General features: G+C 37.7%; 1 protein-coding gene across 8 annotated transcripts; it reads left to right on the top strand.

Annotated features, from left to right (window-relative positions):
* Positions 1-15,080: 15,080 nt before the first annotated feature.
* LOC142605599 (uncharacterized) lies at positions 15,081-39,030 on the top strand. 8 transcript variants are annotated; one of them, XM_075777015.1, is made up of 11 exons: positions 15,081-15,486; positions 15,777-16,058; positions 16,977-17,060; positions 17,363-17,635; positions 19,697-19,780; positions 35,320-35,436; positions 35,526-35,657; positions 37,512-37,667; positions 37,805-37,921; positions 38,028-38,135; positions 38,259-39,030. In XM_075777015.1, the coding sequence occupies exons 1-11, from the start codon at positions 15,259-15,261 to the stop codon at positions 38,331-38,333; spliced, it is 1,656 nt and encodes a 551-aa protein (XP_075633130.1). In that variant the 5' UTR covers positions 15,081-15,258; the 3' UTR covers positions 38,334-39,030. The 8 variants fall into 8 exon arrangements, with proteins under 8 accessions (XP_075633130.1, XP_075633131.1, XP_075633129.1 ...); XM_075777016.1 differs by having other exon boundaries at positions 15,768-16,058; positions 38,271-39,030; XM_075777014.1 differs by having other exon boundaries at positions 15,768-16,058; positions 38,262-39,030.
* Positions 39,031-72,089: the final 33,059 nt, after the last annotated feature.

Here is a 72,089-nt window from a genome sequence, read left to right as displayed (position 1 = left end):
AATCCAAGTGTTTCATCAACTCCTCAGCACTAATGTGATATGGTTTTTTGCTAATGTTCTCAAAATAAAGGGTTCAAAGACCCGACATAACCAAACTTCCTTTCTAGAACAAGTAGGATGCCAATTTTTACAAGGCATGTGGTCCGAGGACCATGCATGTCCAAGTTTTTATCTAGTACTTAGAAATTGCAACTTGAGATGTTAATTTCCCCAAAGTAGAAGGTCTGTGAACCCGACATAACTAAGGTTCTGTTTAACACATGATAAGATTTCAATTTCCACAAGGTATGTGGTCCGAGGACCATCCATGACCAAGTTTCTGTTTGATACTTAGAAATTGTAACTTGAAATGTTAATTTCCCTAAAGTAAAAGGTCTGTGGACCCAACATAACTAAGGTTCTATTTAACACATGATAAGATATCAATTTCCACAAGGTATGTGGTCCGAGGACCATCCATGACCAAGTTTCTGTTTGATACTTAGAAATTGTAACTTGAAATGTTAATTTCCCCAAAGTAGAAGGTCTGTGGACCCGACATAACTAAGGTTCTGTTTAACACATGATAAGATATCAATTTCCACAAGGTATGTGATCCGAGAACCATCCATGACCAAGTTTCTGTTTGATACTTAGAAATTATAACTTGAAATGTTAATTTCCCTAAAGTAGAAGGTCTGTGGACCCGACATAACTAAGGTTCTGTTTAACTCATGATAAGATATCAATTTCCACAATGTATGTGGTCCGAGGACCATTTATGACCAAGTTTCTGTTTGATACTTAGAAATTGTAAGAGATAAACCTAAGTACATATTGATAATTTGAACCACGAACGATAAAAGTGCTTTTTATTAATAATAATACCTTCGTAGGTTGTTTACATTCTAGGGGCGTTGTACAATTTTTTCATCTAGGTCAGCTAGTCGATATGATCCTATGCCTGCTACAGAGATGATTCGATAGGGTCCTTCCTAATTCGGTCCTAGCTTTTTCCATGCTGGGTTTTTGGCAGTACCCACAACTTTTCTCAACACCAGATCCCTAGGCGCTAGTGGTCTTAGCTTCACATGGGCATCATACCCTCGTTTAAGCTTCTGCTGATAATAAGCCATTTGGACCATAGCGGCCTCTCGCCGTTCCTCAACCAAATCTAGGCTTTTCTCCAGGAGACCATCGTTATTTTCTGGGCTAAAAAAACTCGTCCTTAGCGTGGGGAAACCAGATTCTAAAGGTATCACCGTCTCGGCCCCATAAGTCATAGAGAATAGTGTTTCTTCAGTGGATCTGTGCGGCGTAGTCCGATACGTCCATAAACATGTGGTAGCTCCTCTACCCATCTACCCTTTGCGTCATCCAGCCTCTTCTTGAGTCCACTGACTATGGCCTTGTTAACGGCTTCGACCTGCCCATTTCCCTGAGGGTAAGCTGGGGTGGAGTATCTGTTTGTGATGCCCATGTCACTACAATACTTCCTGAAAACTCTACTATCAAATTGAACGCCATTATCTTAAATAAGTGTGTGGGGTACCCCAAATCTAGTGATAATATTCTTCCAGATAAACTTCTTGGAGTCGGTATCCCTAATATTTGCTAAGGGCTCAGCTTCGACCCACTTGGTGAAGTAGTCGTTTCCCACGAGTAGCCACCTTTTGTTTCCCACAGCCCTCGAAAAAGGCCCTACTATATCTAATCCCCATTGAGCGAAAGGCCAAGGTCTGGACAAAGGATTAAGGACTCCCCGAGGCTGATGAATGTTAGGAGCGAACCTTTGGCATTGGTCACACTTTCTCGCGTAGTCTTGAGCTTCCCTCTGCATATTGGGCCACCAATATCCCTGAGTTAGAGCCCTATGGGCTAAGGACCTTCCCCTAGTATGGCTTCTGCAAATTCCCTCATGCAATTCTTCCAAAAGTGCCTCCGTTGACTCAAGGTGTACACATAACAAGTATGGTCCGGAGAAGGAGCGTTTATACAATTTTTGATCCTCGAATAGCCAGAAACGAGGCGCCTTTCGACGAATCTTATCTGCTTCAGACTTGTCCTCGGGAAGAATGTCGCTTTTTAGAAAAGATACCACAGGGTCGATCCAACTAGGTCCGGGCCTTATCAGATGGATATGGACGGCACTTGCAGTGGTCAGAGTTGGTTCTAGCAAGCCTTCAACGAGGATAATCCTAGGTAAAAACTGAGCCGAGGACGTCGCCAAAGTGGCCAACGAGTCCGCATGTGTGTTTTCACTTCTAGAAACGTGAGAAAGGATAAAAGAATCAAACTCGGATCGTAAACACTTGACCTGGGTCAGGTACTCTTGCATTCTTAGGTCCCTAGCCTCCATGGTCCCCGTTACTTGGCCCACAACTAACTGAGAATCCGAGAACATATGAACTTCCTTTCCCCCCATTCTACGTACCATATTCATACCAACCAAGATCGTTTCGTACTCTGCCTCTTTATTAGTGGCCGAGAACGCCAATCTCAATGATTTTTCAAAGACGATTCCCTCAGGGGATACCAAAACAAGTCCAACCCTAGACCCCCTTCGGTTGGCTGCCCCATCAACATACACTTTCCAAATCGGTGGTCCTTTGCTCGTGATCATGCCAACTGACTTTTCATCCATGTGTGATTCCTCCTCAATTTCTTCTAATGATGGTTCGGCGAACTCTGCCACCAAATCCATGAGAACTTGGCCCTTCACCGAGGTGCGTGCCATGTATTTGATATCAAAAGCTCCCAGAATAGTCCCCCACTTGGCTACCCTCCCTGAATAGTCAGCACTTCGCAATACTGACTTGAGAGGCAGTTGGGTCAAAACCACCACAGTGTGGGATTGGAAATAGTGAGGAAGCTTCCCCGTGGCATGGACTATAGCCAGAATTGCCTTCTCTAAAGGCAAATAACGCACTTCCGCTTCATTCAAAGATTTACTGACGTAATAGACCGGTCTCTGTACCCCGCCGTCGTCCCTTATAAGGACCAGGCTGACGGTATGGACAGCCACAGCTAGGTATGCAAACAAGATTTCATCAATCTCCGGCCGAGACATAATGAGTGGCCGGGAAAGATACTCCTTAAGTTGCTCGAAAGCTAAAGCACACTCCTTGGTCCACTGGAATCCTTTCCATTTATTCAACAGTTGGAAAAAATGTCTGTACCTGTCAGCTAAGCGAGAGATAAACCTGCTAAGAGCGACGGTCATCCCGGTCAACTTCTAAACTTCCTTTGGATTCCTAGGTGGTTGTAAGCCTTGGATGGCTCTAACCTGCGCCGGATTCACCTTTATCCCTCTATGAGTCACCATGTAGCCTAGAAACTTTCTGGAACCCACCCCAAAAGAACACTTTGAGGCGTTAAGGCGCAGCTTGTACTTCCTAAGTATTTGAAAGGTGTCGTCGAGATCTTTTACATGCATAGGCACTGCCTTACTCTTTACTACCATATCATCCACATATACCTCAATGGTTTTTCCAAGTTGCGATTCAAACATTCTGGTTATCATCCTTTGGTAAGTAGCCCCGGTGTTTTTCAACCCGAACCACATTACTTTATAGTGATAGTTCCCTGTTGGAGTAATGAATGCAGTCTTCTCCTGATCACCCGCCGCCAATGGAATTTGTTGATAACCCTAGAAGGCATCTAAAAAGCTCATCCGAGAATGCCCGACCGTAGCATCCACAAGCTGATCGATGCGTGGCAGCGGGAACGAGTCCTTTGGGCAGGCTTTGTTTAGGTCTGTAAAGTCTACGGATACTCTCCACTTCCCATTCTTCTTTTTCACCACAACTGTGTGCGCCAACCATTATGGGTAGAAAACTTCTTTAATAGCACCAGCCTTTTTGAGCTTAAGCACCTCTTCTTTGATAGCCTCAGAATGCTCTTTGAAGGTTCGCCGAGGTGGTTGCCTCCTAGGAACAGCAGTAGGGTTGACATTCAAATGATGACAAATGAAGCTTGGGTCAACCCCCGGGGCCTCATAAGGATCCCAGGCAAAGACATCTATATTGTCTTTCAAAAACTTGACTAATTCCATCTTTTCCTAGTGTGGTAACCGTATCCCCACTTGAAAGAACCTCTCAGGATCATCGGCTATTAGAAACCTCTCCAAATCTTCACACATGGCTTCCTCTGCTGTCACCGCATCGGGCGCATCCAGAGTTGTTAAGTGCTATAAGTCCTTCAAAACCGAGGCCGAGGACTCTGATTTGGCTTGATGCAGTACTGCAGCCGATATGCATTGCCTTGCCATTGCTTGGCTACCAAGATTTTCTTTGATGAGTCCTCTCGAAGGGAATTTTACTTTAACATGCAAAGTTGAGGAGACAGCACCCAAAGCGTGCAACCAAGGCTTGGCAAGGATGGTCGTGTATGGGGAATATGCGTCAACCACAATAAAATCCACCTCGACTGTTTCCGAGTCAGACTGTACAGGCAATCGAATTTGTCCCTTTGGTATGACAGCCTTCCCTTAGAAGCTTATCAGTGGGGAGTCATAAGGAGTGAGATCCTCTAGTTTTAACTTTAGCCCCTTGAATAAGTCAGGATACATAATATCCGCGCCGCTGCCTTGATTGATCATCACCCTTTTAACGTTGTAATTCCCTATCCTCAAAGTGACTACCAGGGCGTCATCATGGGGTTGGATGGTCCTAACCTTATCCTCCTCCGAGAACCCTAAGACAGGCACAGTCCCTCTAATTCTCTTCAGCTTCGAGCCCGACTCCTCGGCCTGGGAGTGTGATACCGCCATCACCCTAGTAGGACATGAACCGATCCTGCCAGGTGTAGCGAAGATGACATTAATCGTTCCTAAGGGCGGCCGAGATGAGTTGTTCTTCTGATTATTTGAACCTGACTAACTGCCTTGCCCGTTAGGTTGGTACAGGTGCTGCTTCAATTTCCCCTCGCTAACAAGCTGTTCCAGATGGTTCTAGAGGGTCCGACAATTCTCGGTAGTATGACCCACATCCTGATGGTACTGGCAAAAAAGATTCTGATTCCGCTTCGTAGGGTCCCCTGCCATTTTATTGGGCCATTTGAAGTAGGGTTCCTTACGGACTTTCTCCAGTAGTTGGTGAACTGGTTCTCGGAATACAGTACTAACTGCTTGAGGAGTGGCTGAGCCAGACTGCCTAGAGTAATCGCTTCTCGGCTTATTGTTGTGGTACCTGTCTGACCTAAAATCCCTTCTCTCCTGCGGGATAACCTTCGCCTTACCTTTACCCTGTTGTTGATCTTCCTCAACCCTTTTGTACTCGTCAATACGGTCCATGAGGCGACGTACACTCTGTACGAGCTTTTTGGTCAAGGATTTCCTCAAATAATGATCAGTGGGAAGGCCCACTTTAAAAGTATTAATCGTTACCTCGTCAAAATCTCCATCTATCTCGTTGAACATCTCCCAATACCTGTCGGAGTATGCTTTCAACGTCTCACCCTCCCTCATGGCCATAGATAATAGCGAGTCCAACGGTCGAGGAACTCTGCTGCATGTAATGAACCGAGATGCGAATGCCCTAGTAAGTTCCCTGAATGAACCGACAGACCCCGACTTTAGTCCATTGAACCATCTCATAGCAACAGGTCCCAGGCTAGAAGGAAAGACTTTGCACATCAAGGTTTCATTGTGAGAATGCACCGCCATCGTCTAATTACAGTGGCTCACATGTTCCATTGGGTCTGTCCGGCCATTATAAATGGTGAAGGTGGGCTGAAGGAAGCGTCTAGGGAGCCTTCCATTCTCAATCCTGCGTGAGAAGGGCGATTTGGAGAGTTGGTGTAACGCTCGGCTCATAGCATCGTTCCTCAAGCCCCTAGAGGGAAGCTTCCCATGCTTACGGCCTGATAGGTCATCCCTTTCGCAAGAGAAGGTTTCGCTAGGGGGAGTCCTGGACCTTGAACTGTAACTGCTTCTCCGGGATTCCCCTGAAGAAGGATTGGACGAGGGTGAAGCCCGCCTTCGCCTGACACGGTGTAGCTTTTTCTTGAGGTGGTCAATCTCCCTCTGCATGGCCCTGGCATCATCCTCATGGGTGGCACTACCTCCACCACGCATATGACTCGTGCTAGGATATACGGTATGAACACTTCCCTCTCGATCCCTCCAACGCTCAAGACGCTCAAAAAGATCTTCGAGCTGTGATCCCTGAGATTTTGCATGGTGTGAACCTAAACCTGCCATGATGTTTCAATTCCTTCAACGCTAGATTTCCCATAGACGACGCCAATTGTAAGCACACAATTGTACCCGGACCCAAAAACAAGTGTTGGACTTAGGCCTAATAAGCCTTATGCAATAAAATTTGTAGAGTGGATTTGAAATCTAGGTTCGGGATGTTGGAAGTTTGATTAACAGGCTAGAATGCCACTATTTGTGCAAATGATAAACGAATATGACAAAGAGACCTCCTCGAACGTAAGCCGAGGACGAGTTGTATAAATATTTTATTTCTATGCCAAAGTTTACAATCCTTAGTTCCTATTTTTCTCAGTAGGAGGTACAGATCCCCCTCTCTTTCCTCTCTCTTCTCCTTACATACTTCTTCTTCTTCACTGGTTTATCCACGTGTCGTACAAATCTTTCCCTTAGATACTTGTCCCATCCACCGCCTTCTTGAAGTCTTCAAACAATAGTAGGGAGGCTGAATTCTACTGTTCATAGGTCACTTCCCCATTAATACGGCCAGGGAAGTAGATGCAGGGTCTTTAATGTGGAGGTAGCAGCCTTTTCCTTAGATATTTCTCTCACATCCTTGCTTCTAAAGGGTGCTTGGATCACCCTCTTACCCATCAGTTTTTCCAGAATTCTGTCTCTAACCCGTTTAGCAAGTCCCAGGGTCATTGCTGGGCCTGTTCGAGGAGACATTCCTCCTCTGACAACTCCTCGGACCTTTACAGTGCAGACTGACTTGTAGGCCTAGAAGCCCTGATCAAAACAAACTAGTACCAGCCAATCAGGCCCAAAGCTTAAATGTTTATTCAAGAGTTTTTACCCCCCACAGACATAATTCTAGTGTTCTCCTAGTTGGACATCAGCAAAGATATCGAGGGTCTCCTCTCCCTTTTGTACTGGTGGAAATCTACTACTCACACCTTCTTCATAGGTTGTCAAGAGGTATCTCTGTCCCTTGAGAATGTTTATGAGATACTGAGGCTTCCTTTATTTGGGGAAGGAGATGTGACTAATATTCCTTTGACCTCCAAAAAGGCTAAGACTGTGAAATTTCTGAAAGATGATGTGAAAAAGACTTTGAAGAAGCCAAATCTGAAGGCTGCTAAGAAAGGAAAAGCCCTTAGCAAGAAGGTTTTGGATGATAGCAGTGTGGGTGGTGATAAAGGTTCTAGGGCTAACTTCTAGGGATGGATTAGGTTCTTTTGGAGGGAATATGCTGATGGTGTGGATGAAAATGCAAAAGCAGACTTATTGAAGGAAGGTTCAGACTTCGCTGTTGGGGAAGGTAATTCCAGCCCCCATGAACTTGAAGTTTTTATTGCTTTCCTTCAATGTCACCATTTATTTGAAGGATCCTTATGAAAAGATATTGAGTAGGCATTTCCTCTTAACTGTTAAGTTAGCCAAATGCCATTATGTTCCCTTACCCTATATTTTTGAGGAACTTTATATTCCCATTTGGATCATTTTTCCCTTGACTTGAAACGCTATTAGGGTAGATTCCAGATAGAAACCTTTGTTCCCGTAGCATTTTTACAAGAATTTTTGTGGGAATGTTTTAAGAATTATGCTCCTATTCCAAAACCCATGAATTCTTTTAAAACTAATTTGCCATCACCTCAAGGGTTATCATGCTTATGGCATTGAAATAAAGCCGTGGTTTGTGTTTCAAAAATCCCAAGACTTTAAAAAAAAGATATATTCCTTTTAAAATTTTGCTCATTCAAAAGATTTCTTTCATCATATTTTTGAAAAGAAGTTTAGAACATGGTAAAATAAAACATTTTTTTGTTAAAGAAAGAAGAAAAGACTTTAAAAAAAAAAATTGTATAGACCTCATTTATGGATCAAAAAAGAAGAAGGAAAAGATACATATTTTTTTTAGAAAGAAAATTTTTAAAGGAAAGAAAACATTTTTTGTTTGAAAGAACAATTAAAAAAAAAGAAAAAGTTTAAGGGAGGAATTGTAAAGAAAAGATTTTATTAAAAAAAAACAACTTTAAAAAGGGAATAAACTTTTATTTATTTTGAAAAATCATTTCCATTGAAAAGAATACTAAAGGAATTTGTTCACCCAAGCTATCAATTTATGGCAACAATGTTAATGAGAAAAGTAAAGATCAACAACAATATAAGTGCTATAAATAGCCTATTTTACCTTTAAAAAGTGAAAATTTTAATTAGGGTTTTAGTATTTTGTTAATATCTCATCCGTTTTGACTCTAATTTTGGGTCGTGAACTATCGTTTTGAAGGAAAAATATGACCTATGAGATGATCCAACATTCAACCCGATTGGAAGGTTGGATAAAAAAGTCGACCTTTTGACTATACCTGGTTAGGGTTTTTGGTCTTAATTGCTATCAGAGGGATTTTGGAATGTTGTAACCTTTTGATCCACTATGTGATTATGTTGCATTTATTTGTTACCCTTTTGTGGCTTTGAAACTTGTAATTTGCACTTTTTTCAAATTTTTTTTTTTTTGGATTTTGTCGCATGAGTTGGGTTAAACAAAATACAGTATTGACATTGGGGGTGGTGAATCCATCTTTCTCTCCTCTTTTTTTTTTTTTTCCTGGCATTATCAACTTTTCCTTCGACCAAGCTTGAAGCTGATCATCTTCCAACCTTTTATACTCCTCTATTCGCTCCATTAGTTTATGCATGTGTTCAGCTGGATTCTTGGTGAGAGATTTCCTTAACTCAGAGTCCATTGACAATCCTATCTTAAATGTACTAGCTGCCATGCCACTGTGACTTCTCCTGATCTCATTATACAATTCTCAATATCTATCTATATAAGCTCGCAAAGTTACCCCTTCTTTCATGGACATGGTCAGAAGGGCATCAATGGGTTGAGAAACTTAGTTATAGGTTGCAAATCTCACCCCCGAAGGCCCTTGTTAAGTCTTCATAGCTATGGATCATCCCTTGTCTAGGTTGTCAAACTATCTCATGGCCGTAGGTCCCAGACTTGAGGAGAAGACTTTGCACATAAAAGCTTCGTTCTAAATGTATAAAGCCATGCTATAATTAAAATGACTCACATATTCCACAGGGTTAGACTTGTTATTATAAATAACAAAAGCTGGGCTAACAAACCTTCGGCGTAGATCTAAGCTTTCTATTTCCTTAAAGAAAGGAGATTTAGAAATCTGGTTAAGAGCTTGACTCATGGCTTCAAATCCCATATTCCAAGGAGTCACGTCTTCTCTCAAATGAGCTAGCCTTCGATCTTCTTTTCTTGGGGACCTTGTTCTTTCCTTACGTCAGTGTGTGTGTCTTTCACCATGATGGCCATCTCTGTTTGAACTAGAAGATGATTCTCACTCACTCTTTCCCTTTTTTCCTTTCCTTTGGACTTCTTGCTGCAAGGATTGTACTTGCTCCCTAAGATCATTCATTTCCCAATCCTGACTACTAGCCTAGGATCCACTATTATAAATGGTTAGTGTCCATTCCCTTATAAGTGGAGGGGATGGTGTTTGAGTGGAATTGGGTTCTCACCTGTGGGATAGTGTTTGAGTGGAACTGGGTTCTCACCTGTGGGATAGTTCCACCTAGTGTTAGAACACTCTTCCCTTCTACGTCCATGTTGTACAAGGCAAAGTCTAGCATTTGATCCAGCGGACCCACTAGACCTAGAAAATCTGGGCTCATTTTTATTGGACATCTCTCAACCCAGTTCTTTCCAAACCTACTACTTAGTGGATTTTCCCACAGACAACGCAAATTGTGCGAGCCAAAATTTAATAAAGAACATTGTTTAGGGTCACAACTAATTTGTATTATGGGTTGCTATTAATCCATAGTAGGGGATTTGAATAAAAACAACAAGTATTTACATAAAAGCCACATATAAAGCTATATATTTAGGTTTATGAATAGTGTTACAAAGTCTTTCTCAAGAACAACCTAAGGTGTTTCAAGAACTCTCTCACTTTTTTACAATATTTTCTTTCTCTGTTTGTGGTTTTTTCAGTGTGTAATCTTCTTCTTTCTTCTTTTCCTTATATTTGCTATACTTTCAATCCAAGGATATACTATCCCTGTACAACTAGAGATATTTCTATCCTATTTGACTCTTCCTTTCTTACTCATCATGATGAATGGAGACTTTTGCGGCTATTTGCACTGTTTAGGCTAGTCATCAACAATAAATGTGTCTGTGCCAGGTAGGTGACTCTCATTAATGCGGAGGTGACTATAGATTCATCAAGAAGCTTCAGCAAGCTTCTTCGGACCATCTTGTGCACTCTAGAATCCTTCCTCAGAAGCTCAGTAGGAGCTTTGTCTTTGTCAGTTTGACAAGGATCTTGACTTTGGATGGAGGCTTCGGTGAATTTATCCTTGGATCCAAGGTGTCGCATCGTTTGTTCAGTGGTTCAAGGCTTTGTCATGCTCCAAACCCAAAAGGATCCAGAGCATGAGAAAAACATCTCAAAGGTACTTGTAGATTTTTCCTTTTTGACAATTCAATTCAAAATTCATTATCAAAGTACCAACATCAAGAATTATCATAATAATTTCATTAATGATACTCTCAAAGTAAGTCAGAGCTCTATGCAATAATTACAGAGACCATTGGCCACAAAAAGAATTAAGGTCTGAATAAATACAATTACATATTATTAACTTGTCTCACAGTGGAAATAAAGTCATAACCACTATAATATATAAAAGAATGAGTCAAGTCTACTCTAGGATATGCATCATCTAAATATCTCCATCACAAAAGTCCAGCCTCTATCAGTAGTTATTCTAAATACTGTTGGCCACTAAAACTTGTCTCAAAACAATTGTTGCTTACTTTGAAAATTTTGGTAAAAGAATGGGATGAGACAGAGCCCAATAAGTAGCATATTAATGGGAGTGGAGGAAATTCAAGTTTCATTTTCAATAATAATAATATGACAAGAATGATTAAATAATGAAATACAAAGTTTCTCAAAATAAATACCTTGAAACTATATACTATAATATGTGAGCACTAACAATATAGTTCCAAAGCCATAAAATCTAACATACGATAATTTATCACAAATATACCACACTACCACATAGACTGGTCAGAGGATTCACATATTCACAATTGGCATGATATTGTCCTCTCTGGTTTGCAGTCTCTTGGCTTCATGGGTAGCAAGGAGAACATGTCAAATATGACCTCTTTTGCATGTGGTCTTTTGGCCCCATAGGCAGCAGCTTCGCTCACACACAATCAAGAAATCTCTTCCCCCCATAGGCAGCAGGGAAGAACGCGTCATCCAAAGTGAAAAGACACTGACCTAGATTAGATTCCGTTGTCACAAAGACTGCGGAAACCAAGTTGGGTGATCACCGAGAAATCACAGATGGCATAGGGTTAAAACCACATAAAGCTCACAGGTTATATGTACTTTGAAACACATAGTTTATATCCAGGAACTTTTAGAAAACCTTAAATAACCAAAACTTCCATAAAGTTTGTAAGGTTTTCAACTTCATTCCTTGTTAACAAGATTTTCTATCAATTTCCTAAATAATACAAGACAAGATAAATAAGCACCTTTAAATCTTCCAATCTACCATAAAATTCATGATTTCCTCATCAAAGATTAAATAAAAGATGCTCATATTTTCCATGTCAACAATTTATGCATTTCCCCAAGTGCAATACCATATATGATGCACTTTTCATATATAATAATATAAAATAGGGTCACAACACAACACTTTTAAGAAAACATATATCCATATATAATTTTCCAAAATGTGTTTAACCCAAAAACAACATTTATGCAACATGGTTATTTTCCAAAAATTCCATTAAAAATTTACTTATCTTGCAACTTGTAAAAAGCCTAATTCTCCAAGTTCCAAAGGAGATTAACTAGAACCTAAACAATATCAAGCAAACCTATCACAATAAGCATAAAACTTGAAATTGTATCTACTTACAAATTAGGAATTGCCAAATAAGCACTTAATTAGGCAAGTCAAGTATTTAGCCTCACAAATAATATTTTCCACTTCCAAAGTTTCTCAACAAATTAATTTACAAGGCATAGACTCCCATTATACTCGTGAATTATCCAAGGTATCTCTAACATCAAAACCTCAACAAGTTATAAGTAGTTTCCACAAGATTTACACCACATCAAAAAGAGACACATGACACCAAAAATCATAATGTCCCCCAAGACAAACAATTTGAATCTTTAATTAGCTCCAAATAATCAATAAAGATTATATTCCCCATTTATTTCACATTAAAAAACCCAAATCTTCACCACTTAAAACCACCATTGTAAAAACTATAAACCCACTCATCAAAAAATTCCACCAATACAAAACTCATACATATAAACACATGAATATCACTTTTAAAGCTCATAAATTACATGGGTATCATTATCAAAGCTTAGATAAAAATAACCTCAAGTAAAAGTATAATACCCACAAAAAAGATTAGAAATTTTTACCTCAAATAAAAGATGTGAAGGTGCTTAAAGGTCCCTAAGGATTTTCTGGTGATCTTGCTGAAAAAAATGATAGTGGAGATGGTGGTGTGGAGTGTACTGGTGGGAGAGTGTGAGGGAGTGATCGAGAGTAGTGTTTGTTATTTTGAGAGAAAATGAAAAAAGAAAAGAAGACAAAGAATTAGTGATGGCTGGTCAAGAGAGAAAGGAGATATTTGTGAGATATGTGGTGGGGTATGATGGTTTAGCTGGGGCTCATGTGGGCCTAAAACATCTGACCATGAATTTTTATTTATAAAAAGATAGGAGGTTACAAGCTTGGTTCTTTTAGGGAGGCCTACTCTTAAAGAGGGCTCAGCATGTATTGAGCTTATTTTTGCTCATGGCCCAATGCTATTTAAGCCCTTTAAAACCATGTTACTACAATTAGCCTCATCACACGTGCTTCGCGCGTGCGATAAGATTTTTTATTTATTTTTTATATAGTGGTAGTAGCAAAAAAAATCTATGTTTTTTTTTATTATATATATAATTTTTATTTTGAGAATCTAATTTATAAGTGGATAAATAAATTTGAAAATCAACAAGAGAGTGACTCTATTTTTTAGGCAATGTTTTAGTGGAAGTTAGTGTTGTATTTTTACCAGATTATCCTTTAGTTTTGTTTTTTACTTAAACATAAGGATGTAGGGGTATTTTAGAACAAAAAAAAAAATCCGGTCCAAATAGGAGAAGCCCATTAAATAATAGTATAGATAATATTAATGATGTGACAACAATCACATTTATAGAGATATTAATAATAAAACCATAAAACCTTTATAAGCATTCTTTTAATTACTTAAAAAAATTCAATTGCTTTATTATATATTATATTAGACAGAAAATATTAATGGAATAACAAAAATCATATTTATTATAAATATTTTAATAATATATAAGTGTAAAACTAAAATAGCTAGAACATTTTCATAGTTAATAAGTGACCGCAATAAAACAGTAAAATATAGTTTTTTGAGAGGTAATTATAATATGCTGCAAATCCCGTAACTTAAATCCTTCTCTGCTAGACCTTCAAACACTTTGTAAATGAAGATGTGTCAATTCAGTTACAAGGCCCTTTGAAGTTTGAGTTAATATTATAGGTTAAATTTTTTTCAAAATTGACTAACTTGATCCTTAATCATCTTAAGGGAGGAAAAAAAAAAAGTAACGGTTGGATTAAATTGGGTTTACTAATTTAGGGATTAAATTTAGGAATGACAATGGGTCAGGTTCGGGCCGGGTTTTTGCATACCTGGACCCAACCCGTGACCCAGACCCGGCCCGATTATTAATCGAATTTTTTTCCCAGAGCCTAGACCCGTCCCGCCGGGCCCCGCGGACCCGTTTATCTTCTTGGGCCCAAATCTGGCCCATCCAAAAAAAAAAAAAATTTAGATTACTCTCTTCCACTTCACCATCTTGAAAACTGAAAACTCCTCATTCCACATTGAACTATAATCTCCAGAAGCAAGAACAATGTAAATAATAAATATAATTCAATACAATAATTGCACTTCTAATTCACTGTGAACTTTCAAGAAGAAGTACAAAGTTGTTCAAATACTCTATGAAAATATAAAGAATTACAAAACGGTGACTGAATTTTGATAAAGTTCACATTGTAAACATTCCAATAGTTTCGCAACAAAACTTTCCAACAGCTGCATCAGAGTCACTACAGCTAATACTAATAAAATATACAAGCCAAACATCATGCCAAGACCCACGAAGTTGCAAACAAATGGCCCTAAAGTAGCTCCTGCAAAACTTATAAATTGCACTTCACAAAACGAAAAGCACAACAGATCAGATGATATCACCATCTCAAGTAAGGGACTTCTTGAGTTAAAAGGGAGGTACCTGTGAGCTTGGCCTAGGCGTGGCTGATGGAGTGATGAGAGGCAGCTGGGCGTGAGGGGCTGGGGCATGAGGCACTAAGGCGTGACCGCGTGAAGGGCTGATGGCGTGAGGGGCTGGGGCGTGAGGGGCTGATGGGAAATTGGGAATGAGAGGCGGCTGGCTGGGCTGGGTAGTGACTTAGGGAGTTAGGGTTTACAAATTATAATATATATATATATATATATATATATATATATATATATATATATATATATATAAAAATTATAACCGGGTTTTTATCTGGGTCGGGTTTCGGATTTTTTTATAAAACCTGGACCCGCTTTGGGTTTTTCAAAAAAAAAATCCACACCCGATCCTATTCTTTATCGGATTGGGTAAAATTCGATCCATTAGAGTCGGATTGGGCCGAGTATCCGCAGGTCGGATCTAAATTACCATCCCTAATTAAATTAATCCATTTTGGATACGATTGGAATTAGCCTAAGCTGAGATGTTAACTATATTTTGGGTAAGAAAAAACAACCTTGCGAAATACCCGAGGTTAAAGTGAGGAAAAAAACAAACAAACAAAAAATAAGGTTCGGTATAATGATGACAACATTTGTGTGTGGAAGTGGAACCCATTCACAACTCGGTAGTAGTAGTATAAAAATGGGTTGAATAGTTAAAAAGTTGCAGAGGTGAGTTGTGAGTAGTTGGAAGTGGGATGTAATTGTAAAGATGGAAGAAGTAGGTGTAATTTTATTATCATCAAGCGAAGATGAAAAAGATGAGGTGAAGAAGAAGAAAAAGAGAAAATATGAAGAAGAGTACAAAGTGGTGTCAGATCTGACTGGTTTTGACAACCTCAGAACTATGATTGAAGCTGAAGCTGAAGCTTTCAACAGAAGGTCAAGGAAGAAGAAGAAGAAGAAGAAGAAGAAGAGAACAAACGACAATAATCAACCTGTACGCCTTCTATCTATCTCTATTTCTGAACATTAAATCTGAAACAAGCAATTGAAACATTCATTTTATATATATATATATATATATATATATATATATATATATATATATATATATATATATATATATACACATACAAATTCTTGCTGCTATGTCAGTTTGTAAAACTTTTTTTTTAATTAAAAATTAAAAAATTTGTAGCTTTCTCCGAAACCCAAGTCCTTATTTCTAAGATCGTTTCATTTCATTTGAGATTCCAACTAATGGTAAAGATGAGTTAGATTTTACAGGAAACAAAGATGGTTGGTAAAGCAGAGAAAATAATAATGGTAAAGATGAGGCAAGAAATTGAGAAGCCAATAATCTTCATAACAAGCAGTGATGATGAAGATGAAGATGAAGATGAAGATGAAGATGCAAACAATGTGAAAAAGAAAAAATATGAAGAGGATTACCGTGTGCTTTCAGATATGACTAGCTTTGACAACCTTAGAGCTATGATTGAGGCGGAGGCTTTCAGGAGAAGGAAGAAGAAGGGGAAGAGAAATAAAAAACACAAGTATATAAACATTGTATGTGGTTCTATCTCTGTTTTCCTTTTTTAATTTTTCTGTTTTTGAAATGATTGTTTTCTTTTTGTTGTTTGTTTCCTGGGAAAGAGTAAGGGAAAAGGTCACTGATATGCTAGTATTATGGGGATCTTTTCTTTTAAAATTGTTCATTCTTTATACAAAACTAGTCTGATGGCGTGTGAATGAAAAAGGGCCCCTACTATAAAAGGAAATGACAGTAAATCCTAAAGTTTTTTTTTTTTTTTTCAAAAATAACAAATCCCATCCTAGAGGTTTTTGACTAACATAAGAAATTCAATAAAATCCCTATTCTTCCCTCGAATGATCATATTTTTGTGAAAGAAATAGCCCTTGATTAAGAGATAATGTTCCTAATTTGCAATTGCCTTATCTAATTCACCCGATTTATTCCAAAACTTAGAATTGCTTAAATAGATGAGTAGGTAACTCAAGGGCAAAATAGGTATTTCATTGTATTTATTATGTTTATAACAAACCCCAGGGAGGGGACTGTCATTTCCTTACATCTCAAGGGAGGTTGGTCATTGGTGTAATTTTCCAAAAAAATAAATAAATAAAAAAGAAAGAAGAGAAAAGGAAGGTTTTGAAACAGATAGCAGTTATGTCATTAATGATATGCCCCAAGGAGTTGTTATGAGTTGAAGTGTGTGTGTGTGTCTATTAACATTGTATAATCAGATGTAATAGTTTAGGCATGCATGTATTATTGGGATTTTTAATAGTTTTCTTCACATAAAACTACAAGATGTACAAGACTTACTATAAAAGTGATGAGGAACATGTGCTTCTACTTACCTTAAAATTTAATTCACTTTTTTGTTCATCATAATTTGATTTATGGTCTAGATTGTGTGTGCTACCTCTCAAGTTATCAGCTTCTGCTTCACCTTGCTACAGATTGACGCTTTGAGTGACATGCAGCAGTCAGGTGAGGTTCAAGCTGTGAAAACAACAGGAGAATTGGATGCTGAGGCAGTTGAGGTAACTAAAATTGTTGTGCCACACAAAAACGTAGTTCAATGGTAATGTGGATCTTTAACAAGACCAACAAGGAATATGTTTAGCACTACCTAGATCAGGATTACACCTACTAGAACATTTTTAGTTTTTTATTTTTTATTTTCTGAGAATGTGAAAGAGAGAAGATGAGTGAAAAGATTGACCAGAAAGTTCAAGAATTAATTCAAATTCCTTATTAGTTTTTTTCAAGTATGCCTGGACAGTTTGAGTCATTGGTTGCACTCAAGTAATCAGTGGTGTTCACTGTCTCATCCAATTTACAGGAAACTTATATGGCAAAAAGAGCAGAGAAAGTAATATCAGTGATGGTGGACCCAGAAATAGAAAAACCTGTGATGTTGAAAGCCAGAAGTAAAGACGAAGATGCAAACAATATGAAGAAGAAAAAATGCGAAGATGAATGTAGAGTGATTTCAGATTTGACTAGTTTTGACAACCTCAGAGCTATGTATGAGGCTGAGGCTTTAATGAGAAAGAACAGAGAGAGTTTGAAAACAAAGAAAGAAAATATTGTATCTTGTGCTGAAGAAGTATCTGTATGTGGGTCTTTTACTCTTGCTTTGTTTGTTTGCTAACCTTTTGTTGTTTTGTTTTGTTTGTTTGTTTGTCCACCCCCCCCCTCTCCCCCCCAAATAGCTTTTCTATTCATTAGTGAGCTGCAATATTGCTTTCTGATATTGCAAGAAAAGAAGAGTGGACTGACATAGGTGTTAAAAAAATTGTTGCTTATTTATTTCTATACCTTTTCTGCACATGCATAAGCTCTTTTTTTTTTTTATGCAAGATAGAAATTCTACTCTAACCTAATCTAAGTGTATATGTTTATGAAACTCCCTCCTGGAGACTTAAACTTCGGCCCTTGCCCCCCACACCCAATACCCTACAAGCACTTATACTTGTGGAGTGATCAACACACCAAGGGTGTGCAGTGGTCACATGCATAAGCTCTAATGTAGCTTCTGATGTTGCAAGTTAAGAAAAGTGGGCTGCCAGAGGAATTAAGAAATAGTCTTTAGTATTATTTTGGTCCCTAAACTTTTAAAAGTTTGTTTTTCGTCCCTAAACTATTGAAAAGTTCATTTATCATCCCTAAACTACTGAAAATGTTTCACTTTTTGTCTTTAAACATTATAAAAAAGATCATTTTTTTCCCAAAACTATTGAAAAAAGATAATTTTTCATCCCTATTTTTGTCTCAAAACTATTGAAGTTTCCCAAAAACATTTGAGATAATGTTTCCCAGAACTCTTTACAAAGTTTAGGGTTGAAAAAAGAACTTTTTTTAGTTTAGAGATGAATTTTTTTTTGTAAAGTTTAGGGACCAAAATAATATTTTTCCCTAAAAAATATAATTTGAAATAGAAAGAGCAAGGATATTAAAATGTTATTTTTGCCAAAAAATTGTTTGAAGTTGAATTTATATGTTTGTGTACTTATTAAAAAAAAAAAAAGATTGTGTATTGGTGTTATTCAAGTTTGTATTACTGAAATTCTTTTGTTGCTGTTATTATTATTATTATTATTATTATTTTGTTTTTATTTTCTAATTTTCTCTTCTAATTGAAAACCATCAAACAAAAGCTTTATGTTAAAACTGAAAGGACAATCAAGTCTGCTAGAAGGAACCAGAAGACTTGAGTATTATAAATTATAACACATAGCCTGATGTCTTTTGTGGTCTTCTTGAACTTGAGTAGTATCTAAATTTCTTGTTCTTTATCTCCCCTTCTTAGAGATCAGAGATTGATACACATGCCTCCATTTATTCCATTTTGAGATTGATAGGCGTTGAATAACTAACCTACTCCAATTCCTTTTTGTAACTGCTAGAAGATAAAAGTTGGATTTCAAAAACTCACTTTCAGAACCCTGCTCCTTGTATCCTTCGCAATTTCCTGAACATGTGACCTAACTTTAATTCCCACTGATTATCAACATAACCTTTTTCTGCCTATCTTTTTTTATTCATTTCTTGGACACCCCTCAAGAAATTCGACTGAGGTGGCGGCACAAATTCATCCTCATTCTTGTTAACAGGTTCTCTTCGGGGTTGAAGCTTCACTATCATGAATGGTTACATGGATTTAAATGGAACTGTAATGGCTTTTCTATGAAGAGAAAACCTGCACTTAAATTTGATCGTCACTAACCTTAGGAGCCAGTACATTGTAATTGCAGCATCATAGTTTGACAATCTCCAATGATTGACTTTCTCATTGACTTGCCACAGGTTGATGCTCCAGAAGAATCATGAATGGTTAGATGAATTTAAATGGAACTGTAATGGTTTTTCTATGAAGAGAAAACCTGTGCTTAAATTTGATCGTCACTAACCGTAGGAGCCAGTACATTGTAATTGCAGCATCATAGTTTGACAATCTCCAAAGATTGACTTTTGCATTCACTTGCTACAGGTTGATGCTCCAAAAGAATCATGAATGGTTACATGAATTTAAATGGAACTGTAATGGTTTTCTATGAAGAGAAAACCTGCGCTTAAATTTGATTGTCACTAACCTTAGGAGCCAGTACATTGTAATTGCAGCATCATAGTTTGACAATCACCAATGATTTACTTTCGCATTCACTTGCTACAGGTTGATGCTCCAAAAGAAGTAGAGCAGTTGGACAGAGTTCAAGCAGTACCAACAGCAGAAGAATTGGAAATTAAGTCAGTTGAGGTAACAAAATATTGTGCCCAAAAACTTTTTAGTTGAATGGTCGCTTAAATTATTAATATTGGCAAGGAAATGTTTAATTGCAGTAGGCACTACCTAGATTATTGGTATTTCTTGCCTAATCATATGTTTTCTCATGGGTACTGGATATGATTTTTCATTTTTTCTTTTATTTAACACCAATTCACCAGTCAATGTTCTCTGTGTTTGATTTTCCATTTTTCATCCTTAATGAGGCATTTGAATTTAGTCTTCTGAAAAGGGAAAAGAAGATTCAAGATAGGGGAATGATTGATCATTGCTAACTCTTAAGTGCTCAAACGAAGAGGGTTCAAAATTCAAATAACAAAGTCCAAAAGACCAAGAGTTTGCTTGGGATATGATGAAAAATTAAGCTTATTTGAGTTTTTAGCTTCTTTTTAGTGCTACTCATGAGTCTATTTTTGGTACTATTCATGGTTCCCATTGTACTATTTAGCTAGCTTTTTTTTTTTTTTTTTTTTTTTTTCAGCAAAAAGTTTTCAGTTTCAACTAAATAAATTTTTCCCAAATGGATCCCAGGTGTCTGTTGGGGAACAGCTTATTTAGCTTTTTGTTGCAAGTGTGCTAAAATATACTTGTACCTTGAAAAAAATTGAAAAAGTGAGAAAAAGCAAGAAAAAGTGAGATTCTAAAAAGCTGTTCATAGAAATTAAAAGCTAAAAGTTGAAGCTAGTGCCAAACAGGCTCCAAGACGACCGAAAAGATTTAGTATTTTGTGGGAATTAATTTTTTGTTCTAGTCTTATTTTCGGACAAATAGAGTATTCAGACCACTTTGAGTATCTAACTATTTCCTTGGGTATATGCAATTCTCCTGTTCCACACACATCAAGATATAACTGATGTCGTCGCCCTTTTACCCTAGTCCAGTCGACCAACACCAGACCCCCCCCCCCCTTTTCTACTCTTGGGATTGTCAGCCAACCACTCTCTACTCTTAAGCCAAAACAACCAGCCACCATTTCTGACCTCTTAGGGTAAGCAGTCAACCTCTTATTTTGACTTCTCAGATCTATGATGTATTCTCATTAATTTCAGCTAATAGTTTATTTCCTACTAGTTAAAGATTATAAATAGGTGTAATGAGTATAATACTAGGGTCAAAAGAGTAAACTGTATGTAGACCTATACACACACACACACACACACATATATAGGGTTAATTTTTAATAACCCGATACATATGTTTTCTCCAAAACGTGGTATCAGAGCAAGGTTAGCCACTCTTTGCCGTTAACCCCACAACCATCACCCACCCACCTTTCGCTGCCGACAACCATCACCCATCCACTTTTCACTGTCGATAATCACCAACCAGTTCTAGTCTTCTTTCTCTGACGACCCACTTGCACAATTTTTTGCCACTAGCGGAGAGCCAGGGCACTTTCAAATGTTTCAAGTGTTGAGAGCCAGGGTATCGATATTTGGATTGTAAGAAGAAGACTCTTATGTTGGAGGAAGTAAAAGAAGCTTGCACATGAACATGGACAACCTATTTTTGATCAACCTTCAAATGAGATTGGTGGTGATTTTGAAGAAGAAGGGGGCTGGACACTTGGGATGAGGAAGACTCTTCTTGCTCCTAAATTCGATTATGAAGAAGATTGGTTGAGAACCAATATTTTTTATATAATTTGCAGCATTGGAGGAAGAGTTTGTAATATGATCATTGATGGGGGAAGTTGTGAAAATTTGGTTTCTCAGGAGATGGTTGATACCTTTCTTGGTTGATAACTTTCCTGGTTCAAGAAGGGTAATGAGGTGAAAGTAACAAAGTGTTGCTTGGTGTCATTTTCAATCTTGAAGAAATATTTTGATGAAGGTTGGCGTGACGTAGTACCAATGGATGTGTGCCATATCCTTTTTGGAAGACCTTGGCAATATGATCACCAAACGATGCATGATAGGAAGAACACCTACACCTTAAGCAAAGACAATCAACAATTTACTTTGTTTCCAATGAAGGAAAAGTTGACTTCTAAATCCTCTACAACTTCTTTGCTTGCTTCTAAAAGCTTCATTCAAGAAAGTCAAGATAGTGGCTAAATTTTGGCATTAATTCCAGTCAACACAGTGGCTGGAACTGATGTTCCTAGTGCTGTAACTGAGTTATTACAGCAATTTAGTGATGTTTTTCCCATGAGTTACCTCCCGACTTGCCTCCTATGCTAGTCATTCAACATGCCATTGATTTGGTATTGGGAACACACCTTCCAAACAAGGAAGCATATTGTATGGCTCCCATGGAGAAGGAAGAGTTGCAAAAACAAGTTCAAGAGCTTCTTGATAGAGGTTCCACTCAGTCTAGTATTAGCCCTTGTGCAATACCCGCACTCTTGACTTCTAAGAAGGATGGCTCTTGGAGGATGTGTGGATAGTAGAGCTATCAACAAGATCACAATCAAATATTGGTTTCCAATTCCTAGATTGGATTACATGTTAGATTGCTTGGCAGGTTCAAAGGTTTTTTCTAATATTAATTTGCAAAGTGGGTATCATCAAATTAGAGGGGACCAAGATAGGCGGTTGGGCTTTGTTTGGAACGAGATTACGTCACTATTTTTTAGGAAAGACCACCTCTGGGTTGGAGAAAAAGGTGGTGGCCGGAGGTGGTGAGTTTTAAAAAGCAGTTGACATGCAAAAGTCTCAAGTTTGGAAAAAAACAAAAGGCCACAAAAATAAAGGGAATGATTTTCGTTTTGTGCAGCATTTTCCAAATGTAACTAATCAGATTAATTAGTCTAAGTCTTTGGGGGGATTTGATTTTACCAAAAAGTCAACTTGCGTTAGTGTGTCAATAGCTGGCAGACCTGTACGTGCAAGTCACCTGAAATGGACCTAGGCCCATTTTAGTTTAAAAATATCAATTGATTTGGTGGGTGAGGGTAAGCAGGTAGTTTCTTGGGGTAAAACACAGCCCATTGTAAGTGGACCTTCTCAAGTTCAAGCCCAACACACAGCAACCCGTGAGAAAGGGTTTGGCCAGCCCACGATTGTCCTTCCAAGACAGTCACATGTTGGCGATGGGGATGATAACATGCGATCTACTATGTGGGAGATTAGGGAAGGGTCGGGGACACACGAGGAAGAGGAAGGGGAGATCCTGAGCTCCAATGAGGGACTGGGCTGCCCTCCAGCCGCCGCCACGAAGCCCGATGACCATGTTTCGGTGGCCTATTCTCTTATGCAGGACCGGGTGCTCATTGTACAATTGTGGAGGTGGTTTTTAGCACTAACGGTGAACCGGTTCACTCCCCTATTGCCGCTGAGCAAACCGCTGACCAAAGGGTTGGGTTTTTAGCCGCTGATCCACCTATTGGAGTTCATTCGACAATCATTGAAGATCCTGGGTGTCCAGATTTGGTTCAGAGCCAATTTTTGGTGGGTTCAGACTTGTCTTTTCCTGTAATTGAGGTGGGTTGTGGTTTGATTGAATTTGAGATTCCTAGACTAGTTTGGGATGACTCTGTCTTCGGATAAGGGTGAGGAAGCTTTTAATTTTGTGGACATTGCACCTTTGGCTTTGTGGGACCCAAATGGTGTTCTTGATCTTGTCACTTTGGAAGATGAATTAGATGGGTCTTCTAGGGAGGAGAAATTAGAGCCTTCAAAATGGGTGAGAAGGATGATCAAAGGGTTTGGTACTTTTGTGGGATTCCCCATTGCTTGTTGCGAGAGACAATGTATTGATTTTTTTCAAAAACTTGAGAGGGTTTGGGAGTAGCAAGCGACTGTTGTTACTACTCGTTGGGCAAGCAATTCTAGCCAGAAATGTATGAGGGAATTAAGAAATCTGTTTTCTTCTATTAATTACGATGGGCATTTTGATAGAAGTACAAGAGGTAGTTTGACATCCTCTAGTTTGGGTTCGTTTGTTGGTCATTGAATTTGAAACTTCTGTCTTGAAATGTGAGGGGATTGAATAATCCTCATAAGAGAGATGTTGTGAAGAATCTTTTAAGGGAGTGGAAATGTGATATTGTATGTCTTCAAGAATCTAAACTGGATAGTACCAGCTCTATCTTGGTAAAAAATCTTTGTTGTAGCCCTTTTGTAGACTGAGGGGCCTTAGATGCCTTGCATACAGTGGGGGGTGTAATTTTGATGTGGGATAGAAGGTTTTTGAGAAAGTTGTTTCTGTGGTTGGAAGTTTTTCAGTTTTAGTTTTATTAAAGGGAGTATCAGATGGCTTTGAATGGATCTATTCAAGGGTGTGCGGACCGACTAACGGAAGCCTTAGGGATGCAATATGGGCAGAACTGGACTTTGAGAGATCACAGTGAGTTGAGGCTTGGTGTTTGTTTGATGATTTTAATGTACTAGATACCCGGATGGGAGACTTGGTTGTAGTTCTTTTAGTCTAGCTATGTTTAAATTCTTGGATTTTATTGCAAAACATTTGCTAGTTGATTTGCCTTTGGTGGGAGGTGAATATACTTGGTTTCGAGGTTCTGATATTCCTTCAATGTCCAAAATTGATAGAGTTTTGATGTCAGCTGATTAGGAGGAGCATTTCTTAGATGTGACTCAAAGGACTTTCCCTAGGGTGGTGTCGGATCATTGTCCTCTACTAGTGGAAGTGGGTGACATGTCAATGGGGAACAATCCTTTCAGATTTGAAAATATGTGGCTAAAGGTGGAGGGTTTTGTGGATAAGGTTCGGCTTTGGTGGAATGGTTATTACTTCGTGGGGCCTTCTAGTTATGTTCTAGCTTGTAAGTTGAAGGTCCTTAAAGGGGATCTGAAGCATTGGAGCAAGCATGTTTTCAGAGATGTAGCTTTTAGAAAAAAGAGTCTGCTAACTGAGATTTTAGACATTTTCATGAGAGGAGATGCAAGTGTTGACTCAAGAAGACAGGGCTAGAAGGTTGGTGGTTAAATTTGATATAAATTTTTTGGCTTCTTTGGAAGAGATTTCTTGGAGGCAAAGGTCTAAGGCTCTTTTTATTAAAGAAGGTGATAACAACACGTGGTTCTTTCATAGAATTGTCAATTCTCATAGGCGAACCAATCAGATTAGGGAAGTGGAAGTGGATGGCGTTCTTTATAAGGATGAGTCAGATGTTACAGATTAGGTGATGGATTTTATTAAGAAATTATATCAGGAACCGGAAGCTTGGAGGCCTACTATTGATGGGTTGGAGTTCGCTTGTCTAGACGAAATTGAGAGGTCTATGTTGGAGAGGGAGTTTGAGAAGGAGGAGATTATTGAGGCTCTTAAGGAGGCGGAAGGTGATAAGGCCCCTGGGCCAGATGGGTTTACTATGGCTTTCCCTCAAAATTGTTGTGTTTTAGAAGGGGATGTCATAGTGTTTTTCAAGGATTTTCATAGCCAGTGTATTTTTGAGAAATCTCTTAATGCCACTTTCTATGTTTGATCCTTTAGAAGTCTAATGCAGTCAATATTAAAGTCTTTCATCCTATTAGTCTTGTGGGCAGCCTTTATAAGCTTTTGGCTAAGGTGTTGGCTTATAGATTCCGAGGGGATATCTAATTCTCAGAATTCTTTTGTGGGAGGAAGATAGATTCTTGATTCGGTTCTAATTGCTAATGAATGCTTAGATAACAGGTTGAAAAGTGGCACTCTGGGTGTTATAGTTAAATTGGACATTGAGAAGGTTTATGATCATATGAACTGGAATGCCTTATTTTACGTAATGGAAAGGATTGGGCTTTGGGGCGAGGTGGAGTAGATGGATTAAAGCGTGTATCTCTACAGTTAAATTCTCAGTTCTGGTCAATGGGTTTCCTACTGGTTTTTTTGGTAGTTCTCGTGGTATTCACCGGGGGGATCCTTTGTCTCCACTTTTATTCCTATTGAATATGGAATTGTTGAGTAGATTGTTGAAGAGAACGGAAAATGGTGGTTTTCTTTGTGGTTTTGAAGCGGGGTCCCATAGACAAGGGTGTGTGCATATCTCTCATCTTCTTTTAGCTGATGATACTATTTTGTTTTGTGATGCTTTTAGGGAATAGTTATTATACATCCGGATGTTGTTGATCTTCTTTGAAGCTATTACTGGCCTAAAAGTTAATGTAGGTAAGAGTGAGATTGTTCCTGTTGGTAATGTTGGGAATTTGAATGCTTTGGCTCGTACCCTATGTTGCAAGGTTGGTACTCTACCTATGAGATATCTGGGCATGCCTCTCGGGGCCCATTATAAGGATTCGTTGATATGGAATCTTATTATAGAAAAGATGGAGAAAAGGCTATCTGATTGGAAAAGACTTTATTTGTCGAAATGTGGCAGGCTTACTTTGTTAAAAAGTACTCTCTCAAGCCTTCCCACCTACTTTTTATCCTTGTTTACTATATCTTAGGTTGTGGTAGCTAGAATAGAAATGATTCAAAGGAATTTCCTTTAGGGGCCCCAAAGGATGTTTTTAAATATCCTTTAGTTGCTTGGAATAAGGTCTGTTTGCCAGTTGAGAGTGGTGGTTTGGGTATTTAGAGAATTAGGTTGTTTAACAAGGCCTTGCTTGGGAAGTGGTTGTGGCGTTTTGGGAAAGAAAGTAACAAATTATGGCGTCAGATTATAGCAGCCAAATATGGTGAGGCGAGAGGAGGCTGGTGCACTAGAGGGGTAAGAGGTTCTCATGGGTGTGGGATGTAGGGGAGTATTAAAGAAGGAACAAAGAAGTTCTTTAGTTAGATTCTGTATAATGTGGGGAAGGGTTGTCATGTTAGTTTTTGGCATGATCCATGGAGTGGGCATATTCCTTTGAAGGAACTCTTTCCTGCAATGTTTGCTTGCTCTCTATCTAAAGAAGCATGGGTCTCTGACTTGGTAGTATCTACTTTAGAAGGAGCTAGTAAGAGCTGGAATTTACTTTTCCGTCATGGTCCTCAGGAGTGGGAGGCAAACAGTGTTCATTCTTTTTTTGAGCCTATTTATTCCTTTATGCCGAGGGGTGAGGGGGATGATCACCTGGTTTGGAGATTGACCACATCTGGGGAATTTGATGTGCGTTCTTTTTATAAGTTGTTATTTGGTCCTAACTAAGTTGAATTTCCTTGGGAGTGCATTTGGTGTGCAAAGGTACCTAAACGGGTGTCTTTCTTCTTATGGACATCAGCTAATGATGGGATACTCACCATTGATGATCTTGTTAATAGAGGTTGGTCTCTGATTAATAGGTGTTGTTTATGCTACTGTGATGGGGAATCAGTAGATCACCTTCTTCTTCATTGTAAGTTTTCTCACGCCATATGGTGTGAAGCTTTTGCAGTGTTTGGGATCTAGTGGGTAATGCCGAGGTTAGTCAAATCTTTTTTCTTTATCTAGAGAAACTAGTTTGAAAGCATCTTTCAACCATTTGGAATATGGTCCTAGCATGTTTAATGTGGTTCGTTTGGTAGGAACGCAATACCTGCACTTCTGAAGACAAGGAGAGAACATTAGATCATCTAAAATCTCTCCTCTTTGGTACTTTGTTTCATTGGGCTTGTATTTGGGGTAGTACGAATTGTATTTCTTTATCTGAATTTTTTAGTCTCTATTTTCTTTAGTTCTTGATTATATTGTATTTGTTTCTTGTTCAGAGTGTTTACCATTGTGAACATGATGTTCAATTTTTTTCAATAAGAGTCTTATTACCCATAAAAAAAAAAAAAAAAAAAAGAAGAAAAAGAAAAGAAAAAAGAACTTTTTTATAGTTTAAGGACGAAAGTAAAACATTTTCAACAGTTTGGGGATGAAAAATAAACTTTTCTATAGATTAGGGATGAAAAACGAATTTGTTAAATTTTAGCGACGAAAAACGAACTTTTTGTAAAGTTTAGGGACCAAAATAATATATTACCAAAAAAAAAAGAAAAGAAAGCAATCTCTAAATGCATGCATAGATATCTTTCAGCCTCCAAACTCTGCCTGGCATTTTTCAGCTTCCAAACACTGTCATACTATGCATGCGTGCCAACATAAGTATCTCTCAGCCCCGAAAACAGATCACACTACTCCCCATATAGGAGGACTACCTTAGGCCAAACCCATGACTTGGGTTGAAGTCTCACTTGGACCAAAGCCTCTGATTTCTTTTTTCTCTTCTATAGATGTGGTATCACTTTAACAGCATATCTTTTAATCTTTACTTAATGAAGTGAGATTCAACTAGAATTTGAGAAAATCTACAACATGTGATAAAATATGTAAATTAGATAATAGTTTTTCCTAGCTATTTGTTATTATCAAAGAAAATGAACAGAATTAGGAATATTCCCAGAAGAAACTGTTACTTACACTAGCACTTTATTATCTCTCATAAAAGTTGTCAAACACCTTATTTGAAGCACCAATAAATGATTTTACACAAAATAATAAAGTTCTTATCAAAAGCATTTCTGATCAATCCTAATTCTCAAAACAAAAAATTCTTTCAGGATCTCAGTTTCTTCATAATAGTTGTCTTGGCTGGCACCTTGGCATGGTGCCTTGCTTGGCCACTTGGGAGAATTCAAGATAGTGGGTTTGGTCATTTTCAGTCCTTGTGCTTAGGCATATCAATGTGTTTTTCCCGGTAGTGGCAAATTGGCTTCGTTTAGGATGAATTGAGTCCAGTTTTCCACCACCCTTGGGCCATGGTTGGGGCAGTAATTGAGTGTCTTGTGGACAGCATTGGGGGCTTCTAGGCTGTTATTTACAATCACTAGTGGAATGTCTGAAGACTAATAGGGCTTTGTGGTGCCACCAGTGTTGTTTGTGTCTGAAAAGTGTTTTGGCTTGTGATTGACCATACTTGTAGGATCTGTTATGCTAGTGAGGTGTAGTAAGGGCTAAAACTATGCTGTTAGCAGCTTTATGCAATATGTAGTTGTGAATCATATGTTGTTCAGTTGGATGGCATTCTTGCGTGAATATTAGTGTGTCAAGGATAACGAAGATAAACATTTGGTTTGTTTGTAAAATTTTTACGAGTTTTCCTTTTTTCTTTTTTTCTGATGAATGAGACTGATACCTCAACCAGTGGAAAGAAAATAAACTGGGTTTCTATTTCATGGAAAAGGAAGTTGGAACTTTATTGCTTGTCATTAGTATCTATATGCAATGCGGTGTTGTTGTGTTGACACTGACGTACTTATGCTAATGTTAGATAACCTATTAACTGTGGAATTATCATTGCTTTAGTATTCACCTTGTGACAGGTTGATGTTACAAAGGAAGTGTGGCAGGCAGACATAGTTAAAGTTGTGGAAACATTTATTACAAAGAACTAATTGAACAATCTTTGCCAATGAACTTAGGCTTAAATGGCACTTCCTCCATCTGTAATAACCAGGAAATTTTTTTGAATTATCTTTAAATAATTTGAGAGCTTCCCACCCCCAACCCCAATTTTCGACTTCATTATTGTCTCTTGTGGAACTCATACAAATTTTTAATGGCAGCTATTGCCAAAACATATTTTCAGAATTTCCAAGTTCATATTACTCTAATGCACCATTTTTTTTTTTTGATAAGTAAGAATTATATATAAACGAGCGGCTACTCTATGCCTGAAGAACACAGAGCAACCCAGAAAATACAAGAGGAAAAAAAAAGAGAGACAAGAGAGAGAACCAAACAACTAAGAAATTACAAAAGAAAAAGGGAGCATAGAAAAGAAGGGAGGGAGTCACTAGACGTGAGTCCCCACGCCCGAGACCAATCAAAGAGAGTTCCACTAAAAGAAGCGAGCAACTGATCATTAGAGCAATCCAAATCCTCAAAAGTCCTCCGATTCCGCTCCTTCCAAATACGCCAAAGGAGGCACAACGGGACTAAATTCCAGATCTGAGACGAATGCTTTCCCAGCCAATTCCACCAACCAAAGAGCAAGTCTGAAATCAATCTAGGCATAACCCAAGCCAGGCCGAAAGTTCCGAAAACAAAGCTCCATAACCGATAGGCCACCTCACAATGAAGGAGTAAGTGATCTACCGTCTCTCCACAATGACGACACATAATGCACCAATCCACAAAATTCAAACTCCTCAATCTTAGATTGTCTCCCGTTAGGATCTTATTTCAAGCTACACACCAAACGAAAAAAGAAACTCGCCTAGGGGCCTTTACTCTCCAAATCGCTTTCCAAGGAAAGATAGTTGAAGGGGAGTTTCTTAATTTGTAATAGTACGACCGGATGTCAAAAGATAGGAGGGGTTAAAGCACCCAAAATACGAAGAAATTGCAGCCCTTCATCCATCTCCCAATCATTAAAGAATCTGCTAAAACGAACATTCCAAGATCTTTTACCCTCCGCCCCCTGCCAATGCAGAGAAGCTTCAATAGAAGCCTCCTTATCAATGGCAATGCCATACAACCTTGGAAAAGCCAATTGAAAAGGTTGATCCCCATACCACCCATCCTGCCAGAATCTCACCCTATTCCCCAATCCGGCCACAAATTGACAATTTTTGCTGAAATCCTCCCAACCCATGCGGATACTTCTCCACAAACCACACCCATGAGCTCCCCTACCCAACTTTAAGGTCCATCCCCCCCAGTCTTCCCCGTATTTTGAGGCTACTACCCGCCTCCATAACCGACCCTCTTCCTTTCCAAACCGCCACAACCATTTCCCCAATAAAGCTCTATTAAAGGTAGTGAGTTTTCTTATCCCTAAGCCACCATTGGCTATAGGCGCACAAACTTTATCCCATCCTACCAAATGAATCTTGCTATCTCCCCATAGGAAATCCCTTTGCAACTTTTCAATTTTATTAGCCACAATAGTAGGAATGGTGAATAACGATAGAAAGTAAGTCGGAAGACTAGAAAGCGTACTCTTGAGTAACATCAATCGACCCCCCTTAGACAGGTACAACTTCTTCCACCCAGATAATTTCCACTTGAAATTTTCCAAAATTGTATTCCAAATTGAAGGGGAATTATGAGAAGCCCCCAGTGGCATGCCAAGATATAGCATAGGTAAAGATCCAACTCTGCAGCCCAAGATATCAGCCAGAGCATGCACATCACCAACCTCCCCTATAGGAACCATCTCGCTCTTATGCACATTGACCTTCAAACCAGTTACCGCCTGAAAACTGAGGAGCAACAACCGAATATGAAGAATTTGCTCCACCTCAACATCACAAAAAAGGATAGTATCATCTGCAAATAAAAGATGTGAAACACGTTCCCCACCATCCCTCCTACTCCCGAGATTAAAACCACGAATCAAACCAGCTCCCTCCATTCTTCTCAACATCCTACTAAACACCTCCATCAAGATCAAGAACAACATAGGAGATAGCGGGTCTCCTTGTCTTAAACCCCTTGAGCTGCCAAAGAAATCAGCTGGAGACCCATTAATCAAAACAGAGAACTGAACTGTGGATATACAAGAACGAATCCACTTACACCAATTTACTCCAAAACCCATCCTATTCAGCAGATACAACAACACCTCCCAATTCACATGGTCGTAGGCTTTCTCCATGTCGAGCTTACAAATGACTCCAGGAACCCTGCTCTTCCCACGACTATCCACACTCTCATTTGCAATGAGAACCGAGTCTAGGATTTGTCTCCCGCCCACAAAGCTATTCTGATTCTCAGAAATCAACCGATCTAAAACCACTCTCAAGCGATTAGCCAAGACCTTGGCCAAGATTTTATACACACTCCCCACCAAACTTATAGGACGAAAATCTCTAATATTGGAGGCACCATTCTTTTTAGGAATTAAAGCAATGAAAGTCGCATTGAGGGATTTTTCAAACTTGCAATGGTGAAAAAACTCTTCAAAGACCGCTAGGACATCTTTCTCCACTACCTTCCAACAATGATGATAGAACGCCATAGTAAACCCATCCGGACCTGGGGCTTTGTCCCCTTCCAAATCCCTAACAACTTGAAGAATCTCCTCTCTCTCAAACTTCCTTTCAAGCCAAACTCTCTCCATATTCCCAATACGATCAAAATTCAAGACCTCCACCAAAGGCCTCCACTCCTCAGTCTCCTTGTACAACTTTTTATAAAATTGTACAACTTGATAAGTTACCTCGGAGGCCTCCTCAAAAACCACCCCATCCACCTCCAAGTTCCTTAAAAGATTAGACCTTCTATGGCAGTTAGCCATTTTATGAAAGAACTTGGTGTTATTATCCCCTTCCTTGATACATAACATCCTAGATTTTTGTCTCCAGGAAATTTCTTCTAAGGATAGAAGATGCTCCACCTGGGACCGCAAACCAGCCCTATGAACATTCTCCCCATCGGATAGGCCAAAATCCCCCTCCTTAGCGTCTAAGGTTGTCAACTCCTCCAGAAGTTGCTTCTTATGACGCGCTACATTACCAAACTCTTGACGATTCCATTGCACAATGTCCTGTTTCAGAGCCTTTAATTTTTTCGCAAGCACAAAACTAGGAGTACCTACAAAGGAATGTCGATTCCACCATGTTTGAACTCTATCCACAAATCCCTCCGACTTCAGCCACATGTTTTCAAATCTGAAAGGGCTTTTCCCCCTTGCCATTCCCCCTGCCTCCAAGAGAATAGGACTGTGATCTGAGACAGTACGAGGTAAAATCCTTTGAGTAACATCTGGGAAATGATCCTCCCAATCTGGGGTGACCAAAGCTCTGTCAATCCTAGACATCAAAGGTTGATCAGAACCACTGGACCAAGTAAAGCTACCTCCTTCTAAAGGCAAATCAACCAAGTTAAGGTCCTCAACAAATTCAGAAAATATTTCCATAGCCGTGGTCAAACGAGTCTCGCCCCTCCGCTCGCTAGGAAAGCGGACTATATTAAAGTTCCCAAAGCAACACCACGGAATCCTCCAATACTGCTGAACTCCCACTAACTCATCCCACATGAGACCCCTCTCAACATTCTCATTTGGGACATAAACACCTAAGCAAGCCCAAATAAACCCATCCCCCACCCCTTTCCACTTTACTGACACTGAGAATATACCAACCATAACCTCCACCTTATCCAAAACCCTTTTGTCCCGCATAAGCAAAATACCACCAGCAGTCCTATCAGCCTCCAAGACAGCCCAATCCACATAAGGACAACCCCACAAACTACAAATCAGCTGTCTATTCATGCTAGAAATTTTTGTCTCTTGTAAACAGACAACATCACACTTCCACTCCCGCAACAAGTTCTTCACCACAAGACGTTTCCGAGGATCATTTAAACCTCTAACATTCCACGAAACCATTTTTATCTTCATAAACACTAAAGAATCCCCAACTACAAACACCAACAATAGACCACCCTCTAACTTCTGTCATAATTCACCGAAGAAATCAAGTTATGCAGTTCCCTGCATCCCTTATTCTTGGACTTAGCCACCTTTTTACTGCCCATTACTTTCCTGTGTAACACATTGGCTGCCTCCATCTCTGATTCAAGCCTCTGTAAGAGAGCAATGCATAATGTCTCATGTCTAGTCATAGATAACCCAACCAACTTACTAAAACCAGGAATTCTGTGTTTCACCCACCTAGAAATATCTATGTTGGTCTCAATGCTTAAAACCTCATCGACCTCCTCCAGCTCTGCCAAGGTTGTTGGCGCATTTGGATCAAGGATTTGCAGAGGAAAGGCAACCGACAAATTTGTTTCACCAACACCCGCATCAAAAACAACTGGTTCCTCCACAATCATAACCTCCCCAGGAAGGCAGAGATCCTTCCCATGAGGAAAATTGACCTCCTGACCCACTACCCCCAAGCCCCTTGGTCTAGCTCGCACCAACTCCAGAATGAGGTCAGGGAGGAAAGGTCCTAACGACCGTGGCACTAAATTGAGAGTCAATATCCTCTTACCTTCAGAGACCAACCCACCCAGCAACAAAGAGAAGCCTAAACTACTGTTCCGGTCAACAATAAGCCTGCGAACCATCGTCGAAGAAGGCTCGGTACACCCCGACACTCCTACCATCGAAACCACCTGAGACCCGGTACCACCCACCTCCTGTAGCGGCAACCCAGAGCCCATCGGAGGCACCGAGAAGCTCGAACCACCAAAATCGGCCTGATTTCGAGCCCTCGGTGATCTCACGGGGCTTTCGGCCACCAGTAACGGCGTCGCGGAGCCCCTCGTGCTCAGTCCGGTGCGACACACCTCCAATACCGGCAAAGCCGAGCACATCGGTGACACCAGGGGCACCGAGGAGCATGAACCACCTAACTCGGCCAGAAACCGTGCCGTCGGTGACCTCCTCAGACCTCCGGCCACCTGTGTCGGCCTCTCGGGACACTTCGTTCTCACCCCTGGGCTCACCCCCGTCTCTTCGAGTATCGCCCGAGCCTAAAGGCCTTCCACACCGAGTAGAGCACTCCCCCAACTCTAAGTGTATTGGGCTTGTGAAGATAGGGCCTAGACTTAAGCTTCCAAGAAGCTTTGGGCTTCTATCTTATTAGGGCCCAAAACCAGCTTGCCTTTGCTCAAAGCCTTCCCAGCCCGTGGTACCCATTTAAGCTTCTGAACTCCCCTTTTTCTTCTAACCCAGGAAACCCGCCTTCTCCCTCTCACGTCAACCTCCACGATTAGACTGCTCCCTGTCCAGCATGGTCTCCTCACATCACTCAATTCCCCATGCTCATTTGCTTTTGAAAAAGATGGGTAACGTAGCCTAAAACCTGCCGGGTTTTGCTCACCCAACTCTGAATCCTCATTAATGCACTACTCTCTCCTTTCCCCTTCTCCCAATGCCATTTTCTCAAGCTTTCCCACCGGAAAATCCCCCCCCTTGGCACCTGTTGAACTTGGATTCACCACCCTCTTCTCCTCTCCTAACTGTGTCCTCTTCCCCTTATCTATGATACTTAACGGCAGCAGCTGCTGTCTATCCTTCGCTTTTCCATTGTATCCTTGCACTGCATCAGCATAAGTTCTAGAGTTTTGAGCCTCCAATGGATGCCTATACACCTGAGGAATAAAATGACTACTTCCAACCGCATATTGGGAAGGGAACAACATCCTTCTTAGTTCAAGGCCAAACACCCTCCAACCACCTTTCTCTTTGCCTTCAGGGACAAAAATCGACCTCCTAAACCCGCCAACTTTGAGTTCAGTCAATAGGAAGAACTGACCAAAAGAATTGGTACTACGTTGGAGAGTAAAGGCACTGTCACCATCTCTGAGAGTGAAAAACTGTTTGGAGTTAGCCCCAACCACAAAGTTTTCTATATTATTCATCAGCCATTGTGCTGCATTCTTGCCCATGAAGACTGATCTCATGAAGTATTTGCCCCTCTCAAAAATCCGTAACGAGAAATAGCGTCCCCCTTCCTCTACAACTAGTTGAAAAAACTTAGATTCAATGAAAAAACTGCGAGATCCCCCCATGACTGATCGGAAAAAATGAAAAAGTAGAATGATAGGTTGCCATTTTCTTAGATTGGATGCTTGCTAAGCTCTTTTCATCAAACTTTGAGCCAGTAATGTGAAGTTAATTTATGCCTCTATTTTGAATGGAAATAATGTGGTTTACCTTGCAGTATTTTAGAATGATCTGTTATACCTTTAATTAATTATTTATATATTTTCATTTTAGGTTGAGATGGTGAAGGAAGAAAAGCAATCTGTCACAAGTGAAGGTCTAGAAAGTGCATTGTTATTGGAAAAGGAATCGATTGAGAAAAATTACAAGGATGTGCCACGAAATCTTCTTGTGAGTTGAGATGTCAATACTTAATTTCAAATTGGAAAATTTTATTAGTAACTAAGCTCAGATTTTCACCCAATTATATTATTTTCTAGCGGAGAGTCCGATATTTTGATCCTCCATATGGAGAAGAATTTCATACAAGAGGAAATTGTAAAGGGGAAAGGCAAAAGAGGCCATGCTTCATTTGTGCAGGTTATGGGCATAGTTGGAAATATTGCAAACAGGTAACGTTTGTTCGTTTGTTTTTTTTTTTTTAAGTAAAAATTGACATACTGGTAATCTTTCAAACAGGAGATGTATAGTTTAAAAAACCTTCTTAACACCATTGTGCACTCTTGGCATGATAGTCACTCCACAAGTATAAGTGCTTGTGGGGTATGAGGGGCAAATGCCGGGGTTCAAGTCTCTAGGAGAGAGCTTCACATATATATACACTCAAATTAGGGTAGAGTAGAATTTCTATTTTGTAAAAAAAAAAAAAAAAAAAAAACCTTCTTAATAGGTTAACATGTTAGAGAGCTGCAGGGGGTTAACCCATCTCCATCCACTCACTGGGAGAGGCCCATTAAGGGAGGCCCACATGGTCTGCATCTGCCCTGAGATGGGGGAGGGCCTACTGACTTACAAACAAGCTCAACTTCATTAAAAGCTGAGAAGCTAACCCCCGCAATTTAACTGAGGAAAGGAGCCACTCCCAACTGAATAAGTCTCCTCTGCTATCTAGTTTAGAACATATCCCTTGACCTCGGCTATCTTCCTCAAGAAGCTAACTGTCGCCTCCGCATTAAATTTCCCTACCTACTGACATCCACTCCACAATAAATGTGAAATTATCACTCCTGAACAGTAGGGGTAGTAGGGTTAACCCCTAACACATCACTTCAAACTGACAGCAAGAGGTGGATATTTGACCAGAACTTCCCCTCCCCCACTCCCCTTCAGGAATAAGGGCTGAAGAGCTCCCTGTAATACCCTTCTAAGAAACTTGAGGAGGCCTTCTGCAACTAAAGAAAGAAGAGATTAGAGAGAGACTCGGAGTTCAGCTCCACTAGATCCTCGGATATCTCTTACCTACCTGAAAGCCCATTTCTTTTCTTGACCTGTGAGTAGCAAAGTGTTCCCTCTTGTAAAGAATCAAGACAAGTTGGTCATTTCAGCAATTCTTTTGTAAAATACTCTCTGGGCCAATTCATGGGCCTTGCTTTCCTATCAATTAATAAATAATTTGTATTGCTTCAGTTTTTACCCACTACAAGAACTGTTGTTAAGTGCCAAAAACTTATGTTTTAGGAAATGGACCTTAAACCAAATGCAGGTCTTGTAACCTTGTAGACAACAGTGCTCTTAATACTCTGTTGGCATTTCATCAGATTTTACAATCATACTACACAATGACATAAAATACTATGGAGTTGGTATCAGGATCAACTTTATTTCTTATCTTCCAGTCTACCTTTTTCTTTATTATTTTGCTACATCCTTTTAATCAAATGCAGTACACATTCCCCCCCAGATTGTACCAAATCTATAATTTGACTGCTGACATTTTTAAGATCCTTTATAGAGGTGGTGAATCGTGGCAAATGTTTCAAAGTGGACATCAAATAGCTTATGTTATTACTCCAGAAGCTAAACATGTTTTTATTTATTATTATTTTTTTGGGAGAAGCTAAGCATGTTGTGTTATGATGATTATATAGTTCTGGATCAGTTAAAAGAGAAACCTCAAATTTCAAGAAGCATCAACATCTTCCATTCTAAATTTAAGGCTTGATATAGCAATAGCTAGAGGGGATTACCTCTTTCATAATATCTGGTGTTTGACCATGTATCTGCTCTGGGCCTTGATCTTTAAAATTGTTGAAGTCACTTTGGAAATCTACTAATTGCTTTCTGAAAAATGGAGATTAAAATCCATTATAGAATATGCTAATTGTACAATTTCAGCAGATTAGCATCATTTTGTCAACACGTTCCTTTAGAAATCTTGGTTGTATTATACTTTTCTTCCTCGATCTTATTTTAATTGTCCGGATTTTTTTTACTAATTAATAATGTGCATCCCTGATTTCCATTAGGGTCAGGATTGCTTTGTTTACAAAGTAAGAGGGCCCTCTGCAATAGATTGTCCAGTGAGGCACAAAGATCCAAGTTCTAATATTTGCCTAAGATGTGGGGGTAAAGGGCATAATATGTTTTCATGTTGGAGTGAGTATTCCCCTGACGATCTCAAGGTGTGTATGGAATCTGAATGATACTTCATATGTACCTTTTTCCTTACACCCATCATTTTCTGATGTACTGGGAAGGTTTATTTATACCGATTCTCTCTTGAATCTTGATTTTAGCTATTATTCTTTTCTCATGGCAGGAAATACAATGTTACGTGTGCAAGAATTTTGGTCATCTCTGCTGTGTTGACTTTCTGGATTTGAGTCCAAGACATGTTTCTTGTTACAGCTGTGGCCAAACTGGCCATCTGGGACCTGTAAGTCCTGTTATCTAATTTTCTATGATAGATAATTTTATATGTCACAGCATATTTCTTGTCAATAGAGAAAGTTCACCAATTTTATAAAGTTTCATCCATCAAGGAATGTACAAAGTCCTGTGGAGAAAATAGTGGCTCAAAATCCCTGGCATTGTGCTATCACTGTGGAGAGGGAGGTCACATTGCACGAAGATGCACGAATCACATTAAGGTTCATTTCCACCAATATCCTTTTCTTTTTTTTAAAGGTGCAGTAACACACTCGATCATACATGTAGTTCTTTGTGTTCCACATATCATATGATGGGATTATGGTCCTCTGGTTGATCTCTAGCAGCTTGTACAGGAGGTGATTAGCAACACTAACTCAGAGGCCTCCATGGGATGGAAAATATGTCATGGGCTCTAAATCTGTGCCTCATCTTTTTAAAGCTCAAAAATAGAAAGATGTCCTGATAAAAGATGTCAAGGTTGAGTGAGTGGACTACAGATAAACCTGAGATTGCTTCATCAACGAAGTCTGATGTCCAGATATCACCTGCAAAATGTTCGCGAAAAAAGTGTGATCCAATTGCTTATGACATTTCTTTCTTGACTCTTCTCACTAAAACTCAATTGTCATCTTAGAATACCTAGTTCAACGTAGCTTTTGGCAGCAAGGATTTGCTCTCCAGCACCACTACGGTAAGGAAAGAATATGATTGGTTGAGCATGTAATGCAAGCTACATCCAAACCTGAGATTTAGCAGAAATGCAGCCAAATCCCTGTCATGGCGTCATGTTAAGTGTTGACCTCTGCAAAGTTCTCCATATATCATCTGAATAGCTTGTTTGTTGTACCATCCAAATATACAATAGGCATATGGCAAATGCCTACAGAAAAATGTTGGTGTTGTAATTTAAAAGCTTTCTGTTTCTAATAATTCAGATTGATGTCAATAACTAGTATGCCTAGCTGGTTGAGCACAAAAATGTTTGCCTGGCCTTTTTGTTGTACTATTTCTCTTGGCGCATATAGAAAAATGTGTTTGTTACTCCTTTGGGTGGCTGAACGACCTTTAAATAATTGAGAAGATTTTGAATATCCATGGTTGGATCCCAGCAAATCTTATGCAGCTCTCTCTCTCCAATTTGTTAAATTTAGGAGATTGCAGTTTAACAAGATCTTTGTTGGCCATAATCCAAACAACAATTCAACAAATCGTCAAAACCCAAAGCCTCATGTCTTGCTCAGCAACAATCACAAAAAATGCAATTACCTCTTCATTGGCCTCTTTGAGCTTCGCTTTTGTGCCACATCATAGTTGAACTAACCCCTTAAAATCTCTTTGCTTTTCATAAGGTTGTGCCTTTAATTTGTCGGTTAATTTGAATTGAATTAGAAAAATAAAAATAAAATGTGTGTAGAGACGTTTGAACCGCTATCATCAGGAGGAAGAAGAGTTCTAATATAACCTGTAACAAACATCATACTGGAATATGTTATGCAAGGAGGGAATGCATTGACTCAAGGGTACTTTATACATATCAATATTATTCCTTGTAACTTTTGGAAAAATCTGCGGAAGAGTAAGAAAATTCAAGAAAGATTCAATTTCCTCTTAGCAGACTCTCAACCATTTTACATAAAATAAAATGCGTGTATAGAGACGTTTGAACCGCTATCATCGGCAGGAAGAAGAGTTCTAATTTAACCTGTAACAAACACCATATCGGAATATGTTACGCAAGGAGGGAATGCGTTGACTCAAGGGTACTTTGTACGTATCAAATATTATTCCTTGTAACTTTTGGAAAAATCTACGGTAGAATAAGAAAATTCAGGAAAGATTCAATTGCCTCTTAGGAGACTCAAAACCATTTTACATGAAATAATCATGGATGTTGTATGTGTTAGAATGTGTGCCCTTAAATCATATTGTATGATGCTATGTATGTTATTATGTATGACTTAATGTTAGGAGAAATTACACTTTACCACCTTAAACTATACACTAGATTACGCTTTGCACCATAAATTATTCGAATGTACACTTCGCACCCTAAACTATCACATTTATCACACTTTGCACCCCAACATTACTTTTACGGTTAAATTAGACAGAAATTAATAGCACATGACTTGCACATAATTTTTGCTTAGGTGGCATACTGTATAAAGACCAAAACACCATTTTCACAAACAATCAAAAACAAATGTTTTTTTTTATCAGGTTTCTCTCTCGTCGAGCAGCACTTCCCCTCTCTCTCGCCGAGCAGCTCTTCTCCTCTTTCTCATTGTTCAGTTGCTCCTCTCCCCCAAATCAAACATACAGGCTATCTCTAGGTCCAAAACAAAATCATCAACGGTACCAAAACACAATATGATGTACAAGAAACGCTTCATAACACAGATCAACATGGTTTCGTTTTGGGTAAAAGCTTTAGTTGTTGGGCCATGCTTGAAAGGTCAAATAGTTGCAAGATCAAGATCAAATACGAACTGGGCCACTACGAGTTCAACATGATGAATAGTAAAAACCGATTAACTGAAGAATGAAGATTGAATCGCTACGTTTATTGAGACTATTAAAAGATTATACAAGTCGTATTTGAGAATGACTATACAACTAATCAAGTTGTGATGAAAACAAAATTTTGAATCATAAATTAAGATAGAAGAAGGGAAAACTTGGTTAATGCTATTTAAGTAATGAATAAACACGCCTAAAAGGAAGGCCGATTAGTAACACAAAAAGAACATAGAAGTAGGGAGAACTTGGTTCATGTATTAACAGTCCTAGTGGTTAACTTGATTCCTAAACTCATTAATGCTTTGGTATCTACCTGGTTGACTAGTAATCTGCTGAACAATATGTTTTGGATGTTTTTCTATAATGCTTCAGCTACTATCTGGCCATTACGGAAATTCAGATGTAAGGCAGCCATGGAAGGTGATATAGTTTCATCAACTACTGTGCTTAGAAAGGGTCCAACTTTGTTGGGCTTAGAGATAACTTGTATTTTTGATTTGAGGAAACGAGCAACTGAACAATGAGAAAGAGGAGAAGAGTTATTGGACCAGAGAGAGGGGAAGACGCAAGAAAGAGAAAGACCTGAAAAAAATGACGAGAAAAAAAGAAATAAGCATTTGTTTTTTATTGTTTGTGAAATGGGTGTTTTGGTCTTTAAACATTGTGCCACCTAAGCAGAAATCATGTGCAAGTCATGTGCTATTAATTTCTATCTAACTTAATTGTAAAAGTAACATTGGGGTGCAAAGTGTGATAAGAGTGATAGTTTAAGGTGCAAAGTGTGCATTCGAATAGTTTAAGGTGCAAAGTGTAATCTGGTGTATAATTTAGGGTGGTAAAGTGTAATTTCCCCTTAATGTTATAATTAATAAAGTTGTTTTATTATTATCTAAAATAATGGCAACATGAATATTGGGACATTATCATATAGTCCATGAGATGCATAATATGTGATTTATGTAAAAAGTCACAGAAGATATAAATCACAAGTTCTTTGTAAATTCAGAATTGTAGTTCATAGTCGGTGATGAAATTGGGCATTTCATCTACGAAGACTATAACATATCAACTAAGATGATTTGTCTTGATCATAGAAATATAGATTTCTAGTTGATATGTTTTAAGAGTTAAAACATATTGAACTGGACCAGTGTGAGATTTATTATTCTCCTAACGACTGTCAAATGAATAATAAACTTACGACTTGTATTTACATAAACTTTTAACCCTGAGAGAATAATAGACCTGATCATGAGGTGTAAATTGCTTTGATATATTAGGAGTGAGGTCTAAAGATACGATCAAAGCCTCAGTATGTTGGGCAACCACATTTAGTGTTGATGGAACATATATTCTCAAGATGGAATTCATAGTCTTTTAACGGAGATACAAAATATTCCCTTGAGATAAGTTTAATGAGTTTGTTATTCAGAATGTTAGGCCTAACTACTTTAGTAAATAGTTACTAGAGTATATATTTATGAAATTGGATTTCATAAATATATGATGAATAACTTAGAGGATTAAACCGGGTACTCAAGGATAAGATGTAGTAATTTACAAAGTGGCAATCTACATTCATGACTTTGTGTTACTACGAATATTTTATGAAGGGGTTGCATGTACAATAAAGTCTTGGGATATAATTTATAAATAAGGCCTAGAGTACAACTATATTTATATAGTGGTATTAAATATAGTTAATGGTAGCTTTGGACTTGTCAAGAGTTGACAGAAAAGCCCAAGGCCTATTGGAGCTAGTGTCTTATTGGTCCCTTTTGGTCTCACTCCAAGCCACACACTTAAGCCCAATTGGAAAGGCCCAAAAGGTCAACCCAATTAGATAATCAGTTAGATACAAAGGGAGAAACATACAGATTTTTCGGTAGAGAATTTTGTAAGAACTATTGTGAAGTGGTGCAAAAAGTGTTAGACACTTTTTCACATTCTCCTTTTGGAACTGATTGAGAGACCACACATCTTGGGCGTTAGTGGAATTGGAGTGAAGATTGAAAGTGTTCCCAAGTACTTCTGATCTTCGGTTTTGAAATTCACCGCTCCAAGGTACACTCTCTTGTTCTCAAATTCTGAAACTTACATAGTACATGTTAATATTTATGAATGAAGTAGATCCGTTGTTTTTTAGCTGCGTATGTTTTGTATGCGATACAAACATGCATATGTTTCATCAAATGGTATCAGAACGGTCTTCATTTTGTATCTGTTTAACATGTTTTGAGTTTTAGAATTGTTGACAATAGTTTCATGTTGTTAGAAAATAGTTTTCTGCATAGTTGTTGAAATTATTGTTTGATAAAACTGATATTGATGTTATGATGTTGTTTAATTTTGAGTTTAAGTATGTTAAACTGAACTTTAAGGCTATAGCATCAATGTAATTCAGTTTTGATATCAATTAATGTTCATTATGATCATATGTTGGCTGTTTTGTACATGAAAACGTAGAAAAACTGTCTTATAAAAATTTTGGAAAATTCAATTTTGCGACGCTCGATTGATCGAGGATCTGTCGAGCATCTATCGAGATGACAGAAGATTTCTCGATCGATCGAGGATTTGTCGAGGATCTATCGAGCTTCGTAGAACTTATTCTCGATCGATCGATAATCTGTCGAGGATCAATTGAGCAACCAGAACTTTTCTCGATCGATCGAGGACTATGGATTCAGAATTTTTTCTAAGTGTTTTTACATATATAAAGAGCAAGGCAATGTGTAATTAGTTTATGCATGATTTAAATTTAAAAACCTTTATCTTAAAACATCTAGTGGGAGAGAGATACAAGGGTTGGATCTCACAGCCTCCATTGTTGATTCATAGTAGTGTAAAATATATACTTTGTCTTTGCCTTGAGCTTAGCATTCCATGCGGAGAGTATTTATTTCATGGTCCTACAAAATTGGATTTCTTGGTTTATAGTGGTTTGATCAAACGCCTTGTCTTAGCTTCGAGCTTTGCATTCCATGCGGAGGGTGTTTTATCATGGTACTACAAAATAAGTCTGTTAAAGGGGTGAAATGTGGTTACACATGATTCTAGACAATAGTATACACTAGACTAAGTATTATAGTATCCTCTATGCTGAGTTCTTACTATTATTACTTAGAGGCTAAATTTTAAAAACGGCATATTATTAGTGTTTGATAAGAGTTATCATGATAGCACTAATAATGAGAATAGTTCTCAATCAATCATAGTATTTAATGATCACTCTATGCTGAGGGATATTGAATATGGGATTGGGTTGTCGTTTCATATATTATGTTATGGTTTCATTAAGGTTTCATACTATATGTTTATATGCTAAATTGATAATGTCCAGTTTACTTATTATATTCATGTTTATTATTTTCAGATTTGAACATGGCATCATTTAGCCCACTTGTTTCTATTCTTAATCAAAAAAAACTGACTGGATCTAACTATGTTAACTGGAAAAGAAAATTGGACATTGTTTTAATTGCTGAAGAGCACAAATATGTGCTTACTCAACTATGTCCTAGTTTTCCTTCATTAGATGCTCATTTTGAGAAAAACAGCGATATGATCATTGGCAAAAATCTAATGAAATGACCAAGTGCTATATCCTAACATCTATCTCAAATGTTCTACAGCATCAAATGCAGGATGTAGAACTAGCTTCGAACATTATGTATAGTCTGAAGGAGATGTTTGGTGAGCAAAGTCATTTAGCAAGGCAAGAAACCATGAGGCAAATTTATAATACCAAAATGGCTGAAGGTAGTTCAGTGAGAGAGTATTGTCTTACAATGATCTCTAATCTGAATACATTAGAGGTTTTAGGTGTTGACATTAATGAAGAATCCCAAGTGGATATGATACTCCAGTCACTACCAGAATCATTTAAGGAATTCTGACTGAATTATAATATGAACAAAAAGATTTATTCTTTATCTGAATTAATGAATGAGTTAGTGGTGGCAGAAGGCATCCTTGGTACTTCTAGTGTTAAAGCCAATGTTGGTGAAGCTTCTACTTCTCAACCTAAGTCGAAAGGTAAGGGTAACAACAAGAAGAAGAAGGACTTCACTAAGCAAGAAGGTAAGCAAATTGCCTTAGGGGTTGCTGACAAAGGAAAGAAGCTCAAAGGAAAGTATTTCCATTGTGGTGAGAAAGGACATTGGAAGAGGAATTGTCCAAAGTTTAAAGCTGCCAAGAACAAGGGTATGAAAAGTTCTTTTCTTTTTGAAATATGTTTGGTACAGAATCCCACAGATTCCTGGTGTATGGATTCAGGTTATACTAATCATATCTGCAATTCTTTGCAGGGGTTCCAAGAGACCAGAAAGCTGAATGAAGGAGAATTGTTTCTTACCTTAGCAGATGAGAGTAGAGTTCTAGTTGTAGCTGTTGGTGTTGTTAATTTATGTTTTGAGTCTAGAGTTTTAATATTGGAAGACTGTCTGTTTGTACCTAATGTTCGTAGGAATTTAATTTCTGCAACTTATTTAGGTAAACATGGGTATTGTATTATCTTGAAAGACAATGTTGTAATAAAGAAGGATAAAATATTTATCTGTTCTGGAAATATTGTGGATGGTCTTTATATTTTAACTCCTGATAAGCATGAATTATACAATTCTGAATTAGATAATAACTCTCATGTAAAATCATTAAAGAGAAAGTTTCCTTCTACTAGTGAAGCATATCTTTGGCACTTGTGTTTGGGTCATATTAATTCAAATAGGATTCAAAGACTAATCAAAGATGGGCTTTTATAGCCCATGGACTTTGATGAATTTTCAGTTTATGAATCTTGTTTGGAAGGTAAAATGACCAAACGACCTTTTAATGCAAAAGGTAGAAGAGCCCAAGATTCGTTAGAACTAGTACATTCAGATGTATGTGGTCCTATGTCAATCCAAGCAAGAGGTGGTTATGAGTATTTCATCACCTTCACTGATGATTACTCTAGATTTGGTTATGTGTACCTAATGAAACGGAAGTCCGAAGCTTTTGACAAGTTCAAAGAGTTTAGGGTTGAAGTTGAGAATCAATTGGGTAAACGTATAAAAGCCATTCGATCTGATCGAGGTGGAAAATATCTTCTTGGAAACTTCAAGAATTACTTGACTGAAAATGGGATTATATCCCAGTTGACTGCAGCTGGAACTCCACAACAAAATGGTGTAGCAGAAAGAAGGAATAAAACTCTTTTAGATATGGTTAGATCCAAGATGAATTATTCAACTCTACCAATTTTCTTTTGGGGATATGCTTTAAGTACTGCAATGTATCTTCTGAATTTAGTACCTTCAAAGTCTGTTCCTAAAACACCTGTGGAGTTATGGAACGGGCATAAGCCTAGTATGAGACATCTCCATATTTGGGGTTGTCCGGCACATGTGTTAAAAGAAAAGTCTGACAAGTTACAGTCTAAAATAGAAGTGGTTTTCTTTGTAGGGTATCCAAAAGGAACAATTGGAGGTTTATTTTTATAGTCATAAGGATAATAAAGTGTTTGTTAGCACAAATGCTAAATTTTTAGAAAATGACTATATGAATAATTTTACTCCTAGAAGTAAAGTTGTCTTAACTGAAATGAATGAACCTGTAGTTAAACAACCAATGGATGAAGTTAGGGATGATGTGGATGTATTAGATACACCACAAGATACTACTCATGAGATATTTAGTACACAGGTGCCTCGTCGTAGTGGGAGAATTGTTCGGCCTCCTGTGAGATTTATAGGTTTGGGAGAAACTTATGAAGTTATCTCAAAAGAGGCTGAATCGGATCCCTACACTTACAATGAAGCAATAAATTATATAGATGCACATCATTGGGTCCAAGTTATGAAATCTGAATTAGATTCGATGTATTCCAATCAAGTTTGGGATCTTGTAGAGGCGCCTAACGTCATTAAACCTGTTGGTTGCAAATGGGTTTACAAGAGGAAGAGAGGGATAGATAGAAAGGTTGAAACCTTTAAAGCAAGACTAGTGGCGAAAGGTTATACACAAAAAGAAGGCATTGACTATGATGAAACTTTTTCACCAATAGCCATGCTTAAATCTATTAGAATTTTCTTATCTATTGCTGCTCATTACGATTATGAGATTTGGCAAATAGATGTCAAGACTGCATTTCTTAATGGCAATCTTGAAGAAGAAATCTATATGTTGCAACTGGAAGGTTTCATAGCAAAGAACCAAGAGCATATGGTATGCAAGTTGAAAATGTCCATTTATGGACTTAAGCAAGCATCTAGGTCATGGAACATCAGATTTGATCAGGCAATCAAATCATTTGGTTTTGAACAAAATTTTGATGAACCATGTGTGTAAAATAGACATCAAGATAAAGTAGTAATGTTCCTAGTGCTTTATGTTGATGACATTCTACTCATTGGAAATGATGTAGGGGTAATGTTATCGGTTAAAGTTTGGTTGTCAAGCCAATTTGATATGAAGGACTTGGGCAAAGCTAACTATATTCTAGGGATCAAGCTTTGGCGAGATCGAAAGAATATGCTGTTAGGTTTGTCACAAGCTGGATATATAGATAAGGTTCTAGAGCGGTTTAGCATGCAAACTCCAAGAAAGGATTACTTCCTTTTAGACATGGAGTTCTTTTGTCTGATAACCAAAGGCCTAAGACTCAAGAGGAAGAAAACATGATGAGACAGGTTCCTTATGCTTCTGCGGTAGGAAGTCTCATGTATGCCATGCTTTGTACTAGACCGGATATTTGTTATTCAGTTGGTATGGTCAGCCGATATCAATCAAATCCAGGACCTAAACATTGGCAAGCTGTAAAACATATTCTCAAATATCTACGGAGAATGAGAGATTATATGCTTGTTTACCGTTGTGAGGATTTGATTCCCATTGGCTATACAGATTCAAATTTTCAGTCAGATCTAGATTTCAGAAAATCCACGTCGAGATGTGTTTTCACCTTGGGAGGCGGAGCCATGAGTTGGAGGAGTGTTAAGCAATCTTGTATTGTCGACTCCACCATGGAAGCCGAATATGTTGCTGTTTGTGAGGCAGCAAAGGAGGTTGTTTGGCTCAAGAAATTCCTTTCTGATCTTAGTGTTATGAGAATTGAGCAAGTTCCTATTAAATTGTTCTGCGACAATAATAAAGTGGTTGCACAATCCAAAGATCCAAGGAATCACAAGAAAGGAAAGCACATAGAAAGAAAGTATCACATCATTCGAGACATTGTTACTCGTGGAGATGTGATAGTAGCAAAGATTGATATTGCAAAGAATCTAGCGGATCCCTTTACCAAAGCCTTGCCCCAAAGGACTTTTGAGTCACATTTGGAGGAAACGGGAGTTAGATTAGTGCACAATAGTCTTTAGGGCAAGTGGGAGATTGTTAGGATTTGTGCTTTTAAATCCTGTTGTATGATGCTATGTATGTTATTATGTATGACATTATGTATGACTTAATGTTACGATTAATAAAGTTTGTTTTATTATTATCTAAAATAATGGTAACATGAATATGGAGACATTATCATATAGTCCATGAGATGCATTGTATGTGATTTATGTGAAAAGTCACAGAAGATATAAATCACAAGTTCTTTGTAAACTCAGAATTGTAGTTTGTAGTCGGTGATGAAATTGGGCATTTCATCTACAAAGACTATAACATATCAACTAAGATGATTTGTCTTGATCATAGAAATAGAGATTTCTAGTTGATATGTTTTTAGAGTTAAAACATATTGAACTAGACCGGTGTGAGATTTATTATTCTCCTAACGACTGTCAAATGAATAATAAACTCACGACTTATATTTACATGAACTCTTAATCCTGAGAGAATAATGAACCTGATCATGAGGTGTAGGTTGCTTTGATATATCAGGACTGAGGTCTAAAGATACGATCAAAACTTCAGTATGTTGGGCAACCGCATTTAGTGTTGATGGAACATATATTCTCAAGATGGAATTCATAGTCTCTTAACGGAGATACAAAATATTCCCTTGAGATAAGTTTAATGGGTTTGTTATTTAGAATGTTAGGCCTAACTAGTCTAGTAAATTGTTACTAGAGTATATATTTATGAAATTGGATTTCATAAATATATGATGAATAACTTAAAGGATTAAATCGGGTACTCAAGAATAAGACGTAGTAATTTACAAAGTGGCAGTCTACATCCATGACTTTGTGTTACTACGAATATTTTATGAAATGGTTGCATGTACAATAAAGTCTTGGGATATAATTTATAAATAAGGCCTAGAGTACAACTATATTTATATAATGATATTAAATATAGTTAATGGTAACTTTGGACTTGTCAAGAGTTGACAGAAAAGCTCAAGGCCCATTGGAGCTAGTGTCTTATTGGTCCCTTTTGGTCCCACTTCAAGCCACACACTTAAGCCCAATTGGAAAGGCCCAAAAGGCCAGCCCAATTAGATAATCAGTTAGATACAAAGGGAGAAACATACATATTTTTCAGTAGAGAATTTTGTAAGAGCTATTGCGAAGTGGTGCAAAAAGTGTTAGACACTTTTTGAAATTCTCCTTTTGGAACTGATTGAGAGACCACACATCTTGGGCATTAGTGGAATTGGAGTGAAGATTGAAAGTGTTCTCAAGTGCTTCTGATCTTCGGTTTTGAAATTCACCGCTCCAAGATACACTCTCTTGTTATCAAATTCTGAAACTTACATAGTACATGTTAATATTTATGAATGAAATAGATCTATTGTTTTACCACTGCATATGGTTTGTATGCGATACAAACATGCATATTTTTCATCAGTGTTTTCATGACTTTGGTGCTATAATGGTGCCTAAAAAGAAGTCCATTTTTCATTAAATCCATGTCCCATTTAAAAGGGTTCTTTATTTTTAGATGTTCTTAGAAAAATCTTTTAGGTCCATTTTAATGAAGGCCCAATTACAAAGTCACTCATTTTCCTCTCATGGACCCTACCCCTTTATTTTATTAGGCTTTGGTCCATTTCCAATAATGCTCACATCTTACTCTCACGGGCCTACAATATATTCATCACCTTTGGGCTCTTCCTTTTTCATTAACATTCTTTTTTTGTTTTTTGTTTTTTTTTTTGTTTTGAAGTAGCCCTTAAGCTAGAATATACTGTAGCCTTCCTCTTAAGGTCCATGATGTTCTCATCATTTTGGGCCTAGGCATACAACAAAGAGGCCCAAGATTAGGGAAATCCATATTGACTTTGTAGGATTTTGGATGCTAAGTCCATAGCATACTTGTTATCCTAGGCCTAAAGTCCTCTTTTTCAAAAGGGTTTTTTGATTTGGGCTTATGATAGCAATTAGGCTATGGTCTTATGAAACTTTCAAGTCAAGATATACCCTTTAGATTTATGGACAAGACTCTTACATGTGAGAACTTCTTTTCTTTTGTTTCATTTGTCTTAGGGTATTCCATAGCTTTAGGGTCATCCTTCCAATTTTACATCTTTCATTTGTTCTTTTGGAATTAGGTGAGCACAAGATATATGGTTGAACAAACAAGGGATATATAAAGGGTATCCTCTTTTGATGGGGTCTAGGATCTCTCTAAGTGTGGGTAAGCTTTCCTAAGACTAAAGGGTTAGATAAGTAGGTCACTCACAATTAGGTGGGCCATGATTCCAACTGGGTGGGCCATGATTCCAACTGAGGGCCTAAGTGGACTTTTGTGGATTGATGGAAAACCGTTAATGTACTTAAAGCCCATCATAGGCAATGACACACTTTATGAGTTAGTGGGATGAAATTCGAAAGACTTGGGCTTAAATGGAGCCTTCCATCTTCCCACTCATCACCAACTGAGGTAAAGGGACAATAGAACCAAGTGATTTGTGTGTGCAACAAGTATTGAATAAGCCTTTATTAAGGTTAAGACATAAGACACATAGGAATTAAACTCACAATCCCCAATGGAGTGGCCATTGTGGACACAACAAGGGTCATTTAGAGTCACCACTTAGTTTTTGCAATGGCCTAGGAAGCATATATATAGCGTCCTTTTGAGGAAGGTCCTTTTGATCTTACTACCATGAGCTTGGAGTTAAGGTACAGTCTTAGGAAGGTGTAAGGCACCCAAAACCGCTCAACCCTAAGGTTGGCTTCCCATCATTGTGCCTTATGTCTTAACTCTATTAAAGGCATACTCAACATTTGTATCTTACTCACACACACACTAACATGCATCTAAACAATCAACATGGCATCAATCATCCCTAATCATACATCTATCATGGCATACCCTAACATTCATCTGGCAAACAACCTATCATTCATCTAGCATACATGTCATGGCATTAAGGCATTCATCACAACACAAACCCTAATCATACATCTAATCATGTTTCATTACAAACCCTAGCATACATCTAATCATGCTTTATCACAAAACCCTATTATCATATCATCATATCCATCCAAGGATGAAACATGTGAGCATCAAAATCAAAGGTAAAAAAAAAGCCAACAAAACATGTCATCATCCAAGGTATTAAGATTATAATTATATCATCAAACCCAACCATGCATGTACATTGTGAATGCATGACTTACCTTTACTTTCCTTGCAGTAACTTAGCACCTATGGCATTATGCATGAACATGTGAATGAATGGCATGGAATTTAACAAAGAAATAAAAACAAACCCTAATCTAAGCATGTGAAGGCAAGCATCTAATCAAAGATGTGAAACAACAGATTTTAAAATATAAAAACATATGAAGGAGTCTGGATAGAAGTAAACATGTGAAAGCAGAAGCAAAAATAGAAGAAAATAAAATTAGGGTTTCTGGGCTGGTTCATGTGTACACATGAACAACCTTGTGTGCGCATGATCAAGCTTGCGTACACAACCATGATCATGCGTACGTGGGTTTCTGCCCAAAAACCCTAAAAACACATAAAACATAGCAAAATTTAAAACAAAAATTCTAGCAACCTAACATGCTTAAAACATAATGAAAACATAAACCTAGTCTAAGCAAACATATTATAAGCATAAAACAAACAAAGAAACAGATTAAAAGAAAAAATTAAAAGCAAAAAATAAAAGAAAGGTTAAAAAGAATACCTCAAAGCAAAAAGCTCCTGGGGTTGATTTTTTACCGTTCCCCTCAGTCAAATCTACCACATACCAATAAGAAAGTGATTAGTAATATTAAAACTCAAAGATCAAGGCCAGAATAGGCCCTAACCAAATAAAATAGACTTGAGGATGTTTTGTGAAAAACTCTCTCTTTGGTTCACTATTTCTAGTGAATCTTAGTGTTTTCCCATGAGATTTCTATGTATTTTTTAAAGGTAACATGTATGGCTATTTATATTGTGAAAATGGGGGTTTGGAATGGCTTCTAGACAATGTGGGATTCATTCCAAACCTCAGTCTTTAATGCAAAAGCTTGCCTTTCTGGTGTTTCTAAAACCCTACTTGTGCAAGCAGAATCTTGTCTACATACGTACGCAGGTTCATGCCTGCATATGTAGGCTTAAGGTTTCTTTTGGCCTTTATTTTCCAAAAATAGATTTTTAGCTCATTGAAAAGTTGTATTTTCCATTTTAACATCTCTCAAGTCAATTTGTAATCAAATTAAGCCCTAAACTAACCTTGGGTCTTAGAATTTCAGCATCATTGGGGAATGGGGGCCCAAGTCGTAAGGGGTACAAAATACGATGTCTACAATATGCATACTTCATGTATGCGTGCACATGCAATAAGCACACATACGCATACATACTCTAAAACCCTAAACCAGAAAGTCAGAAACACATAAAATAGAGTACGATTTAAAACAATAAATCTAACAACCTAACAAGTCCTTAAGCCTAAAAACTACATAAACTAAACTAAAAAAGTTTATTATAACATAAGCAAAGCAAGAAAAAAACATCAAAAACAAGATTAAAGCAGAAATGAAAAAAAAAAAGAGAGTTTAGAACTCAATACCTTAAAACAAAAACTCCTAGGCTTGATTTTGACCATTACCTTCAGTCAAATCTATTCACAATCAAACAAAGAAGTGATTAGTAATCTTAAAACTCAAAGATTGAGGCTAGAAAAGACCCCAATCAAAAGAAAAATGACCTAAGGTTTTTTTGTGAACAACTCCTTCATTGATTCACTATTTCTAGTGAATCTCAGGTTTTCCCAAAGGATTTTCTGTGTGTTTTGAAAAGGTACCATGTATGGCTTTTTATAGTTGAAAAATGGGGGTTTGGAACAGCTCCAAGATGATGTAGGATTCATTCCAAATCTTAGTCGTAAATATAGGAAACTTGCCTTTCATAGTTCTCTGGAACCCTAGCTGCGCACGCAGGTCCGTGCCCACATACACATGTATCAGACCTGCGTACGCATACACATGTATGCGTACGCAAGCTGAAGGTTTCATTGGCCTTTATTTTCTAAAAATAGGTTTATTTGCTCATAAAAAGTTATACTTTCCATTTTAAATTTCTCAACTCAATTTAAAATCTAATTAGGCCTTAAACCAACCTTGGGTCTGAGAATTTCAGCATCATTGGGGAACGGGGGCCTGAGTCGTAATGGGTACAAAATGCAGTGTCTACACATCTATCAAAGAATGGTGACAAGAATGTTTAAAGCTTAACTAGGCAAGAATGTAAAGGCTTATAAATATGACATGATGGTGAAGAGCAAACAGGTCTCCGACCATTTGGTGGATTTGGATGAAATATTTTCAATCCTAGGGAAGCACAAGTTGCACTTAAATGCTTCTAAATGCTCCTTCAGTATGGAATCAGGGAAATTCTTGGGGTACATGATCATTCATCGAGGAATAGAGGTTAACCCTGATCAAATCAAAGCCATCCATGATCTACAACCACCTTGTAATCCAAAAGAGGTACAGCACCTAACCAAGATGACAGGGGCTTTAAACAAATTCATTTGTCGATTGGTTAACCGTTGTAGACCATTTTTCCCGTTGTTTCACAGGTGGAAAGATTTTGCTTGGTCTAAGGAATGTGACAGGGCCTTTGAGGATTTGAATAAGTACTTGGCCCATCCATCAATTCTATCTAGACCCAAGAGGGAGGAAGTCTTTTATGCCTATATAGTAGTCACAGACCATGCAGTGAGCTTAATTCTGGTTTGAACAGAAGCAAGGATGCAAAAACCTATATATTATGTGACTAAGCCCCTCCAAGAGGTAGAGGCCCAATACCTACCCTTAGGGAAGGCCATCTTGGCAATCATACAAGCCACAAAGAAGCTTCCCCATTACTTCCAAGCACATACGGTCTTCATCCTCACCGAGCTTCCTTTATAGGAATTGCTACAGAAGTCGAATTATACAAAGAGAGTAGCAAAGTGGGGAACCATGTTGGGATCATTTGACATCAGGTACTTACCTCATACAACTATAAAGGGGAAGGGTTTGGCTGACCTAGTAGCTGGGTTTACTAAGGGAATGTGTTAAGGACATATTTTATGTAGTTGGCTAATCCTTTGACAAAACGCACTTTACTTGTATTTGGGTAGATCTAGGACATGTGTTTGATACTTCAAAGAACAAGAGTTCAAGTCTAGTATTAAAGCCATGCAAATCTGTTTAAGAAACAAGTGAAGAAGTGCTGATTAATTAAAGCTCGACAGCTGCTCGACAGATAGCTATCTATCGAGGTCTCAACAGCTGTATCTATCGAGCTTTAAGAAATTCAAATTTCTAAATCTGATTTTCGGCCCATGCTGACATGTATATGTAGGGTTTCTTTTCTCACAACCCTAGATATATATAAGGCTTATTTTAAAAGCCGTCACATAAGAGAATACAAGGAGAACATATGCAAAAGGTGACCGAAGCCTTATTCTCTCTGAAAGAAGCTACTGCGTCTTTGCGCCTTAAGGTTTTGTAACCAAGTGCTTCTTGATCTTCATTGTTGATAAAGTGAAGAAATTTGCAGCCAACATTCTTCTTCCTCAAGTTGTTGAGTGAGTCACGTACTGGGATTCGTGAGAAAGGAACCTAAGACTTAATTGTCTTTTCTGTTGTCCTCTGCTTTAATTCTTTCTATTTAAAGTAGGACTCTCTTTGCTTTATTTCTTATATGCTTTTGGAATCATGCGTTCATGCATCTGCACCTTTCTATCATGCTTTCATGCATATGCATCTTTCTTTCATGCTTTTATGTTATTTGTCTGTTTTTGTTTGGTTGTTTAGTTTTTATTTTGTATTGTTTTCAAAATAAATAAAGAAAAATCAGAAAAATACAAAAACAGTGTGTTTGTGCACATTGGTTCTTATGAACCTTAAAATGGTCATTGAAACAAAGTTCTCTAAACTTTGTATCTCTTGTAGCTTAGATGAGCATCATTATGCACAACTAAGCAAGTGAGTTTTGTGGCTCTTTGTTTGTGATGAGTAAGGTTAAGTGATGTCTTGTCCTTAACACTTGTATCACTCTTTTTGACCGGAAGGACTAGAAAATCTTAAGAGAAAGGCATAAATAACCATCTCACCACTGTTACCCACCAATCAAATATGACATCTGTATGCTTCGGCATATCAAAAGTGCAATGTCAAAAAGCTTAACATAATTGGGTATTTTTTTTCTCTCTTTTATGTACCCATGCATGGTATGCTTATTAAAAAAAAATAATAAATATATATATATGCAAAGAAAATAAAAGCAAAAAGAAAAAAATGCTTTAAAACATGATTGCAAGAGTGTATTCTAGGAGATGTGGGAGTTATAGGATGTACCATGAAGGTGATAATCCCCATCAAACAATTATGATCGTGTGTGAGTTAAATTGATTTACTCATACCCCAAATCATCATAACATAGAGACACTTATGCAATCTTGCGATGTTTTCACACACAACACGCAAAATTCTTTGCTACTCTTGATACAGGTGCAGGTACAATGTGATTTGGCCATCACAAGGTTTACATGCGTTAATATATGCTCACTAAACTGTCTTGCCTTGTTTTTGAAATATAAAATTGGTTAGACTTGTTTAGTGTGTGTGTGTGTGTGTTTTGGATCAAAATGCATTACATTTTTCTTGTTGAGAGATGTTTTTGAGAGATCAAAATGTTGTTTGGATCCTTGGTTGAGTTGCATGTTTGATTGCATTCATGTCTGTGTTTTTCCCTTTTTGAAAAACCGTTTTAAGCAATCTTGACACCTCCTCAACACCTCTCGACACCTAGGTTATCTATCGAGCTGTTTAGGTTTTTCTTATCGCAATCTTAATAGCTCCTCGGTAGCTTCTCGATCCATTGAGGTTGTCTCGATAGCTACTCGACACCTCTCAATCGATCGAGATTCTCTTGCATGCATTGTTTTTCACATGTTTTGCATATTTCTTTGATCTTGTCATCCATAGCATCTTGTTTCATTACATTCATGCATTTTTATGGATTCTTTGTGCCCCGTTGATCATTCTTGATCATCTTTATGTTTCTCGAGTGAGGCTTTATAGCTTCTTGTACCCTTTGTCAATCATGATAAAAAGGGAGAGAAATTGGAGAAATTGTAGTTTCTTTTTAAGATTATACAAGTTAGGGAGAGAAATTCATGCCTGGGGGAATGTGTTTCATCTTGTTAGGGGGACTGTTTACCTCCTTGTTGTTGTAGGAGCTTCTTTTAGCTTCTTCTTCTTGTACACCGGTCTTGTGACCATTTTTGACATACATTGTACTTACATTCTTTATATGTTGATGTATGTTTTTCACCTACCCTTACATGTTTTGTTTCTTTTCTTTCTTTATACACATGTTTCTTATATTTTGTATGCAATCTATTATTTCTGTTTCACACAAAGATGCCTTGATGAGTTTTGTTTAAGTGTTTCAGAAATATAAGTTGTCAAAGTCTACTTGCCACGAACTCTCTTCTTGAAAAGTTTTTCAAGAGTTTGTGTTAGGATAGATTTTATTGTACTTAACAAGTGAATATGAGTTGAGTGATTTATGACTTCTCTCATATGTTCATTTGTTTGTTGTGGTTTTGTCATGGATTGTCAAAGGGGGAGATTGTTAAGGACATATTTTATGTAGTTGGCTAATCCTTTGACAAAACGCACTTTACTTGTATTTAGGCAGATCTAGGATGTGTTTGATACTTCAAAGAACAAGAGTTCTAGTCTAGTATTAAAGCCATGCAAATCTGTCCAAGAAACAAGTGAAGAAGTGCTGATTCATTAAAGCTCAACAGCTTCTCGACAGTTAGCTATCTATCGAGGTCTCGACAGCTGTATCTATCGAGCTTTACGAAATTCAGATTTTCAAATCTGATTTTCGGCTCATGCTGACATGTATGTGTAGAGTTTCTTTTCTCACAATCCTAGATATATATAAGGCTTATTTTAAAGGCCGTCACATAAGAGAATATAAGGGGAACATATGCAAAAGGTGACCGAAGCCTTATTCTCTCTGAAAGAAGCTACTGCATCTTTGCGCTTCAAGGTTTTGTAACCTAGTGCTTCTTGATCTTCATTGTTGATGAAGTGAAGAACTTTGCAGCCAACATTCTTCTTTCTCAAGTTGGTGAGTGAGTCACGTACTGGGATTCGTGCAAAGAAGTTAGCCACGTACTGGGATTCGTGCATCAAAGGGTGGCGTTCATATATTGAAGAGTTCAGAGGTTTTGAAGCGGTAGAAGGTTTCTGTTGTAAATTCATCTACGGGGATTGTAGAGTCTAGGGACAAAAGTTTTGTACTAGATCTGAAACTTCTCTTTACTATAGTGGATTGCTTTTTGGGAAGGTTTCCCCCCAGGTTTTTTACTGTGAAACTAGTTTATTTCATTGGTTTTCTTGGGCCATCATCTCTTGTCTTATTTACTTTTCCGCTACACTTATATTTGACATGATATTGATGTTTGTTTTTTTTAAGATGTTTGTTTGTTTTAACAAGTTTTATTCATAATGAATCTAATTAACAACTTGGATTTAAAACTTGTTAATTTTATCAACCGGGGTCTAAATTTCCCAACAGAATGGAAAAGGATGGCACCAAGGAAGGAGGTATGCTTGACAAACAGATTTTGGTGATTACAACATCACGTTCGCTACTTTGGGAAATATATGTGGATGGGGCCGCTAACCAGATGGGTTCAAGGGTCGAAATTGTTCTAGTATCTCTTGAACGCGTAACCAAAGAGAAATCCTTGAGGTTAAGCTTTCAAACCACGAATAACGAAGCAGAATATGAAGCTCTTCAAGCAAGCTTGATTGCTATAAAGAAAATTAGAGTTAAGGCCATGGAGGTATTTTGTGATTCAAGGCTCATCGTGGGGCAGGTGTGGGGAGAATTCAAGGCCCAGGATCAAAGGATGCAATGGTATCTAAGCCAAGTGAAACAACTGCAGTTTAACTTCAAGGTATTCTCTATAAAGCAAGTTCCTAATAGCAAAAATTCCTATGCTGACTCATTAGCAACCCTAGCCACCTCATTAGGAGAAGGCCTACCATGGGTTATAATGGTAGAGGATCTACTGGCGTCCAGTTGGGACAACCAGATCCTTGTTGGAGTGAACGCAGTACATGTCGGGCTGAGCTGGATGGACCCAATCATGTCATTCCTAAAGGATGGAACTCTGCCCAAAGACAAGACCGGGGCTGAAATGGCTCAGAGAAAGGCACCATGGTACTAGCTCTCAAAAGAATAGAAGATGTACAAATGATTGTACTCAGGGCCGTACTTGCTATATGATCGTCCCAAGGCAGTGGAGGCATTGCTGGAAGAGCTCAATGAAGGAATTTGTGGCAGTCATACCGAGGGAAGGTCTTTATTACTAGGGCTCTTACTCAGGGATATTGGTGCCCTAGCATGTAGAAGTCTGCTCATGAATACATTAGAAAATGCGATCAGTGCCAAAGGTATGTCCAAATATTCATCAACTAGGAGGTATCATAAATCCTCTTTTCAGTCCATGACCTTTTGTACAATGGGGCATGGATATAGTTGGACCCTTCCCAAAGGCAACTGGAAACCAAAAATGGCTTCTTGTTACTTCACCAAGAGGGCCAAAGTACAGCCTCTTTCTAATATCTAAGATTAGGACATGAAGAAATTTGTCTGGCGGAATATCATCACAAGATTTGGAGTCCCACATACTCTAATATTAGACAACGGTCTTTAGTTTATTAGCAAGGCTTTCCAAGCATATTGTTGTGTGCTAGGGATAAAGAATAGATATTCTACTCTAGCCTACTTTCAAAGCAATGGACAAGCTGAGGCCACCAATACAGTTATAGCGGATGGGCCGAAGAAGAGATTGGATGAGGCAAAGGCAAGATGGGTAAATGAGTTACCCCATGTCCTGTGGGCATACCGCACTGCGCTAAGGAGATCAACTAGAGAAACACCCTTTTCGAGGACATATGGCTCCAAGGCAGTCATCCTCTAGAGATGGGGTTTCCAACGATGTGAACCAACCGGTACAATAGTAGCAAAAACAAACAAATCCTCTCTGCTAGCCTAGACCTGGTTGAAGAAAAAAGGCAGATTGCTACCATTAAGCAAACCCATTACCAACAAAAGCTGAGACAAGGGTACGATAGAGGCATCAAGACAAGGGCGTTCATGTCAAGGGACTTGGTCCTAAAAAAGGTCATAGGGAACACTAGGAATCCGACATGGGGAAAACTCAGACCTAATTGGGAGGGACCCTATCGTATCACATCAGTGGTAAGAGTACGAGCTTGTCGTTTAGAAGACCTGGATGAAATCCTTGTCCTACGGCTATGGAATGTAAATAATGTACGAAGATATTACTATTAATGAGAAATACTTGAAGTTATTCATATCGTTCCTTTATTCTTAAAGGTTTTTACTCTTACAAGCATCTTTATTTTATTAATCTCGTTTAAGCTAATGGTTAAATAAAACATCGGCCAGGTTTGACTCCTTGGGTCACTTCCCTTGGGTAAATTAACTCTTATGAATCATAGATGGTTAAGGCTTAAACAAAACCTCGACCAGGTTTGACTCCTCGGGTCACTGCTTTGGGTAAATTAATTCATATAAATCAAAAAATGGTTAAGGGTTAAATAGAACCTCGCCTACGTTTGACTCCTCACCTACCTTGGGTAAATTAACTCTTATGAATCAAAAAATGGTTAAGGGTTAAACAGAACCTCAACTAGGTTCAACTCCTCGAGTCAGTTGCTTTGGGTTAATTAACTCTTATGAATCAAAAAACAGTTAAGTGTTAAGTACTACTTCGAGAAAGTATAGTATAGAATGAGTCAGAGCCCTAAAACTGAGCCTATTATCATTCGTGAAAGGCACACGTTACATGATAAATAGATGTTAAGCCAAGAAAGCAAATTCATGTATTTTGAATAAGAAACGGCATTTATAAAAATAAAGAACAGATTCATAATCACAAAACACATTAAAAGAATATTTTTCTTTGATATTGATTTAAAGTAGAATTACAAATTAGGGGGCCCTACAACTAAAGAAAAATAAAAAATTAGGGAGTCCTATTACAAAAGGCACGATCCCTTCTATTTGCCCAACACCTGTTCAGTAACTTCGCTCCCCTTCTCACGCTCTTTTACAAGCTAGGAGGCTAGGGTAGTGGAGCTCCCCTTCTCACCTTCATTCGAAGGCCGAGAGGCTAGCATAGTGGAGCTTGTCCCTTGAGCAGAAAACCTGGCAACATCCCTAAGAGCATGGGGTAGATGACCCTCTTCGGGTTCATTAGCTCTAAAGAAATGTCTACCTAGCAGCATTCAAAGTTCTTCAGACTTGAAGGCAAAATCCACAGTAGACTTCCCTAAGCTGGGACTTAAGACCTTCCTCGGTCTCTTTCTACCCCAACTCATAGGCAACCTACTCAGCCTTAGTTATATCTACTTCTCTCCCCTCTAGCTCATTTCGTTGTATCTCAATCTTGTCCCAAGTGAGAGCCAACTGTTCCTCGGCCATCCAAAGTTAACCACATTGCTCCTGGGCCTGTTTCTCAGCACCCACCACAGCTACCTCAATATTTTTTCTTCCCCTCTCGGCTTCAGCAAGCCTAAAGAGCGCCTCCTTCTACGTCTTCTTGGTTGAAGCCCTTGGTGGCTACAATTCGGCAGGACCCCTCTTCCTTGGATTTGGACGAGGCATGGTTCACCCACTCCTTGACAACATGAGATGCCTGAGCTGCCTGTATATGACAAAGGAAAAGAAAGGGGGGTGGAAGTTTTTTTTTTAATCTCAACAGAAATTAAAAGAAAAAAAAGGTGTGGGTTTGGAGCTCAACTATGAGAAATTACCAAGGCCAAGTCCCTCTTTAAGGTAAGGAACACTTAGTGTTTCTTCAAGTTCCTGAGTTCTGCCATGTCTCGAGGAAGAAGTAGTGCTTGCTCAAGGGAATCAGCCATATAGCTAGCTCTCCCTTGCCGAAAATCTCTAATAAAGGAGTCTGAAGGAAGAGGGGCTCCATCAAGCACCAGTGTGGGGTTCCAAGCAGAGACCCTAGGTCTTCAGTCAGCTATAAGCACGAAACTCGTGCCCTTAGTGGCACCCTTCTTTTGTTGGGCCTTAGTGTAGACACCTCATTTTGTACCTGGTTAATAAACTTTAGTCCCCGGTCCTAATGGTGAGCTTGACATGTCTACAAAATGTAATTGAAGTTATTTTGATAGTTTGGAAGTAATCACAACTCAAAAGTGCTTAAATCGCTTTGAAAACGATGCTGAAAAATGATGTTTGCTCAATGTTTTGACCATAACTTTTGATCCACAAAGAAATTTTGAGTGAGATTTATTTCATTGAAAAGTATACATCCTAGGCTTCAATTTGAACCTAATTTGGATTAATATTGAGTGAGTTATGGCCACTTGAAGTTAGGCCATCAGAGCTGTCAAAGTTATGGTTTTTAAGGACACATGCGTGCGAGGGGAGCATGCATGCGTGCGCAACCCCAAACCTGCATACTCATGCTGAACTCCTTCAGCCCAGAATGTCATTTGTTTAGGGCCTAAATCATCCCTCTTTGATGGGCCTCGGCCCCTAGACCCTTTGGAACATCCAAAACCTTCTAAATGAGTTTGAAAACCCTAGTTTAAACATATAAACACAACCTTATGCCTCTGAACTCAAACCCTAGCTAGAGAGAGTAGATTTTTTACCTAAACTCTTCCAAAAACTTTTACTTTTCTCTGCCTGTACACAGCCACGAAACACATTTTTTAATCATAAAAAAACCTATAAACTACTGAAATCTTCTATTTGCTTTGATATTTTGTTAAATCTTATTGTGTAGGCATTGAGGGGCCAGTTAAATAGCAACCAAGTTGTATTCCATGAGCAAGGTGAGTCTCTCTTCATAACTCTTCCTTAATTTAGGGTTTTACAACTTGTGTTCTTTTGTTATTAGTTTGATTTATATGTTATGAATGCTTAGCAATATGTTTTTCTTTGTTTGATTCTGTTTTTTCGTGTCTCACGAAGTTTTGATTGGAGAGTTGAATGATTGGATATATTGATGAACATATTTTGATGTGTTAAGTATTGTTCTTGTTTGTTGTTAGATCCAATACAAGTTTAGGAATAAATTTTGTTTTGTTTATCTTTAATATCTTTGTTGTTAGTTTAGGTTTTTTAGTTTTGTATTAAAAGTATGCTAGGGTTTGTTAAATTGCCATTTTGTTGGCTGTTCTGAACTTGTGCTTTTGGGCGTGTATGCGTGCCTATGTGTGCATACCTCGTGTATGTGCACGCATACTTGTGCCCAAAAACGCAAATTTGGGGTTCTTGCAATTTTATTTGTTTTGCTTAATTTTAATCACATATTTAGGTCTTGTTAAGTCTAGTTTTCACATGTTTAACATTAGGGTTAGTAGAATAACATGTTTCACATGCTATATTTGTTAATTTGATAATTAGGGTTTGTATCTTTGTTGAATCACATGAACATTCATGAGAACTTGAACATGAATTGATACATAGGTGCTGAGGTGTTATGGTGTAGCGAGCTAAGTAAGGTAAGTCATGCATAATCACATGAACATGCATTTGATTTGGTTGATGGGCATGGTGAACTTTCTTGGTTGATGAAAATGATGAATATGCTTGATTAATTCCCTTGATTGATGATTTTGTTTTATGATATGCTTGTTGCCCTTGGATATATTCTTGCTAGATGAATGGTAGGGTTTTATGCTATGGATGAGTGTGGGACATATGCCATGTTTTGATGTTAGATGCATATTAGTAAGTGTGAATTTAGAATACCATATTAAAGGACCCTTTGATGGGATTAGGATTTGGAACACAGTAGACACTCAATTTTGCACCCATAATTTAATCAAGAAAGATGGCTAGAATGACCAATCATATACCCAAAAATCATGGCTGCATTTCATGCGTTAATTCATTCACTACATATCATAAAAATGATTTTCAGGTTCCAATAGTCATGACAGTATGCTCAATTTTTGAATCGGACCGTCGGATTGAAAGATATCGTATGATCAAGTTTGCACAGTCTGCATGCATTTTGTTTAGATGAAACCAACCATACATGACTAATTTAAATTAATTCTGATTTTCTAGGCAATTAAATTTAATTAAATAATTTTTTGATTGGTTGATAGTTAGTGTAAAAAATAGGCTTGCTTGCATGGGAATAAAGAGGATAATCAAATAACAACAAAATTGTGGCTAATCAAGACTTTTTGGAGTGTTTGTCTACAAGATAATCATTACTGTAAAGACCTAAATATCCAGAAAAGGGGTTTAATTTTTAGAATACGGATTAAAAACACATCTAAGTGCAAGTCCCAGCTTATAAAAAAAAAAAAAAAAACCTCAAAAAAGAAGTCTAAAGTGGACCAAAACTCAAGTGCGAGTCCAGCACCCAAGAGGGCCATTCAACACTCTGGGAGTGCCTATTGGCACAAATGCAAGAATCGGCCCAAGGGCTCCTGAATTGAGATAAACCTTACCTTTTACTATTTTTAGAGATAAGGACGCATCCCAGCTCGTATTCTGATCATTTAGCTAATTTTTCGAAGCATTCCAGCCTCTATAAATAGAGGATGCCTCTTAAAATTTAGCACATTTTTTCACACTTTCTAACCCCCTCTCTTTCCGGCTCTTCTCTGCTTTTCCTTTCCCCCTTACGTTAAAGACGTTCTAGAGGCTCTTGCCTTAGAAATTTCTTTTCTACAAGTGAAATATTTTAGGCTTCAAAGAGTTGAATAAATTTCTTTGAATCCTAAAATATTCGTTCACTAAGAAGAGCATGCTCATGTAAGAGATAGTTTATTTCTTTTCCTTTTCTAGTCTTCTCTATTAATTTTGTTTGATGATGCTTGAATTGGTTCAAGATGTTTGATTATTTCTGATTCTTGATATAACTGCCATGTTTTGTTTGAAATTTTTCTTTAAATATGTTCTTAGTTGATTTTTGTTGTAATTTCTCTCTTGAATCACAAAATCTGCTAAATATCAAAGATCTCTTTAAACAAAAAATTGATCTGAATTTTTTAGATCTGATTTTTTTAACACATAAAATTGATCTATATTTTCATTAAATACAAATCTAATTTTTTTAACACATAAAACTTATTTGTATTTTCATTAAAAGCAGATCCGATTTTTTTTTTTCATGTTAAGGACATATTTTATGTAGTTGGCTAATCCTTTGACAAAACGCACTTTACTTGTATTTGGGTAGATCTAGGATGTGTTTAATACTCAAAGAACATATTGTTCAAGTTTAGTATTAAAGCCATGAAGATTGGACCAAGAAACAAGTGAAGAAAATGTGTTTACTAAAGCTGGACACCTGCTGGACAACTGACGGATAGCTGCTGGACACCTGCTAGATAGCTGCTGGACACTTGCTCAACAGCTTCTCGACAGATAGCTATCTATCGAGGTTTAATGAGGCTCGACAGATGCTATCTATCGAGGCTATCTATTGAGATTACATAAATCAGAATTTTCAGATCTGATTTTTGGGCCAGGCTTTTGTATTTGTGTAGGGTTTCTTTTCTCACAACCCTAGACATATATAAGGCATATTTTAGAGGCCGTCACATAAGAGAATACAAGGAGAACATATGCAAAAGGTGACCGAAAGCCTTATTCTCTCAAAAAGAAGCTACTGTGTCTTTGCGCCTTAGGGTTTTGTAACCAAGTGCTTCTTGATCTTTATTGTTGATGAAGTGAAGAACTTTGCAACCAACATTCTTCTTTCTCAAGTTGGTGAGTGAGTCACGTATTGGGATTCGTGCAAAGGAGTGAGTCACGTACTAGGATCCATGCATCAAAGGGTGGCGTTCATATATTGAAGAGTTCAGAGGTTCTGAAGCGGTAGAAGGTTTCTACTGTGAGTTCATCTACGGGGATTGTAGAGTCTAGGGACAAAGGTTTTGTACTAGATCTGAAACTTCTCTTTACTATAGTGGATTGCTTTTCGGGAAGGTTTCCCCCAGGTTTTTTACTGTGAAACTGGTTGGTTTCATTGGTTTTCCTAGGTCATCATATCTTGTCTTATTTATTTTTCTGCTGCACTTAGTTTTGACATGATATTGATGTTTGTTTGTTTTAACAAGTTTTATGCATAATAAATCTAATTAACAACTTGGGTTTAAAACTTGTTAATTCTATCAACTGGGGTCTAAATTTTCTAACATTACATATAAAACTAATCTGTATTTTCATTAAATACAGATCTGATATTTTTAGAAAAGTTTTCTTTGTCATACAATTGCAGATTTTGAAATTTAAAAGAAGAAATTAAAAGTTAGGTTGAAGTTCTGTAAATGTGATGCATGTAAAATAAATTTATATAATGAGTATGAATCCTCTTCCAAGTTTTTTATTTTATTTTTTATTTTATGTCCAATAACATATCTGATTTTTTTATAAACCAAAAAATAATTTTTTTTAACTATTCAAATAATCTTTTTTTTTCCTTCTAAAAAAAAAAAAAACAGATCAAATTTTTCTTGATAAAATCACTTTTTTTTTTATTTTAAACTTTACACTAAAACGGATCTGAAATTTTGTACAAAAACCTTGTTCTTTTCTCTACATAAAAGTAGATCTGATTTTCCTTACAAATCTAATTTTTTATTTACACAAAAATAGATCCGATTTTTCTTTACAAATCTCCAATTTTTTAATTCACAAAAACAGATCTGAATTTTTTCTAAAAAAGGAGGATACATTCATAAGATAAACTTATTTGAGTTAGTGTTAGTCAAGTGTCTGTCATGTATACTCAACATATCATTCACATCATGCAAAAAGGGTATATTGGTCATTAGAGTCTAGAAAATCAGACTCTGTCTAGGCGGAATGGGTGCCTAACACCTTCCCATTCCATAACCTAGCCCCCGAACTTAGTGTTTTTTGGATAGGTAGACTAGTGTCTTGTTTTCTTTTTTTAATTTTGGTAGATTGTAACTAGGACAAAAAGCTTTGTATTCTTTTGCATAGATTGTAACTAGGACTCAAAGTCTTGTAAGATTCAATTTTCCAAGATTGTATTTATTTTATTCAATCAATGACAATGAAGTATTTTGATCATGTAATTTGTATTTATTTTTTCTTATTTATTTTGTATAAAAAAAATAAGTGGTAACTCCACACCACTTACCCAAAAAGAAAGGTGCCCTGAAAAAGCACCCAAATCTCTTTTTGGAGAGCACCCCAATTTTCATAGTCTCTCACAGTGGCGACTCCACTATGGATGTCGAGCGCTTAGTTTCGTGTTAGACTTGAGTGACCAAATATATACCCTGGTCTTTGTATGATATTGTTGTTTGTTTGTTTATTTATGTCTTGAGACGTTGTATGCTATTTTTGTTTGTGTTGTCATGATTGTATGTTAAGAGCTTTCCCTAACTATCATAGTGTCTGCCATCAAAATAACAAATATGTATGCATCCATCTCAACAATATGGTGGTAGTAACCATGGATTGCTGGTCTTCATTAGATATGGGTACCCAGTGGCGAACTCACCAACTCATAGCCCAAAGTCACTGGATCATTTCTTGTTGACTATAAAGGATAGACCATGCCGTTTGGACCAACGTAATGTTGATTACATTACAAGATGGGAGGTGTAACACCATAGCTATGGGAAACAATAAAACAACAAACCCACCCTACAACGCAATGACTTAGAACCAACCCTTAGGCCGGTCCGTGTTAAATTTGTATTGCATATTGTGTGTGTTTGTTTGATTGATTGATATAGATGGGGACTTAGCTGTGATTGACCCAACCAAGCCTTTTCCTAGGGGAGAATTTGGTCAAGATCAGAGGGAAGGCTCCAAAGAGAACCCAAGATCGACACTTAAGCTAGTAGTTCCAGTTCCAAGCCCGTCACTCCCATCACGGTTGTCAGGACCCAAATCCATGAAACATGAATTTAGATGCATGACTAACTTGCTAACCTTACCTAGCTCAATAAAAATAATTTATTTAAACATTGTTCCATAAATCTCCAAATAAACAATGCTACTGATAAATCTCTTACAATAATTAAAATCCACAATTTATAATAATCTCCAAAATACTGTGAAGTCTAAAGCGGAAATATAAAAATAACTAATAATCTTTTCAAAACTCCACAAATTGGAAACAATCTCCACTATATAAAACGTGAATTACCAAAACAAAGGTAACTAAAATTCTATGAGTCTTCAAGTAATACTGAAGTCGCCTACAACCTCCACGCTCTACCTTGCACCTTACAAAGCGATCCAAGGATTCTAATTACCAACTACACTTTAATATGAAAATATTAATTGATGGGGTAAGCCACACATCTAGTAAGTAATTATACAGAATACACAACGGAATAGAGTCAAGCCAAGCACGAGTTTGATTTCACAATTTCACTCAAAATATCCACTATAGTTTTCAAAACATGTAAAGAATCACTTAATACAAATATAATCATATCTTAAAGTCTTTTGGAAACAAATACAAATAATTGATCAGAGCACAGTGTCACATATACACATCACATATTCTCACATACAATCCTGTGAGCGGATACCAACATCTAACCCCTACTGGTAAGGGATCAACACATATTCTCACATACAATCCTGTGAGCAGATTTACACATATATCTTATCAATTCTAAAATCACTCATTTTGAGTCACATATCACAAACAATAAAGTTTATACAACATATAATAAATTTCTCAATATCAACAATTGTTCCAACAATAAAGACATATTGAAAATCACAATATCAAATTGAAATATAAATCAATAGATGCTTGACTCTCTTAAGGACGAATAGGAACTGAAGAGTTTATATAAATATTTTTACAATTCTTGAGTAAGTTTGAAAATCCATTTTGCTAAAAGGAACGTCCTAAATACCGTTTGAAAAACAAGAATATGACTTCGAAATCATTTGGTTTGAAACAATTTAAAGAACAAAAATCTTTTTAGAAAACTTACTTTGAAACTCAATTATTTTCAGAAAATAGTTTAGTTAAAAATCATCTTTTAAATGGGTTTTGGACATTCAAAATGTTATTTAAAATTTGAAATTTCTTTTAAAACATTATTTAAAAGCCAATTAAAATTTCTCTTTCAATAGTGTAAAAATGATTTTTGATAAACTTTAAAAAAAATGTAAGCTTAAAAATATAACTTTGAAAATCTTTAACTTCTAAGAACCTAAAGAACAAATCTTGTGCATATTATACATAATTACTTACCGCACTCGAATCACTCTGAAAGTCCAGCCAAAATAATCTCCAAAGAGCCTCAAGACACTCTTAAATAGGACCTATAATCAATCATGAAAATATACTCAATATTCTCTACAACCATAAAGCTTATAGAACTATACAACTAACTCACTATGATTATACTTTGTTGAACTTATTAATAACACCAATGTAAGGAATCTCTGCCCAAAATGTTTCCTTGAATTTATCAAACCTTAGAGGCAGTAACCAATATATTGTAAACTCAGGATTTGATATATGCCCCTACCAAAGTAAACCTTATACATTATTTAAGCTTTAAAATCTTGATTTTTGGTCTAGAATACAAGTTGTAGTAACCCTAGGATTTAATATATGTAGATATATAAAACCCAAAGAACGTAAAAGCCTATTTCAACTATAATATATATAACCTTAAGGCATAGCATAATCACAAAAAAAGAAAGTCCCAGAGGCAATGAAAATATAGCCGCATTCTTTGACTTATATATCTATGGTATATAGCCGCATTCCTTGACTTCTAGCATAATCTCAAGGAAAGGTCTAAGAGGCAAAACATACATATATATATATATATATATATATATATATATATATATATATATATGTGTGTGCAAATTCAATGGAAGAAGAATGGCCGCATTGTTTGACTTCAAATCTAGGATTATCTGTACAAATCCAGTGGAAGAAGAATGGCCGCATTATTTGACTTCAATCTAGGATTATATATATATATATATATATATATATATATATATTATATGTACAATCCGAAGGAAGACTTAAACCAAAATATTGATTCGTGAAATCCCAAAGCTCAATCTAGAATTATTTATATATCCTAATGAACAATCTAACATCTAATGCGGATACCCAGCAGCAAATCTAAACATTAGAATATAAATTTTAGGATCAAAATCAAATTTCTAAATAACCTTATAAACTTTTAAATTTTTTTTTTGTTTCTAATTGAGAGAAATCTTACCTTGAACAATCTGATTGTCTCTTCAATTGTATGTGCTCTAACTCCAAGGAAAACACCTCTTAGCCTCTTAGCCTCTTAGATAAAACCCTGACTATCTCTTCCTCTACCTTGTAGTTTGTATTATAAGATGTGGGCTTAGGGGTAGTGGGCTGCAGTAATAATTAAAAGAAAACCTATAGCCCATTAGTTATATTTTAAAGAAAACTCTTAAATAAAATTATGTGGGGTATTACAACGGTACTGAAGCCTGTGAGCATAGAAGACATTCCACTACTGCAACATCACAATCCCATATTCGACCTACAAGACAGTTCAAGCCACAAGAAGACTGAAGATCCCGTCACCATGGTGGAAGAGGGAGAACATCTGAATACTAAAGAACCCATGAACATGCAAGATCTATTGAATACCATGGTAGCTAGTTAAATCCAATTGAGGAAGGACATGAACCTTATGGTTCAACAATTCCAAAACTTTAGGAGTGGCCAAGAGGAGAACAAGGCTGACCATGATTCCCCAACCATGGAGGGAGAGAAAAAGATGAATAAGAGGATAAACAAGGTAGAAGAGATGATTAGAAGAGCTCGTAAGATGGAAGACCTCATGAACTACCAATCACTCTCACTCTTCCCTGATGTAAGGTTGCCTCCTAAGTTCAAGATGCCCACCTTGGACAAGTTTGACGGGATTGCTGCCCAAAGTACTATCTGAAGATGTATATGAGGGCCATGCAACCCCTAGGAGTAATTGAAGAACTACTTGCTCAAATGTTCCAAAACACTCTGACTGGAGCCGCTCTTAGATGGTTCCTCAACCTAGATGATGCTAGAGCAAGGAGCTGGGAGGACATCTGCCATGATTTTCGCAATCAATAAAAGTACAACATAGAGGTGGATATAACAAGGAAGGATCTCGAGACCACGAAGCAAGAGCCAAAAGAATCCTTCTCTACCTTCATTACCAAGTGGAGGTCCAAAGCCGCAAAAATGATGAATAGGCTAAGTGAAGAAGAACAATTAGCTATGGTTGTAAAGAATTTATTACCTGTATACCATAAGTACTTGTTTGCCCAATATTTTCCTAATTTTAAAGCTTTGATTGCTACTGGAACCCAAATTGCAGATGCAAAAAATAATAAAACTTTAAAGAATGAGGACCCACCGAGGTTTAAAAAGAATTTAGGATCTAGTTCTAAAACTGCAGAAGTTTCTAATATCTACAAAAATAATCCTTAACAACTTATTGCACCCATCGTCCCCGTGCAAATATCACAAGGGCCACCTCCAAGGCCTAGGAGGGAATTTCATGAGTTGTATATGCCTGTGAGCCAAGTATTTGAGAAGCTACAAGCAAAAGGGTTACTAAAACCCTTAGACCCAAGACCAATTCCAAACCCACTACTTGCAAGATTTGACGTGACTAAGAGATGTGCCAACCACCAAAGCCCTGGCCATGATACTGACAAGTGTTTTGGCCTTCATCAAGCAATTCAAGACTTAATAGACAATAAGGTGATTGCACCGCCTACAAGGCCTAGCATCACTAATAATCCCTTGCCTAACCACAATTTTGGGAGAGGACCAAGAATTAATTGCTTGATGACTAAAGAGGAAAGTAAAGAGGACCCATTTGAATTGATCTATGACCTACCCGAGTGCTTTATGATGACATGGGAAGAGTTGATGGGTATGCCATCCACTATAGGATATGATATATGGAGTGAAAATGTACCTGAAACCAAAAATTACTCAACATCCACAAATAAGGGGAGACACTTCAAACCCCAATCAAATTACCCAATATCCACAAATGGGGGGAGACACTTCAAACTCCAATCAAATAATCAAGCACCTACATATGGGGGGGAGACACTTCAAAGCCCAATCAAATAATCCGACATCGACAAATAGGGGGAGACACTTCAAACCCCCACATTTGGAGACAAACAACCCAGTAGAAGCCTTGAACAAAGCTACCCAACAAACACCCACTGAAGAAGATGAGGTCCTCAAGCAGCTACAGAAGACACAAGCCAACATATCTTTATGGGGTTTACTCAAGGCCTCATATAAGCACCACCAAAATCTGGTAGACCTTCTCAATCAATTCCAAGTCCCTATAACCACAACTTCTCAAGATCCGAATACTATGATTGGGTCTATAAATAGGGAACTCACTATTTCCTACTCTAACAAAGATTTGACAAAGAAGGGGAAGCACCACAACGACCCATTGCACATTACTGTAGATGCCAAAGGCAAGAGCATTCCAATGGTTCTAATTGATGATGGAAGTGCCTTAAATGTGTGTCCTTTAAAGACTGAAAGTTGTTTGGGCCTAAGTATTGAAGATTTTGTGCCGACTGACCAGCATCTAAGGGTGTATAACAATAGTAGAAGAGAGGTCTTGGGAACCGTAACACTGGAGCTCACTATAGGGCCAATGATAAAAAAAAAAAGGTGGAGTTTCAAATCCTAAACATAGTATCATGCTTCAATATGCTCCTTGGGTGACCATGGATCCATGACATAGAAGCCATACCTTCATCCCTATACCAAAAGGTTCGGTTCCACATGAAAGGGCTATAGTTACCATATATGGCAATACTTTGATCGCACCTAAGCCTATCTTTGGTATCAACTCTGAGAAAGAGCCATTGACCTTGGATGGTTTCGAAATTGAGAGGCCTAACTTTGAAAGAAGGGAAGAGGAAGTGGAGAAGATCCTTATGGACTTTGCCCCTACAGCAACAATAACGTGGTGGCAATGATGAGGAGAATGAATTACCTTCCAGGGATGAACTTGGGGAAGATTGTGAAGAAGCCAACTGTTCAAGTCCCGATGATTCCTACTACCACACCACCTTTTAGACTAGACTATAAGCCAATTGCTGATGACTTGTTAGAAATGGAGGTGAGAAGAATGGCTCATGCCAAAGCCAAAGCAAAAGACTCCCTTGTCCTCTGAAACCCC

Source organism: Castanea sativa, chromosome 8, assembly GCF_040712315.1.
Source record: "Castanea sativa cultivar Marrone di Chiusa Pesio chromosome 8, ASM4071231v1".
Lineage (NCBI taxonomy): Eukaryota > Viridiplantae > Streptophyta > Magnoliopsida > Fagales > Fagaceae > Castanea > Castanea sativa.
This window is presented reverse-complemented; position numbering and strand designations above follow the sequence as displayed.

Bases quoted from the DNA above. Each gene is read 5' to 3' on its own strand.
- LOC142605599 (XM_075777013.1), top strand. From the start codon at position 15,259: ATGGAAGAAGTAGGTGTAATTTTATTATCATCAAGCGAAGATGAAAAA. The intron at 35,658-37,511 runs GTAACGTTTGTT...GATTTCCATTAG, and splicing joins GTTGGAAATATTGCAAACAG to GGTCAGGATTGCTTTGTTTA. The intron at 38,136-38,258 runs GTTCATTTCCAC...GTTGATCTCTAG, and splicing joins GATGCACGAATCACATTAAG to CAGCTTGTACAGGAGGTGAT.